Source organism: Caretta caretta, chromosome 2 (assembly GCF_965140235.1).
Source record: "Caretta caretta isolate rCarCar2 chromosome 2, rCarCar1.hap1, whole genome shotgun sequence".
NCBI classification, from domain to species: domain Eukaryota; kingdom Metazoa; phylum Chordata; order Testudines; family Cheloniidae; genus Caretta; species Caretta caretta.
In genome coordinates this window covers 77,714,878-77,786,966 of record NC_134207.1, presented here as the reverse complement: position 1 = coordinate 77,786,966, position 72,089 = coordinate 77,714,878, and the positions used below count along the sequence as shown (strand labels likewise).

Here is a 72,089-nt window from a genome sequence, read left to right as displayed (position 1 = left end):
TCTTCTGCAGACTAAATAACCCCAGTTCCCTCAGCCTCTCCTCGTAAGTCATGTGCCCCAGCCCCTTAATCATTTTCGTTGCCCTCCACTGGACTCTCTCCAATTTGTCCACATTCGTTCTGTAGTGGGGAGACCAAAACTGGATGCAATACTCCAGGTGTGGCCTCACCAGTGCCAAATAGAGGGAAATAAACACTTCCCTCGATCTGCTGGCAATGCTCCTACTAATGCAGCCCAATATGCCATTAGCCTTCTTGGCAACAAGGGCACCCTGCAGACTCATGTCCAGCTTCTTGTCCACTGTAATCCCCAGGTCCTTTTCTGCAGAACTGCTGCTTAGCCAGTTGGTCCCCAACCTGTAGCAGTGCTGGGATTCTTCCATTCTAAGTGCAGAACTCTGCACTTGTCTATACTCATCAGATTTCTTTTGGTCCAATCCTCCAGTTTGTCTAAGTCACTCTGGACCCTATCCCTACCCTCCATCATGTCTACCTCTCCCCTCAGCTTAGTGTCATCTGCGAACTTGCTGAGGGTGTAATTAATCCCATCATCCAGATCATTAATAAAAATGTTGAACAAAATCAGCCCCAGGAGCGACCCCTGGGACACTCCACTTGATACCAGCTGCCAACTAGACATCAAGCCATTGATCACCACTACCCATTGAGCCTGACAATCTAGCTAGCTTTCTATCCACCTTATAGTCCATTCATCCAATCCATACTTTTTTAACTTGCTGGCAAGAATATTGTGGGAGACCATATCAAAAGCTTTGCTAAAGTCAAGATATATCACATCCACCACTTTCCCCATATCCAAAGAGCCAGTTATCTCATCATAGAAGGTAATCAGGTTGGTCAGGCATGATTTGCCCTTGGTGAATCCATGTTGACTGTTCCTGATCACCTTCCGCTCCTCCAAGTGCTTCAAAATGGATTCCTTGAGGACCTGCTCCATGATTTTTCTGGGGATTGAAGTGAGGCTGACCAGTCTGTAGTTCCCCAGGTTCTCTTCCCTTTTTTAAATATTGGCACTATATTTTCCTTTTTCCAGTCACCCGGGACTCCCCCGATCACCACAAATTTTCAAAAATAATGGCCAATGGCTCTGCAATCACATCAGCCAACTCCCTCAGCACCTTTGGATGCATTAGATCTGGACCCATGGACTTGTGCATATCCAGCTTTTCTAAATAGTCCTTAATCTGTTCTTTCGCCACTGAGGGCTGCTCACCTACTCCCCATGCTGTGCTGCCCAGTGCAGCAGTCTTGGAGCTACCCTTGTCTGTGAAGACCGAGGCAAAAAAAGCATTGAGTACTTCAGCTTTTTGCACATCTGTCACTATGTTGCCTTCCCCATTCTTCTTGTTGCTAACATACCTGTAGAAACCCCTCTTGTTACCCTTCACATCCCTAGCTAGCTGTAACTCTAATCATGCCTTGGCCTTCCTGATTACACCCCTGCATGCTCTAGCAATATTTTTATACTCCTCTCTAGTCATCTGTCCAAATTTCCACTTCTTGTAAGCTTCCTTTTTGAGTTTAAGCTCACCCAAGATTTCTCTGTTAAGCCAAGCTGGTCGCCTGCCATATTTGCCATTCTTTCTGCACTTTGGGATGGTTTGTTCCTGCGCCCTCAACAAGGCTTCTTTAAAATACAGCCAGATCTCCTGGAATCCTTGCCCCCTCATATTAGCCTCCCAGGGGATCCTGCCCATCAGTTCCCTAAGGGAGTCTAAGTCTGCTTTTCTGAAGTCCAGGGTCCGTATAGCTGCATGTGATTCACAAACCAGGGGACTATAGACATTCAGCTGCCTAAGTCACGTGCGGGGCCTGCGTAGAGGACGCCTAACTCAGCACAAAAGAACAGGGGCAGGGGGAGTAGGAAAAACTCCCTTATAACTTTGAACCTAGTGGGTTAGAATAGTCACCTGGGATGTATAAGGCCCCTGACTCATGTCCCCCCTCCTCCGGAGGGAGAGAAGGGATTTGAACAGGATTCACCTCTCAAGTGTTCCCTAGCCAATAGGCTATGGAATTTTCTTCCCCACACTCTCCTGTTGAAGCTGTGCTACTTTAATTCAATAATTAGATATTAATGGGACTAGAGGAAGAGAATGACTCTATAGCCTAGTCATGAGGGCACTCAACATGAGCAGTGATAGATTCCTGTTCAAATCCCTTCTCCTTATGAGTAAGAGTTGAGACTTGAACTGAGGGTCTCCCACATCCTGGCTGAATACCATAACCTTTAGCCTAGTGGTTAGAAGGAAGAACTTTATCCCTGCCTGGATGTTTTTGGGGAGTTAGGCAACCTCTGAGCATGCCTGGCAGATAGTGTCCCACGTGCAACATCTCTCTCTCTCCCCCCAGTTTGTGAATCACTCTGGGGCATAGTAGGTGCCAACACGTAGGCTGCAATGTGCATGCTAAGAGACAGAAACAAGATACATAAGGAACTTCTACTGCAAAACTTAGGTGCTTCGTTAATTTAAGCCTACAGGTTTAGGCGGCAGCTGAGTGAGAGTATTTTGGATTGTGCTGGTGCCTAAAAATGCAACTTAGGGGCCTAAGTACCTCTGTCGATCCCATCTGTATGAAATAAATCATGCGTGAAGTTTTCTGCTAAGTGTTTTAACCTTTCACTGCCATGTGGCTGCTGTTTGTTTTGAATTTGACAGGTTTTTCTTACTGATTTCTCTGCACGTTAATAATCATGAACACTTAAAGCTTTTGGGACAATCAAGGCAGTTGATGAGAGATTACTCAGTAAGCTTTACATCACCATTTGGTAGTAATTATTTTCTTAAATAGAAACAGCAATTACTGTTATCTGACTGTCAAAGAGGGAATTCATTTCTTATATTTGTGTGCAGAGAAGAACTGCTGTGGACATTATCAAAGAGCCTACTAAGTTAATGGGAGTCTTTCCATTGTTTTCAGTATGATTTGCTCAGACGCTGTATGTAACAATCTGTGAGGAGCTTGAAAGGAGGAGCAGGGGTGGCAGGATGGAAGAATGCTAGTTGTAGCTGGAGCATCTCTGTAAATAGTTCTAATAATAAAGAGCTAGTTTAGTTTTACAAGTAGACAGTCCTCTCATGTTAACCCAGCATGTGGTACATGAAACACTGTACGCGATTGCACTTCCACCTGGAGGTGTGGGTCAGCTGCCGCTGGGGCACCAGCCATCCCTGCTTCAGAGCCATAGGTGTGCATGCTCTCTGAGTCCATGTCTCTGCATTTGGGAATAAATCCCCAGTGAGAACTCAGCTAAAAAGGTAATACAAAACTAGGGTACTTTTTCCATGTCTCTCCTCTCCACAGTGGAAATCTCCTTCAGATCTGAATCCTGGTGGCATGGACTAGCAGTGGTTAAAAATTGAAACAGGAATGGAAGCTCTCCCTGCATCAACTGAGGAAGAGGAGTTGTGTTTACTGAAGCCAGGGAGATAAGGGAAAATTCTCCCTCTGGTTGGGGGGGAAGAGTTTTGCTCTTTCCTGCACTCCTCCTTGCTTTAACCTCTAGTAACCAGAGTAAGAATCCCCCCTTTCAGTGAAGCTGGGAGTGTCAGAGGGCTGCAAGTGGTTCCAGAACTGGTATGGAGGCATAGGACTACTGCTTGTCACAGATGACTCTGAGCCTTCAGTGACTCCCAGAGGCCTACAAGCATCCTAGGGATTTACAAGGCTTGGGGGCTGTATTGCCTGCTGCTTCTGCAGGAAATGTGCAAATTCTGTCTTCCCACCCAATAAAGAATTTGAAGGAAACTTAGTGGGCTTGTCTACACAGTGTGTTAGTCTGTTCCAGGGGGGTGTAAATTCTGGCATGCATGAGTGTGTCCTGCATTAACTGGTCTGTGTGGACTTCTGTGGTGTGCACTAAAAGTTCCCTAGTGAACACTGTTTGAACCAGTATGATGTCAATGTGCACTAGGGAACTTTTAGTGTGTTCCAGCAGGATCCACATGGGCCAGTTAGTGTGCAACACACTTGTGTGCACTAGAATATAAACCCCAGCTGTTGCAGAGTAATGTGCCATGTAGACAAGTCAAATGACTGGAACATCTTCTCATGGGCAGGCACTATCTGGCCCACAGTAAATAGGAGAAAGAGGGAGAAACTGGGAAATCTCTGAAAAACTTTCTGTGGCTCAAAATGAGTGAATTCATGAAATAGCCACTTGATGGCACCATAAGCTATAAAATGAAAAAGGGCTGCTCCTATTAATCAGGCCATATGTACAAACTCTGTAAACAAGACAAATTGATTCTGAATGTTCTGCCTGGCAGACAAATCTGGGGGTGGAATGGTTTGATCACATATCTGATGAGGGGTTAAAGCAGAAGAGAGTCCAGGACATCACAGTTCCTCCTCTTCCTCTGCTAAATGCAGAGAGAAACTTCCCCCAAATAACAATAATGGGAAGATGGTAAGCACTTTTCCCAGAGAGATTCCCCACCTCCAAGTTATAGAACTATTTTCATAGCAGCACCATTCATTCCCAACTCTCACTCTGACCAGGGGTAGTCTTCTCTGGTTGCCTATTTCCTGCTCTCTGCTGCTAGGCTCCCTTTGCCAGCCTTTCTTTGCAATAGGCAGCCTGAGGTTTCTCAGCACAAGCCACACCTATTCTCCTTCCCAGGCCAGATCTCTCTCTTCATGGGCCTGCTATCTCTGAAAGTGGTGGAAGAGGGAATGCCACTCACTGGGGTCTGGAGGAAGCCAGGTCAATGAAGCAGGGAATGTGTTGAAAAGGAAGTGGGGACCCTGGTCAGAGATCTCGGTGTGACAGACACAGCTGCAGAGAGTGAGGGAGCATCTTAAGAAATGCCAGCAGAAGGAACCGTCAGTGTGGGCATGGGGGGAAATGGTCAGGAAACATCCAGCCCAGCTGGAAGAGCAGCTGCCGTGGAAAACAGGGTAGGCATGGAGAATCACATGAGGGGAGAGGTGGTGATGAAAGCCTGACCAGATAAACCCATGTGCCTTTGTCTCTGCCCTAGTCTTCCTCCTTGTCCCTTCGCACCCCTCTCTCTTTGCCTATCTGTCTTTGTGTCCTGGTTTTTAATCCCTGCATCTTTTCTAGCTCTATGCCCTTGAATCTCTTCAGGCCGTCTGCTCTTCTCCCTTTCCTCCAATCTGTGGCTGAGTGAGCAGCAGGAGTATATATTAGGCAGCAAGTCTACTAAAACCATACCATTGTAAAGCTGAAGTTACAGTTTAAATAGGCAGTGACCAATCAGCCTGTCTAGATATTTTACAGGTCTTTTTTCAGTTTTACTCAGCCCATCAGTGATTTGTAAAAGAATTTCAGACTCGCAATTCACAAATCATCACATTACTTCATATAGGTTCCATCTTTCTGCAAAATTTGAGGCTGCACTCTAGGATCTGAGTTTAGTTTGGGCAAGAAATTGGAACCTTTCAGTTTTACGTTGTGTACTGCCATCCTGTGGCCAATCCGTGCTGCATACTACACCTTGTGATAGTACAGATTGATGGCAAACTGTGTTGTACTGCCTTTGCCGAATGAATAATTGCATTGTGAAATAGATCATCACTCAAGCCTGTTAAAATATTACAATTTCAGCATGGGATCAATTTGTTATTGTCATTCTAAACAGGTAAATCAACTCTTATTTTTAGTGAGCTCTCAAATGTCTATCGTATTTTAGTTTTGAAACTATGCTAATTGCTATTTTTATGGTTGAAGTTTAGTCTACATTACCTGCTCATTGACTAAAAGTGCCTGACTCTCTAAGATACCATTAAACAGTGTCTTTTCCTTGAATACCAAGTTTATGAATTTTAGATTGCCTGTAAGTGGCGATAGTATAATACTAACCACAATTACCAAATATTGCCCAGGCTTTGTGGGTCCTCAATTATCTCCAGAACAGCATAATATCTCTCCATCTTTGGGTCAGCTGTTTTGAACCTGCAAATGACTGGCTGTAATTAAATTTAGCAATGCATCACAACCATATGATGAAGGAGAACATTAAAAACATAGTAGCACAGTAAGGAGACAAAGGCAGAGCAAAACAAGAAATGCTCAGCTTCATTTTAACATAGATAAACATCCAAAAGCTTAGCTATATAACCAAATGATAAGAAGTCTTAGCAGGTCCTGTCCTCCACTAGGATGTACACAATGCCACCTCCCCTCCATGGGTTTCAGCTACACCCCACTCCCTTTTTAGCCTATAGGTAAGGCACAGGTATGAGCCTACAATGAGCAATGAGCAATGGCAATGAGCAATGAGCCTACAAGCAATGGCAATGGCAATGAGCCTACAAGCCTTAGCTAACCAAGGCGTAAGTCCCAAAAAGCCTTAGCATAAGCAGTTTACCAGGAGTAACCGTAGATCATAAGATATCACAAAATGCTGTAATGATGAAACTGCTGACATATAACCACAGGATACCAGTTTATACCAGCTTAAGATATTTTCAAGTTAGGAACATCAGTAGATGTCCAGCCACAAGGATACCATGGTAGCTAATAGACACATATGTTAATGAACCTAAGATAAAAGGAGTAGTAGCTTGTGGGAGAAGGGCATAACAACATTAATAGGGTGAGGAACTACAAATAAGGAAAAGGGGATGAAAACCTTTACTGAATATGCAATAGGCATAATGGCATCGACATTACACGTTATAAAAGTTGTATCCCAGCATGTGTGCCTTGGGAGATGTAGCTCTTGGGAAAAGCCAGGGTTATGGTGACGAGGATGATACTGATGGTAATGGCTAACACTTCAGGTTGTTTTGCAAGGGATTGTGTGAGTACACAGATGCTCTGATGCACACTCTCTATTATCTCTATCTGCCTTGCTGGGTTGGAGCGTTTGTCACTTCGCTAACTATATTAGTAAAACCATTACAAATACAGAAGGTGTGTCCTAAGTCTGAGTGTTGCAACCACGCATGTTGGGGTTCCCAGCTGAACAGTAATTCTAATAATAATGGGCCTGATCATGGAACAAGAACCTATCAAACCTCAGAGTGTTAACAAAGAATTATTAAATAATTAATATAATTTATACACAATCAAAAGATCAGGCAACACCATCTGTATGCCATTTCTTCTTCATGGAAACCTTTATCCTGCTACCCATTCCAACAGCCAGTCTTTTAGGGGAAGATGTAGAACCCTCCCCCCCCCCACACACACACACCTCCCATGGTCAGTTGTGGCATAATTTGCCAATAGGAGAAGTTTCTCTCCAGCACTTGTCAGTTAGAATTTGGCTTATAGTCTGGAACATGAGGGGTTTATCCCTTCTACATTTTCTATAGGCTATTTTAATGTAAATGTGAAGGTTCCCATCTAAATGGATGATCTCTTTGAATTCCAGTAAGCCCTTGGCTTGATATCAACGTTCCACCATGATTCCCTTCTCCTTTCTCTCAGGGCTCTCTCTCTCTTGCCTCCTGCCCCAGTTTTTGTGATACCATGCACTTTGCACTTACAGGACTTATCATTCTATTCAGCCCTCAAGGCAAGTGTTCTGCCCCCTCCACGCCTTTGCACACCTACATGTTATCTGGTTTGACACTGCATATCTCTGTTGAACTTGTGAGCTCATCAAACCTGTGATCCCTGTTCTACACTAGCTGCCTATGGGTTTCAGGACAAAGTTTTAGGTGTGGGCTTTGACATATAAAATCCTGAATGGCTTAGAACCTAATGATCTGAGAGACTACCTAATGATCTGAGATACTACAGATACCCATGGCATCTGTCACAGATGAATCCCCACTCTAGCACTTCGAGTGCAGAAGGTGGGGGCCCGCAAGGATTCTAAAACTTAATACTGGCCACTCCAGGCTTGTATTAAACTCCCAAGGTTACAGCTTTTCTATGACTTTGGCTTGGTAATGCTGCCACCACCCAAATGCAGCCAGGACCCAGGAAGGAGCACTTGGGAATTCCTCCCTGTGGGGTACCCTCAAGTCCTTTCAACCCACCCTCCCTCTGGGGAAGAGCTGAGAAAGAAAACAAAGGAATTTAGCTGTTGCCACCAGCTAATCCAACAGCATATGCACAAACTTCTTAGGACACCAAAAATCCAATCCTGTTCTTAAAAATGTATATTTTATTAAAAGCAAAAAGGAAGAAAATACATCTGGAACTTAGGCTTTTGCTAGATTTTAAAAGAGCAATTCCAAAAAATTAAGCTCCCAAAATAACTTTCTTGGGGGTTCAGCTTAAAGGTTACAAGCAAACAAAAGCATCCGGGGTTAACACAGAGGAGATCCAAAAGCCAAAATAAAGAAATAACCTGATCGCATCTATCTAAACATTCACTGTCCCAATAAATCCTGCTAGGTATGGAAAATAATTTTTCATACCTGGTTCAAACCTTACACAGCATTCCTGCTTATAGCATTGCTGCTCCATGTCCCTGCAGCCTAGAGAGAACAACAGACAACAAAGGAACAGCTTCTTTTCCAATTTTAAAAAATTCTAGCCTTCCCATTGGCTCTTTTGGTCAGGTGCCCACTTCCTATTTTTTTTTAAACCTGGGGGACTTTTTAACCCTTTACAGGTAAAGCAAGCAGAGAACCGCTACCAAGAGGGATTTTACAGCTAGCTGGCTGGCTGGGTGTCCATCAAAAGGAGCTATCTCCCACTTCATTTATTGTTGGATCATATTAAAGAAGTTCTGTATTAAAATCACAAATGAGTTTGATTCCCCAGAGTTTAAATTCCAGGGTATTACTAATTAAGAGGTCTCTTGGTTTTTGGTACTGTTTCTCTCCCTCTATGTGTGAAACTTGCAAGCTGCTAATTGTGTTAGTACATTCTAAGACAGAGTCTGTTCTCAAAGCAATTCACACAGAGAGAGACTCAAAGCAATACTCTAACAACAGAAACAGCACCCAGAGACTCCCCACCCTTTTGTTGTATTAACAATTGTGATTAAAATAGAGATAGAGGATGTATGTGGATGGATGCTTGGTGTGGATAATAACTGAATGATCAGGGAGGTGCCAGCCTAAGAATCCAGTGTCCATCGGCTGAAGAAAGCGTCAAGTGGAAATAACCAGAGGACCCCCGGAGGGCAGACTGGAATCCACCCAACAGCCTCAAGAATGGGAGAACCAAAGAACAAGATAACATCTAGCAGCACGGAGCCGTCAGGAATGTGCTATCTGCTGATTGATTCAGCAACAGCATGATGAAGCAATTCCCATAGACTGGCATAGGAAGAAATTCCTATAAAAATAGACTCTAAAAAGTGAGAACTTTGGGGTCTGATTCTGCAAACCAACTTCCAGGAGCATCAGATGAGCATCTGACAAGGCCCTGCTCCCTCCTCATGTCCAGGCCACCTGGCCAGTGGCTTGGCATGAGCAACTCTAAGGCTGGTAACTATGATAACGACCTTGCAGAACCTGTGTGTGTGTGTGTGTGTGTGTGTTTGTATGAATGAATGTGTGAATAAATATGAGATTGGATGGAATGTTATAACTATAACTAACTGCTTACTATGATTCTTTCTGTATTCACAATAAATGTGGTATTTTGCCTTTTGCCCTTTAATAAGATCCTGCTGGTTTTAGTGGTATAACATTATCACACCATCTTAGCAGAGTTGAGATCAACAGAGGTACTCAGGGTGGAGCCCCATTATTACAAAGGAGAAGGGACTGGTGGTCAGGTGTTCTCCGTAAGAGACCCTTTAGGGTTAGAATAACTCATTTCCCACTGGTCTGAAATTGCCTGAATCTGGGGATCTTCAAGGCATACTGAGATAATCATACATCCTCCCCAAACATTTGAAAATTTAGGGTAGAGTGGTGAGGATTGTGTGAGTGGGGAATTGTTGAAGGGGAAGGGGAGTTGAGGTCCTTGGTTGCGTGACTTATTAGTGGTGGGTTATATTAAATTGTACTGTTGCACTCAGAGATTGTGATATATTTTAAGCTCACTCAAGGATGCTTAGAGTGTATAGATAGACACCTGGTTTAGCACTTGCATAAATATAAATAAAGGAAGGGGTATTATGATCTTTTAAGCTCTCCATCTAGCCTTCGGCAGGAGTTCTTCATGTAGATTCAATGGATGTTGCTTATGGAGACACTGGCTCCTTCTCAAGCCTTAATTGATATGAGCCTTTGATGTTCCCCTAGTTATTTATTATGGTTATTGTGTTATCTTTATGGTAGTAGAGTTTTTTTATTCTTAATAATGGATGTTTTTCTTCTTTAAAACAAATTCAGTTGGCTCAGTTGCTGCACATAAAATTTTCTCAGTTAATTAATTGAGAAGTGAAATTTCGGAAAAAAATCAACTTTGTAATTGACTTGTGAGAACATTTAATAATTAAAACATTAATGGAGTTGTTTGAAAGCCACGTAATTATGAAAATTAATACCATGAAGGCTCACAGTTATCGTATATAAATATTAGAAAAGGAAAAAAGTATAAATGAATCCAACTGATGTGGAGGGGGGAAAAATCCTTGCCTTTGGGGAAAAATAACATGAAAGAAAATAAGAACCATGCAGTTTGTCAATATTGATTTAAGCCTTTTTGCAATAACTGGATATGTATGTAATTATCATTTATGAAAACCCAGCATGTGTGTTTGCCATGTAAGTTGAATACAAATTAAGGGTAAGATTGTCCCTCTCTGAGTATATAAGGTAAAGGCAGACAGGGGGGATCCATGAAGGGACTTAGGCATTGCAACACTGAGCATCACAGCACCTAACGTTGAGGTGCATAGAAAATCAAAGGAACAACACTATGATCCACAAAGCTGAGCTAGGTGCCTAGGCTCCCTGTGCAGTGTATGGGGAGAGATGGGTAAGAACATACGTAAGAACAGCCATACTGGGTCAGACCAATGCTCCATCTAGCCCAGTATCCTGCCTTCTGACTGTGGCCAATGCCAGGTGCCCCAGAGGGAATGAACAGAACAGGCAATCATCCATTCCCTGTCACTCATTCCCAGCTTCTGGAAATCAGAAGCTAAGGACAGTCAGAGCATGGGGTTGCATCCCTGTACATCTTGGCTAGTAGCCATTGATGGACCTAGCCTCCATGAATTTATCTAGTTCTTTTCTGAACACCATTATAGTTTTGGCCTTCACAACATCCACTGCCAACGAGTTCCACAGGTTGACTGACTGTGCATTGTGTGAGGATATACTTCCTTTTGTTTGTTTTAAACCTGCTGCCTTTTAAAATAATTGGATGCTCCCTATTGCTTGTGTTATGGGAAGGACTAAATAAAACTTCTGATTCACTTTCTTCACACTGGTCACAATTTTATTTACCTTTATCATATCCTCTCTTAGTCATCTCTCTTCCAAGCTGAAAGTCCCAGTCTTTTTAATCTCTCCTTATATAGAAGCTGTTCCACCCCCATAATAATTTTTGTTGCCCTTTCTGAACCTTTTCCATTTCTAATATATCTTTTTTGAGATGGGGTGACCAGAACTGCACGCAGTATTCAAGTTGTTGATGTACCATAGATTTATTTTGTGGCATTATGATATTTTCTGTCTTATTATCTATCCCTTTCCTAATGGTTCCTAACATTCTGTTTGCTTTTTTGGCTGCTGCTGCACATCATGTGGATGTTTTCAGAGAACTATCCACAATGACTCCAAGATCTCTTTCCTGAGTGGCAACAGCTAATGTAGACCCCATCATTTTGTATGTGGAGTTGGGATTATGTTTTCCAATGTGCATTTCTTGGCATTCATCAACACTGAATTTCATCTGCCATATTGTTGCCCAGTCACCCAGTCTTGTGAAGTCCCTTTGTAACTCTTCACTGTCAGTTTTGGACTTAACTAACTTGAACAATTTTGTATCATCTTCAAATTTTTCCACCTCACTGTTTACCCCCTTTTTTTCAGATCATTTATACATAATGATACCCTTAAGCAACATTTCCCCTGGAAATACTTTCCCCTACCATGAATTGCCCACTCGGTAACAACAACAAAGCTGCCACATAAGAGCAACATTTGTGACATCATAGCCAGAGGTAGATATTGGAGGGGGGCATGTAGGACCGTTGCCCTCTGCAACAGTGTCTTTCCACTCCCTTCCTGGATCTTCAGCACATCTCCAGGGCACGCAGCCCCATCCACTTGCCCTGCCTGACAGAACCTGTGGGAAGATCTTGTGAAGGGGGAATTTTGAGGGGTGGGTCTGGAAGAGAGAGATTTTTCTCGGGGGGAGGGGGATGTTGGGGTAGGGGAAGCAGCGGAGGTGCAGCTGGAAGGTTTCCTCCTCCCTTCATTGGTTTCTGGCTTACAGGCAGTGGGGTGGGGGTTGCTATTTTGCAGTGGGGAGTATCAGGGACTCCCACCATGCACTGAGTGCCCCGTCCATCTCGGTTGCCGGGGGCGGGGTGTGGGTGTGCTGTTTTTCAGTGGAGGGGGAGAGGTCGGGGAACCCTCCTCCTCAGGGCACTGACCTGTCCCCCTTCCCTCCTCCTGTCTCCACTGTCTGTGCTAGAAGCCACCCACCCTCTCCATTGGATGCTGTGCATGGTGCCTTCCCCAGCCAGCCATCCATCCCTCACCAGAGTGGAGCATGACCCTGTCAGTGGGAGCATCCTCAGCTTGTCCCTGGCAGCCGGGCTTGCTCAGGCATTTTGTGGCCTGGGGCCTCCCCTACCAAACTTAAGGCTCCCCATTCCCCCCAAACCTGGGGGTCCACCATCCCCTCCTACCCCCCCCCCAACATGGCTGCCCCACCCCTTCTGAAATGCCCTTAAAAGCTTCATATACCTTTGGTCAGACAACACTCCTCATAACAGTGACACCTCTTAGGAGCAACATAGCAAAAGGGCACTGATATGTTGCTCCTAACGAGTGTCGTGTGTGTGTGTGTGTGTGTGTGTGTGTGTGTGTGAGTGTGTGTGTGTGTATAAAAATAAGGTTCCTAAGGGGATATTATACTGCAGAGAAAACTTATGGCACCGAGTCTCAGAGCCCAGGTCAATTGACTTGGGTTTGTGGGGCTTGGATTGCAGGGCTAAAAATAGCAGTGTAGACATTCAGGCTCCAGCTGGAGCCCAGGCTCCGAGAACCAACACTCCCTCCCGCCCTTCCTTCACAGGGTCCAGCCCTAGCCAACCATCAGCACTTTACTTTTAGCCCTGCAGGCCCCATACATGACTTAGCAGGCTGAATGCCAGTCTTCCCCCAGTTTGTAGATCATTCTGGGGCTTAGGAGGCAGGTAGGCAGCAGTGAACATGCTCAAAGGCAGGAAAATAGGGGCCTAGGGAACTTTTACTCTGAAAAATGTAGGTCCCAAGCGAGTGAGGTTAGGTACCTACAGAGTTGTCCCCTTTCTGTTATAATAGTGATTTAGCAATTAATTCCTTTTTTGCTGATTAATTTCACATGGCTCTGAAGAATTACATTTCATAATCTTCTTGTAACTATTTCCTCAAAGAGAACTCTCCAATTCATCAAGAGAAGTACCCACATTCCCACCCAAACCCATTCCTATTTAAGGAGTAGTAGTGGCCTAAAATGCACATAAACAAGAGTTAAATCCTCAGAGGGGTAGCTCCATTGAAGTCATTGGGACTATGTTGATTTATAGTAGATGAGGATCTGTCTCTCAATGTAGTGGTTCTCAAAGCCGGTCCGCCGCTTGTTCAGAGAAAGCCCCGGGCGGGCCGGGCCGGTTTGTTTACCTGCTGCGTCCACAGGTTCTGCCAATCGCGGCTCCCACTGGCCACGGTTCGCCGCTCCAGGCCAATGGGGGCTGCGGGAAGGACGGCCAGCACGTCCTTTGGCCCGCGTCACTTCCCGCAGCCCCCATTGGCCAGGTGCGGTGAACCACGGCCAGTGGGACCCGCAATCGGCCAAACCTGCAGACGTGGCAGGTAAACAAACCAGTCCAGCCTGCCCGGGGCTTTCCCTGAACAAGTGGTGGACCGTCTTTGAGAACCACTGGATTAGACCATTTAAAATGAATAATACCTGTCTTTGGGCATAGTGCAAATCTCACTTCCCTCTCACAACACAGCACTGTGCAAGATATTTAAGTGTAGAGCCACAAAGATATTTAGGCCCCTAACTTCAAGTGAAGTTAGGAGCTTAAATATCTTTGTGGATTTGGGCCTCTGTGAGTCTTCCTCCCTGTTCCCTAAAACTTTTAACTATTCATATTCTTTTAAAAGCAACTCCTGAGACACCTGTTTGTCTTCAGTGGGAATTGGATCTGGTCTATAATCTGTAGGTTTCATTAATGTGCTAATTATTGACCTCCTCGTCCAGATCCTTAGGGGAGTTATTGTTGACCTAAATCCCTGTGATACCTCTGTAAAAATACTGGAGGGGTATAATACTGATAGATTTGAATGTCTGTTAGCTTGAAATATGCTGGGAGCAAGTAGGATGACATAAATAATTGTGTTGTTAAGCTTTGCTATGATATAAAGGCATGTTTTACTAGTGTGAGGCCTAGTGTGATAAATTCATGTTAAGGATTTATTTTAAATGAACCAAACAAGGCCCAAGGGCATAACCTTGGCCATGAATTATGCTTTCTCATTCTGTGAAGCAAACAAGTGACTAGAAGGGCAGGTACAACACAAGCTTGCAACAGTTATCTTGAAACCGGGACACAGTTTGGGGGCTTTTGCAATATAGTAATTAGGCAGTTACACCACATCAGCGTATATGATTTATTAAGAAATTGATTGACGCAAATGGTTAGTGATAAGAAGTAAAATTATGGACACATATGGGAAATGGGCAGGTACAAACCTTATTTTGGTCACAAAACATGGGTAAATATAGTTATACATCCAAGTAGCTACATAAACAAAGAGTATAAAAGATCTTAATCAGGTCCCTAAATTTGGGATTGTCAGGGTCCTGAAATGATGTTAACTAGTTTGGGCCCAGCCCTCTGATGCGCTCCACTGACCAACTTCTTCTGTTTTTGTTTTCCATAAGCCTTAGGAGTATGTAAGTATGCCTATAATTCTAAGAGCTCTCTCTCTCTGTTTGTAGCTTTAATCTGTTTAGTTATATTGATGAGTGGACTTATTTGAATGTTAAGTAAAGCTTGTACTTATTTCTGTCATCTGTCTCATCAACCCCAATCAGTCAATCAATCAGTCCCAATCAAGAATTACAAGAATCTTCTAAGTAGCCACCTCTGGGGAAAGAAGCTGTGTTTAAAATAATTATAATAACTCTGTTACACACACTTGCAATAATTGATCAGGCTACATTATTAAATGAGATAGGCCCTAACACAATATAGGTGTATACCACTAAACAATCTACCCCATCAATAGGAACATACATGTTTGCCACTGTAATCACAATCCTTTTGCCAGTTTTCAAACCATATACGATATTGCCAATCTCTAATTGTTCAAAAAACATGTCAGACCTCCCAACCCCCCCCCCCCCAATGAGATTTTTAAAACTAATTTTTATGTACCTTCTGGTTTGAGGCTTTAGGGTTCACTCACTAATTTTTATTGACTAAGAGCTAATGTGATCATATGACTCAAGGAGGTTGGGCTTTAAGAAAAACATGAAACATCACCAGAGTTAGCAGCACTGCGTATATTTTATTATTTTGGATGGTTCAAGAATATGTTACCCTATATGGGGGGAGAGGCTGTGGGCAAGATTATGACTTTTTCTGTGCTGCCATGCAGGGGAGAAAAGGGAATAAGGCTTTTCCGGTGCTACCGCCCCACATTGCCAGTCTGTGCCTGGAGAAAGGGAGGAAGAAGAGCATGTGATGGACTGGCTCAGAGGAAGAAATCATCCATTGATGTTGTGGGCCAATAGATGATCCCACCCCACCCCACCCCACCCAGTTCCTCTTCTGGGCTGCACATGAGGCCATGCATAGCTGAGTGACCCTTATGCAGGGTGAGACATAATGGACTTGTCTACAGGGTCAGTTAGTGCATGGAAAGCCGGGGTGTAAATCTGCCACACACCAGCTTGTTCCATTCTAACTGGCCCTGTGGACCCTACTATGCTACTATGAGCTAAAAGTTGTGTAGTGTCTTTTAACCAACTGCTGTATGAAACGAGAGTATATCAAAGTGCACTACAGAGCTTTTAGTGTGCAGAAGCAGGGTCTGCATGATAACTGTGTGCAGCAGGTTAGTGTGTTGTACATTCACACCCTGGCTTGCTGCACACTGTCTCTCCTTGGGGACAAGCTCAAGGTCTCAATCTTTCCCAGATTTGTAGAACAAACAGTAGCTTTGCTGAACTCCTCGGCTTTAGTAGTGTTTTTTGGTTTTTTTTTAAATGGGGTGGTTGGGAGGGGTTTGACTTCTGTATGTATATACCTGTATTATTTTTCTGCAATGCTCTCTTTCAAGGCACCTGAAACTGGACAATATGTTTTCAGGAAAATTGCAGGTAAAGGTATATGGAGTGAGTTTTGATTTATGGTAATATTTTAAAAAGCTTTTTAGGAAATTCCAGTTTTGCTTATCTTTGATATAAATCTGTCCTGAGCTACCTGAAACAATTTCAGAGTAGGCAACAAACTCTCAAAGAAGAGGTTTAAACTACCCATTTCATATCTCTTTTCTCGCTTCTTTTTTTCTTTCCTTTTCTCTTTGCTCCTTTTCTTTCTCCCTTCTTTTTCTTTTCGCCTTTTCTGTCTTTCTTTTTTTAAAGCCCTACAAGAAATGTTAGGTCTTTCCTTGAGGGAAATAATTAACAAATAATCCCATAGCCATACATTTGTATATAATCACGCATTGTTTTAAGTATAAAAAGCAAACAAAGGAAGTATTTCTTCCCACAACACACAGTCAACCTGTGCAACTCTTTGCCAGAGGATGTTGTGAAGGCCAAGACTATAACAGGGTTACAAAAATGAACTAGATAAGTACATGGAGGATAGGTCCATCAATGGCTATTACTCAGGTTGGGCAGGGATGGTGTCCCTAGCCTCTGTTTGCCAGAAGCTGGGAATGGGTGACAGGGGATGGATCACTTGATGATTCCCTCTGGGGCACCTGGCATTGGCCACTGTCGGATGACAGGATACTGGGCTAGATCGACCATTGGTTTGACCCAGTATGGGCATTCTTATGTTTTTATACTAAAACAGTAATGTAAAAATATCTCTTGTTTTGAATATGGGAATTGTATCAGTCATGAGCTACAGATTTATTCTTACTTAGAGTGAATGAATAGATAACAAATCAGTGACAGTGTAAAAGGGAACTACATGCTGGCACTCTATTCCTCCATGTTTTCGTTCTTTTAAATCTGTATGGGCTTATGTAAAGGCGTTGACTGACAGCCCTGAAGATGAAATTAATCTAGTATTTCTCCACAGAACAGGTACAGCTCAGGCTGTGTCAGGGAAGATAAGCCATGCTATCTCATCCCACAAATGTGGCTCAGCCCCAATCTGGAAGAACTACTTTTAGGGTGTGAAGGTAATGCTGTCTCTATGTACATTCAGTGCTTGGGTTCTGGGCTGGAACTGTCAACAAAGCTACCCACAGTGGGGTGTTATTGTATGGCTATTTTCTATTCGGAACTGGACTGATACGGTTACATGTCAGGGTGCAATTCAAACCAGTGAGAGGTTGTGTCACTGCTTGTCCTGTAACTCTGAGTGCCTTACAGTGCTCTGCTGCTGTAGCTCCCTGTCTGGATGCTCCCAGCCAGCACGCAAGCATGCACTCAATGTCTGTGTGTTGAGCAGCCATCGTGCAGCAACGCTGATGCCAGAAGCTACAGTAACACTCTCATCTCCACCAGCCTGGGTTACTACTGGCCAAGTGATCCCAACACACCCCCAGTCCCAAATTTTCCCAAAACTATCTTCCTTGAAATGCCCAACCCCCTCCTGGAATATTCAGAGGAGTATTAAGGTCCATTGCTCCTATAAAGAGACAAAAGCACAACAACTTCTTGCTTTAACTGGCATTAATAATCACTTCAAGTCGAACACAGTAATAGATTGTTTTAGAATAAAAGATAAAACACATTTATTTAATCAAAGAGAGAGAGAGCTTTTAAGTGAATTGACCTAGAGAGTGGCATTGAATAATTCAGTCCCTCCTATCCTCCCAACACTTACTTATTTCGGGAAACACTGTCAATTTGCCTCTTACTGAGTGTTTGCATGAGGAAGCCTTCACCACCATGTGTGCAGGCTAGTTCAGCTTTCCTGCATATTTCTTGATTGGCATGTTTCATCTCAAACAATCTCATCTCTCCCTCTTTATTCTTCTCTGTCTTGGCTAACCACCCTTGTAATTACTTTAAATTAATTAACACATGACAATAGTCAACATCAGTTGCGCAATGTATCCCTAGTTTGTTCTATTACATTTATGTTCTATCTTGTTCGTGAATTAGTCATGTTGAAAGAAATTTTGCAATCACTGTTCCTTAGGAATTTTAGTAGTATAATCATTCTGATTAGAGCCAGTTAAATCATGTTAGTAAAACATGTTTGAACAGCAAGAGGCGGCTTCCCTGTAGCAGCAAAACAACGTTCAGGACAAGTGTTGAATCTCATCAAGCAGAAATCATCATGTACTGATGTTGGAATCTCAAATCACTTTTTGAAACAGGTTGCATGACTCTGAAATGGAGACTGAGAAACAAGTAGAGATAAATCTGATTTCTGTGCATTCACTGGTGAACTTATAGGCAGAAAGCCATCCTCTGAGATTCCCCTTCCTCACTCATTGTTGCACTTTTTGAGTGCTTCCTTTACTTTTGGCAGGTGCTACAGATATTAGCACATAAAGGAAGATTATGATAGAGCCACGCTCTGCTTGGTCCCAGTTCTGTTCTCAAAGCCTTTACCCTATTTCTGTTTGTCTGGCATGGGGGATTGATCCAAGTCCCATTTAAGTCAAAGGAAGCAGAAAGACTTAATTGGAGATGGAAAATGCTTTTTCAGAGGCCTCAGCAAAGTTGCCATTGTCTTTTTTTGATTTAGATAATCAAATCTGAAAACATTTTAAAAATAAATTTGGCTATTTTAAAAGACTTTTTATGAGACTCTCACGCTCAGAGCTGTAGCTAGTGGATACACAACATGGCTTGTCTAAAGCTGACTTCACACTGCTTTGAGCAACACTTGCTCATTACTACGTTATCTAAATTTGGGCCACCCAGTTCTGATATGAGTGCTCTGCCTTCATCCCCACAACTCTTAATGGGAACTCTTTCTTCCCAGTGTGATGCTATCAGCTGCCCTAGATTCTAAATCAACTGTGTCAGCAAAGAGTACACACGTTCTCAACCTGCTCAGACTTGATGTTTACCACTTCTAGCTCAGCTCCAGACCTGACAGTGGATCCAGAGTAAGAAAGCTAGCAGATTCTGTATGCATTTGTAAGACCCTGCTTTAGAAAAAGCAACAGGATGTTTTGTGTTCAAGGCATTTTTCAAATGGATTTTTTTAAGTCAACCAAGTCTGTCTGTATAGTTTATATAAAAATAGGTTTTAATGCTTCCTGTGTGTGAATTAAACTGGCTGGTTCTGGTAGCAGCAGCTATGTTTGCAACTGCAGAGCTATAACAAAATATTGGTCTGAAAGTATCTCCCTCCGAAATCAAATCAAAGTGAAATTTGTAACAACAGCAACATGTAATCAAACTGTAGTTTATTTTACTACAAAGCCTACTCTGGCTTTGACGACAAATTAAATGATCTCTTATCTTTCTAGCAAAAACAATTTCATTTGAACTATCGGACTGTGGTCAATGGCTTGCCCTATTAAAATCAAATCAAACCAGTTTTTCTCTCTTCACGTGTTCCTCCTCCCCTTTAAAATGAGTTATGTTTCAGGCAAAATGTCTAGCTATGTTACAATTCTAGAATATGAATTACAAGCTCCTTGTGCAGTTTTTTCTGTCCAGTCCAGGCTGTAGTGTTGCCACTGCTCAGTTCCCTCAAATGAACGGCATATGACCCAAATTGTAAACTTAAAGCCAAATTATATCTGGTTTTGTGCAGGTGCAAGAGAAGATGTGGAGAGTCCCCTCCACCCAGCATATCCATGCCATAATGCGTGTGCTCCAATCAGGAGTGCCCAGAACGGGCCAGCTCATGTTGCCAGCAGTAAACACCGCTCCAGAGAGGGCCTACATGAGTAGAGGAGTAGTGTGGCCGGGACCTTATCCCTCCCCACCTCTGTAGAGAGAAGTACTAGAAGGTGAGTACTGGGAGTAGGGCAGGCCACACTTACTTAAAAATATCCCTAGGGGTATTATGCCTTATATAGACATAACTAATGTATCCTTCCACTGCCATCAGAGCAGCTGGTGCTCTTCCCAAGCCAGGGGCTCCGAGTCATATTTTGACCTTCAATTTTTTGTTTTATATAATATATTCTAATTAAACAAGGTAAGTGCAAAGAGATATTCTCAAAGGATATGTGGGAAAAAATGAAATTAAATGATTTTAGTGAGAATGGTTATGGATGATCAGGTGTTATGTACCATCTGATACTTTCAGCAATCAATAGCCTGTTCACATATGAAGTCACCTACTATATAAATGTGTACAGCCTTGGAGTGTAGTACTAACAACCACCATGTTTAAATACAGTTGCTGCTGGCATGCTGCTATCTCCACTTCCCTTACGAGCATGAACTGAGTTTCATTCCCCCCTCCCACACACGACCATGTTACAGGCTAGCACAATCTATGCTACAGATGCTTGGAAGGATTAGATTTTTTATCAGTAAATGTCAATTTACCTATACACACGACAACTGATTAAAAAACATTTCCACCGCTAATCATCAAAATTCACAGAATTAAGAAAAAAGTTGCTTGAGACCTTTAAGTCTGTTGACTGTGTATATGTTTACATGAGGTTGAGAATTTGTGTTTGAACAGTTACAAAGCTTTAACTTTTTGAATCTCAACATCTACGGTCATTAAATAATTTCCCACAACTGTGAAATTAAATTGATAAATATAAAAAGAAACTGATGTCACAATTATAAAAAAGAAAAAAAACCATCTAGCACAGAATATCCCAGGGAGTAGTAAATAGCATTGTTTGACTAGAGCAGATCTCCGCAGGAAAAATATCACTTGGACACAGTGGTTACAGAAAAGGTTCTAGCAACACTGTCCTTAGTTCAGTGTGGACAAGGCTTAAAATCTATAGCAACTTCAGGTCTACATCTGTTCTTTTTCTAGTATACAAGAAATGAACTACTTTTGCAGTCTTTTTATTTTCCAAAAATCCACTTTATTACTCACTGTTGTACAATTTTTTTAAAAGACGACATTAAACAAAATAATGTTTACACAACTAGACAGGTTTTGAAATTACCTAGTTGGAGAGAACAAGTCATCCAAGACAGTAACAATCAGTGAAGTATACATTTTCAAATAATGTGTGCTTAGTGCAATTTTTTAATAGTTAAGTGTTTTAAGATTTATAAATCTTACGGTTTATACAAATTCTCAAATTAGATTAGACAATCTATTTTAAAGTTATTTTCCTAGTTTAGGCTATTCCCGTTTTTAGCATAAGGTTACCAAATGTAATGGGAACACATTTAGGCTTGGTAGTAACAAAAATACTTGACAAAAATGAATAGTAATGTCAATGGAAAATGGTTTATTTGGATTTAAACATTCACCTGCTATTCAAGCAATGCATGCAGCAATGTACAAGTGAAACTGACTCATTTTAATTGAATTGTCCAAGCTGAGTAAAAATGTACAAAATAATCAAACAGGATAAATGGTGAATGTAAATTAGATTGGTAACATGCTTTTGGCTCCAATACACTCAATTAAGTCACACCAAGGATGAATATTTTTGGACCCTGATTTTTAAACAGAGTACTGTTCTGGTGTCTTCTTGAATAATGAAAACATAGTTCTGGAATTTTACTTTTTATATCCAGTGTTTTATAAAAGACTGGTGGGTTGGGTTTTTGTTTGTGGTTACATTTACCATGGACCCTCATGAGTCAAAGGCTTTCTTATAGCTAAAAAAAATAAAAGATTCTAAAGGGGGGAGGAAATCAAGTCATCTTAAAATATCTACACCTAACATTGAAGATACTGTATATGAAAACAGAGAGGATAATACTAAGTCCCTTAGGGCCTCATCTTCAATTGGTGTGAGGCTCATAGCTCCATTTGCATCAATAGAGATATGCCAAATTTATACTGGCTGAGGACCTGGCCCTTAATATACAAAGAAACTCACTGGTGTGGGTGAGTAGCAATGCCATCAGGATTTACTTTTACTGTAACAAGATTAGTTCAGAATACCTTCGATCTTATTAAAATCTTTGATGTCAGTGATGGTCTTGTCTTTAGTGTTGGCAGCAGACATTGCTCAGTGTAAATTCAGCTGCACTGAAACACACTACTGATAATCTAGAATACCTTGAACATTTTCATCCTTGTGAAGACTATCACAATTAGGTCTTATTAGAAATATTCTGAAGTCTACTTACAGTCTGATAGATAAAATATTACTTAAAGTGTAAAGCTTTGTATCTACCTTTTGCAATTCTTTAGACAATTAGGGTTTTGCACTGACTTGTATTCATGTGTGGAATTCTCATGGTCATCAATGGCAGTTCTCCACACAGACTCAGAGCAACATGACCCTTTGTCATGGATAACTTGTTTAAAAAAAAAAAAAATCATATAATACAGGTTAAAAACAATTTCCATCCTAAGGCACGTGTTTACAGAGCAACTCCGAAAAGCAGCATTAGAAAAAAAACAAAAGACCCTTAAGTTTCTCTTTTTTTAAATAATAAAAGGGAAATTTATTTAATGCACAAAAGAATCTTGGGAGCACAGAAAAGATGAATAATTTACCCAGTATAGCAAATATTAACCAGCTGAAGACTTACTGAATTCAGGAACTGGTGGTTTATATCTTACTATCACAATCATGAGGTCACAATCTTATATACAGTGTTAAAGTATTTTAATATGTCAACTTTAATTATGCTTGTGCAATATAATTGTTCATTTTCCTAAAGGGTCTATATTTGTAAACTCCTCATATTAATAAATAGTAGGATATTTACCGTCCACAACAGTGGGCATCATACTTGAATTTTTTTTAAAGAAAAATTCGTCAATGCCGTCTGTGTCCAGTTTTATGCTATATTTTGTCAGTTCTGCTCACAGAAAGAAATGACCGATTCCATAATACGATTAAAAATAAAGCTGTCACTGCCTCCTTTGCCTTGGGGGTCCTTTTTTCTCCAGCGACACAGACCTAACCTGAATTTTACAGTAGGCATGAGTAGCCACATTGTATAAAACTTTAGGAAATATTCACCATCTCTGATGTGGTTATAGTGAAGCTCAAACAGCTGAGGAACAAATTATATCTAGAACAAGACGATAAGTAATGCTCTTGGAGTTCAAGATATGGTGTCTATTGTACTTCATTTGCATTACAATAGTTATCCCTATATGCTGAATTCATGATCTCCAAGTGTATTACTTAAAGTGCTTACATACAATACTTATCTACATCCCTTGGGATAGTACATTTGGTGGGCACTAGTCCAATAGGAGGAAATATATTTTTGAATATTGTAACGTATATACAATACATACTGGTTTTTCATTTTTCTTTTTGTTTTCCATCCAACAAAATTTCTTCCAATGTAATCCTCTAGTATCTTGGTCTGAAATTTTACTTGTAAAATTTAAGTCTTGGATCTCAATTTGTACAGCTAAGACATTAAAACTAGTTATTTTGATATACACTATTTTTTCCTAAGAAAAAGGATGAATGAAATAAAGCTTTCCACCTCTCAAGCCAAACAGAAGAAAAAATTTGAATACTTAAAATAAGGAATACACTAAGTCTTGTATTAAAAGTAAACACAACAGAAAATACAATGCTAAGTAGAATGCAATATTACTGTATTCACATAATTTTAAAAGAAACACCTAAGATATAAACTTTAAAGCATAGGTAATGAGTACAGATCAAAAATCTATTATATACTGCTGAATTAATGCAGGATTTACATCCTTATAACAACCCTAAATATATTTTGTAAACCACTTCCCTTAGCAAGAAGGAAGAAAAAAACCAGAAAAATAAAACACAGAATCGGCTACATTCAAGTTTAAAAATATCTATCCTCTGAGAAGCACGACAATACCATTTATTTACAGATTTCAGTACTCTGACAGGCACATTTATCTCTTTACACATGTTTCTGCTAATGTCCTAAACTTGGGTTCCAGCTGATCTAAAAAGTCAAGCACCTCCTCTTCTTGCTGATCACTGCAGCAGCCTACAGAACCAGCCAATGATCCTCTTCCTTCATAGTTATATGGAAGGACATAGTCTTCAGAATGCTTATTTTCTTCATCCTGTCTGCACATATACACCTTCTGCATAAAAAGAAAAAACATACTATTAGTTTTCTTAAACTGTTATCCTAAACATATGGCATAAAAATAATTTTTGATTTACCTTTCATTGTTTAATTTTTAATCAGAGTGTGTCCTCTAATGGGTTCCTACATACAAAAAATGCACATGATTGGTCTATATCATTCATACTATAAAATAAGTATTTAACAAAAATCATTTTCTAGTGATCACACACAATAAAATGTGAAGAAACCTGTTAAACAATTAAATCCATTTGAAAACAAGATTAAAAGCATGATTTACACAAATACGGCCCTACCAAATTCACAGTCCATTTTGATCAATTTCACAGCCAGAGAATTTTAAAATTGGTCAATTTTATGTTTTCAGATGTTTACATCTGAAATTTCATGGTGTTGTAACCATGGGGGTCCCAACCCAAAAGGTACCCAGGAGGTGGGTCTGATCTCATTTCTCCCTTCCCTGAGCAGCCGTGCAGGGGATGGACAAGTCCTGTCACTCCCCAGCCTGGAGCACTCCCAGTAGCATGGGAAGATCAGAGTCACAGGGAAGGGCTTATTTCAGCGTCCGTGACACATTTTTCACAGCCGGGAAACTGGTAGAGCCCTATACATAAAACTTGGGTTTTCAGTTCATGGTGTACATACATTTTCTAATGTTGCACAGCAATACGTCCACCACATACATCAGGCCTTAAATTTTATCACTTGGAAGCATTTAGATAAAATCAGTACAATGGACAGTTAGACCAAAAGCAAGTACATCTGTGCACACACACACAGCAGTCTCATTCTAAATGGAAAGTAATAGTTCTGCTTAAAAACTGTTTTGGTGTGTTTCTCTTTGGAGGTAATTGGAGATAGTTAAATGATTGTCTTCGTTTTGTTCAAAAATTGGTCTAACAATCATGCACGGGGGGGAGGGGGGGAAGGAATGGGAACTGTCGTAATTTCAAACAGCAGGATACTGGAGACAAATATTAAAATACTTACTTCACCTAGACGAGAATGCATGAAATTCTGCCATTCTGAGCATGAGTATCTGCCTTGTTCCATCGTGGACTGTCCATATCCCCTGACTGATTCCACGGTCTGATGTCCTCCTTTGGACATTTCAAAACTCTGTCCCCCAGTTTTTACTTCATGTCTTATTGTGCCCATGCCAACCCCTTGATCACAAGAATTTACAGTTGCAGCTTGTAGAGGAATTATATTTGGATCCTAAAAGCAAAGATAATAGTGGGGGTGGGGGGGGAAAATCTTACCAAAATACTCCAGGTGTAAATTTTTCTAACAAAGAAATATTTCCTTTTCTTTATCACCTTTGCTTTCGGACATATCACTTCAAAAAGGATACAAGACTTGGAAACGGTCAGTGCTTAAACTGAAATGTCTCATTCTGTGTGCATACAGTATTGTACTGAATCCATGCTCAGCACTCTCACTGATGCCTAAAAGAAGTTTGTGCATAAATCATGGGCAGTTGATGGCCTTTATATGCACATAGTTTAGAGAGCCTCTTACAAGGACTACTTTGAGAAGCAAAAAGCACTCAGATACTTTCATATTATAGATCATTTGCTAGTATACTATAAAGTTACATAAATAAAATATACATAAATAAAATAATGTTAGGTTGTAAAGTCAAGCACTAAAGTTGCAAAGCCAAATTTATAGTTGCTTGTGCAACCTTCATTCTGTTCCCTTGGGCATTTCAGTCTTTGCACTGAATGAGGCTGGAGTCCTGTAGAAAAAAATTTTATATGATCACATAATTAAAGACTTTCGCAATGCCTAGGCACAAGGCGGCCAGTTTAAAGTTACACAGACAATCATAAATCTGACATTTCCTAACTTTTTGAAACCTAAGTAACATTTTAACATTTTTAATGTCATTAAATTTTTAATAGGAAAAAACTGCTACTGTAACACCTCACCATACACCCTAATAATGCATGATTATGATTTGAATCCAGAGCCTTCAGCATGGACTGATATTACTTGAGCAAACATTAGGTAGCAGCAGAAGGCTGTTATTCCACAGAGGGGGATAGACTGAGTCTGAGGGTGGCTGGGTGTGGAGAGCCCTGGCTCAGTTCTCACCTCCCCTCCAACTCATCCCTCCACTCACACAATCAGTTTGGGGAGCTCCTTCCCTGCATAGTGTCCCAAGAAGGGGAACTAGGCTAAGCCATGGCAATTTAGGGTTTTTGATTTTTTTTGGAGGGGGAAGAGGAGAACCTGGTCAGGTTTTTCTTCTCCTCTCTGCGCTCCTTCCCTCCTGGCCTCCTGGAAAGTGCGGGTGTTGCAGATTACTGAAACGGTGTCAGGTCAGGGATGAGACTTGGCTCTTTTTTCCTATCTCCAATGGCACAACTGCTCTGGCAGCTCCTAGGTGTTCCCATGGTGGTAGCCGTGCTACTACAGCAGCATGAGCCCAGCTTTAAGACGCTTCAGGTGTTTAGGTTTCAGAGTAACAGCCGTGTTAGTCTGTATTCGCAAAAAGAAAAGGAGTACTTGTGGCACCTTAGAGACTAACCAATTTATTTGAGCATGAGCTTTCGTGGGCTACAGCTCACTTCATCGGATGCATACCGTGGAAACTGCAGCAGACTTTATATACACACAGAGAATATGAAACAATACCTCCTCCCAGCCCACTGTCCTGCTGATTACCAGCAGGACAGTGGGCTGGGAGGAGGTATTGTTTCATATTCTCTGTGTGTATATAAAGTCTGCTGCAGTTTCCACGGTATGCATCCGATGAAGTGAGCTGTAGCTCACGAAAGCTCATGCTCAAATAAATTGGTTAGTCTCTAAGGTGCCACAAGTACTCCTTTTCTTTTTTCAGGTGTTTAGTGACTGCCATTTTGCCAAATGAATGTTCCCCTTGCAATTCTGGCATTTCCAAACTTGAGTGCTTGATTTTACAACTTTAAATGTTCTTTTAACCATCTGAGCTAACAGAGTAACTGATAGCAGTTACACGCCGTTATCCCCTGTACGGACCAGCCACCAAAGGTGGGGGAGAGGGAGAATTTGCCAGTGCATTTCTCATATACTTGCTTACAGCAGGGGAATGTGTAAGGACTCAGGATTTCTGGATTTAATTCCAGGTTATGGAGGAGTGTGTCCTAGTTATGAGACTCTTTTGTCCATGTCCTCACAGCCTGTCCGGGTCTCCCTCTGCTACACCCCCACCTCATCAAGAGTTGAGCCCCATGCTCCTTTTCCTATTTAACCCATCCCTCTATTTAAAAATTAAACCATGCTTTTCAAATGAATACATTTACTAATGCATTATCCTAGCTTTTTATTATTTCACTTACTCGCTGATTCACAAATTTGCAAAGCGTCTCCATGTCATACTGTGTTAACTACAATATCTTCATTACATGTTCCTACAGTTAAATAAATACACACACAACTCACCATCACCTCTTCTCCTGGTGCTTCTGTGTTTGATATAATTAAGTTCTGATTAGCTAAATCATCAGTCACATGTTTACTCACTGCCCCCGTGCCATAACAGCTGCAAAGTGTAATCAGGATTACTACATAAGGGAAAATAAAATGAAAAAGCATCTTGAGTATAAGGTACTGGATTTTTGTATATGTCTGAGAGGAATATGTGCACACAGTCCCGTATTGATAAAGTACTAGGATTTGTGTCTGGAGATAAAATACTAAGTGTGATTAGTGACTGGCAAATTTGAAACCTCTAAATATTCTGGTGTGCAAAAACTAGGGCTGTCGATTAATCGCACTTAAATCACACAATTAACTCAAAAAAAATCAATCAGGATTAATCACAGCTTCAGTCGCACTGTTAAACAATAGAATACCAATTGAAATTTATTAAATATTTGTGGATGTTTTTCTACATTTTCAAATATATTGATTTCAATTACAACAGTATATAGAGTGTATAGTTCTCACTTTATATTATTTTTATTACAAATGTTTACACTGTAAAAATGCTAAAAGAAATACTACTTTTCAGTTCATCTCATACAAGTCCTGTAGTGCATTCTCTTTATCATGAAAGTGCAGCTTACAAATGTAGATTTTTTGGTTACATAACTGCACTCAAAAACAAAACAAAGTAAAATTTTACAGCCTACAAGTCCACTCGGTCCTACTTCTTGTTCAGCCAATTGCTAAGACAAACAAGTTTGTTTACAGGAGGTAATGCTGCCCGCTTCTTATTTACAATGTCACCTGAAAGTGAGACCAGGCATTTGAATTACACTTTTGTAGCCAGCACTGCAAGGTATTTACATGTCACATATGCTAAACATTTGAATGCCCCTTCATGCTTCGGCCACCATTCCAGAGAACATGCTTCCATCTTGATGACGCTAGTTAAAAAAGTAATGTATTAATTAAATTTGTGACTGAACTCCTCGGGGGAGAACTGTATGTCTCCTGCTCTGTTTTACCCGCATTCTGCCATATATTTCATGTTATGGCAGTCTTGGATGATGACCCAGCACATGTTATTCATTTTAAGAACTCTTTCACTTCAGATTTCAGAAAACTCAAAGAAGTTACCAATGTGAAATTTCTAAAAATAGCTACAGCACTCAACCCAAGGTTTAAGAATCTGAAGTGCCTTCCAAAATCTGAGCAGGACAAGGTGTGGAGCATGGTCTCAGAAGTCTTAAAAGAGCAACACTCTGATGAGGAAACTACAGAACCCAAACCACTAAAAAAGAAAATCAACCATCTGCTGGTGGCATCTGACTCAGATGATGAAAATGAACATGCACCAGTCCGCACTGCTTTGGATTGTTATCCAGCAGAACCTGTGATAAGCATCGACGCATGTCCTTGCAATGGTGGTTGAAACAAGAAAGGACATATGAATCTTTAGTGCATCTGGCACGTAAATATCTTGCGACGCTGGCTACAACTGTGCCATGCGAATGCCTTTTCTGACTTTCACGTGACATTGTAAACAAGAAGGAGGCAACATTATCTCCCACAAGTTCAACTTTCATGATCAAGAGAGAGTGCACTATAGTACTTGTAATGAGGGAATTGAAAAATACTATTTCTTTTGGTTTTTTACAGTGCAAACATTTGTAATAAAAAAATATAAAGTGAGCACTGTACACTTTGTATCCTGTTTTGTAATTAAATCAATATATTTGAAAACAGAAAAACATCCAAAAATATTTAAATAAATGGTATTCTATTAACAGCGTGATTAATCGTGATTAATTTTTTTAATTGCTTGACAGCCCTAAAAATAACTATACAAAATCCCAACATTAACTCTCCCCCGAGGGAAGAAGAGAGAAGAAAAGAACCACAAGTGACAAATATTAGTCACATCATTTAACACAGTTCTGGAAGTTGCTCAGATACTATGGTGACGCAGGCTATGTAAGAATCTTAATAGAAGAGGCAGTATCAATTTTGAAACAGACTCTAGTATCTAATTTTAAAAAGATAATATTTTGCATTTCATATAAAAGTACCAACATACTTACATAGCAGTAATAGTGATCCCAGAATCATTGCAAGGATGGCCCATACACCAAGAGTAACAGCTGCATTTTGTCGGATAACACCACAATCACTTGGAGTAATACAATCACAATAGTTAACTTTAACCACACTTGTTCCTTGTCTTCCTACTTTATCCCTCACGCTGATAGGAATTGTATATATTCCAAATGGAATACCATCCCTTGGTGAAAGATACATAGATTTAGCTGCAAAAAAGACAAAACAAATGTAATGTTGACTGTTAAAACAATTGTTACCTTTTCTCTGTAACTGATGCAAAGGAAATTTCTAAAGGCTCCAGCCCTGCAAAGGAATCCACGTGGGTGGACTATATCACCTAAATACATAAAGACCCGCTGAAGCCACTGGTGTATTAAATGAAGTAGGTGAGACACTGTACAGGGGTAAGGGTCTGCCCACAGAAACCTCACTGCAGGATCGGAGCTTAATTCTCTAGCTTTCAGTTACTGGATAGGAAAGCAATTATTCTGTGCTGTACCATACAGTTAAGTTTTATCACTGACATGGACAACAAAAAATATTTCTAAGATTTACACCCCTTCTCTAAGTATACTTTGTTGATGATTAAGAACAGGAAATGAAAAGTGAGAGCTGAATTGTCCTCTTCTGAAGGTCCCTAGTATGAAACTTTGGTAGGTTTTGTTACTGTTTGTTTTCAGTTTTACCGATTTAAAATGATATTTGTTTTCACAGTGAAGATGCCAGCCTGTGCTCCTGATGAAGGGACATTCTGTTGTCTTTTTCTATTAAAGAAACAGAAGCTAATTAAATTCTTCCTCCATTCCTTAACATGGGAACTGCCATAATCAATCAGATGAGCTGTCCTAGTTCAGTATCTTTTTTCTGGTAATGAGTGGTCTTACAGAAAGATGTCTTACATGCCTTACAGCAAGATGCAAGAAACCAATATTGGACAACAACGAGGAAGATGCCCACTAGAGAAGTTTCTTCCTAACTCCCATCGGTTACTGGCTGGCTTTACCCTGAGACATGAAAATGTATATCCCTTCTAAAATATTTCAGTTTGTCTAATGAAACTCTGGATTTTTTTTAATATAAATTTCTAATCACTTTTTAATCCCTCCAAACTCTTGGTCTCATTAATACCTTGTGGCAGTGAGTTTCACATGTTAAAAGGAAACAGATACACAATACAAAGTTGTTAGTTTTAAATTTGATGCCCCTAAAGGTAACAATGCGATGATTGGGAACAGCATCAAAAGGCATGCCTAACCAGTCAAATTTTTGTAGTTATCATTGTACAGGAGAGTTTGAAGGAGGAAACGTGAAATGGCTTTGAGAATGTTTACGGGGAGTTCCTTGTAGGCACTGGAGAAAGAACATAAGAATGGCCATACTGGGTCAGACCAAAGGTCCATCCAGCCCAGTATCCTGTCTACTGACAGTGGCTAATGCCAGGTGCCCTAGAGGGAGTGAACCTAACAGGTAATGATCTAGTGATCTCTCTCCTGCCATCCATCTCCACCCTCTGACAAACAGAGGATAGGGACACCATTTCTTACCATCCTGGCTAATAGTCGTTAATGGACTTAACCTCCATGAATTTATCCAGTTCCCTTTTAAACCCTGTTATAGTCCTAGCCTTCACAACCTGCTCAGGCAAGGAGTTCCACAGGTTGACTGTGCGCTGAGTGAAGAAGAACTTCCTTTTATTTGTTTTAAGTGTGCTACCCATTAATTTCATTTGGTGACCCCTAGTTCTTATATTATGGGAACAAGTAAATAACTTTTCCTTATTCACCTTCTCCACACCACTCATGATTTTATATACCTCTATCATATTCCCCCTTAGTCTCCTCTTTTCCAAGCTGCAAAGTCCTGGCCTCTTTAATCTCTCCTCATATGGGACCCGTTCCAAACCCCTAATCATTTTATTTGCCCTTTTCTGAACCTTTTCTAATGCCAATATATCTTTTTTGAGATGAGGGGACCACATCTGTACGCAAGATGTGGGCATACCATGGATTTATATAAGGGCAATAATATAGTCTCCATCCCTTTTTTAATGATTCCTAACATCCTGTTTGCTTTTTTGACTGCCACTGCACGGACATCTTCAGAGAACGATCCAAGCATGACTCCAAGATCTTTCTCCTGATTAGTTGTAGCTAAATTAGCCCCCATCATATTGTATGTATAGCTGGGGTTATTTTTTCCAAATGTGCATTACTTTACAGTTATCCACATTAAAATTCATTTGCCATTTTGTTGCCCAATCACTTTTTTTGTGAGATCTTTTTGAAGTTCTTCAGTCTACTTTGGTCTTAACTATCTTGAGCAGTTTAGTATCATCTGCAAACTTTGCCACCTCACTGTTTACCCCTTTCTCCAGATCATTTATGAATAGGCTGAATAGGATTGGTCCTAGAACTGACCCTTGGGAAACACCACTAGTTACCCCTCTCCATTCTGAAAATTTACCATTTATTCCTACCTTTTGTGTCTTTTAACCAGTTCTCAATCCATGAAAGGATCTTCCCTCTTATCCCATGACAACTTAAATTCACATAAGAGCCTTTGGTGATGGACTTGTAAAAGACTTTCTGGAAACCTAAGTACACTCTATGAACTGGATCCCCCTTGTCCACAGGTTTGTTGACCCCCTCAAAGAACTTTAATAGATTAGGTGGGAGGGATAGCTCAGTGGTTTGAGCATTGGCCTGCTAAACCCAGGGTTGTGAGGTCAATCCTTGAGGGAGCCATTTAGGGATATGGGGCAAAAATTGGGGATTGGTCCTGCTTTGAGCAGGGGGTTGAACTAAATGACCTCCTGAGGTCCCTTCCAACCCTGATATTCTATGATTAGTAAGGCATGATCTCCCTTTACAGAAACCATGTTGACTTTTGCGCAACAATTTATGTTCTTCTATGTGTCTGACAATTTTATTCTTTACTATTGTTTCAACTAATTTGCCCGGTACTGACATTAGACTTACCTGTCTGTAATTGCCAGGATCACCTCTAGAGACCTTCATAAATATTGGCGTTACATTAGCTACCTTCCAGTCATTGGGTACAGTAGCCGATTTAAAGGACAGGTTACAAACCATAGTTAACAGTTCCGCAATTTCACAGTTGAGTTCTTTCAGAACTCTTGGATGAATGCCTTCTGGTCCCGGTGACTTGCTACTGTTAAGTTTCTCAATTAATTCCAAATCCACAAATGTGTTTGTTGGAAAATCTGACAAAAATGGGCAACCCTTCCTTATTGGGAGAATGGAGGCCGAAAGAGACATCTCAATAAATGAATAAGATTTATAGGTAGGGTGAGATAGACCAGAAAGGGTCTAAAGTAAAAGGTCTTAAGTGAAGACAAGTAATTTTTGTGTCTGACTTACTGGAGAAGGAGAGAGATGAGAAAAGGGGAAGAGGGGGGAATGGCTGAAATGACAAACTAGGAAAATGATCATTGGGACAGCATTTTGAATGCATATAAGTAGGGCAATGTGACATTTGTGAAGACTGGAGAGGAGGAGGTTTTAGTACTTAAAGAATGTGGTGAGGGCCTGAACAAGAATTATAGATGTCTTGGGGGGTGGGGAAGAGAGGGGGAGAGAGAGAGAGAGAGAGAAAAGGCTGGATCTTACAGATGTTGAAATACAGGAAATAAATCAGGGAAAAACACAGGTCTGCAATTTTTTCCATCTGTTTTTGACTAGTTCCAGTATAACATGCTGTACCTTCTAATCCTCCAGCATAACCGTTCATTTTAAAGAGATAGTGTATATCTGTGTTAGCAGCTTGGCCATGTCATTCTTAAAAACCATCCATTTCTGGTGACTTTTGTTGTTGTGTTTTTCACTTTATTCCATCACCTCCTCTTTTGACACTTTAATCTCATCTTTATTATCTGAAAAGAGTGGGATTCAGATTCTGTGCTGTGCCTCTCAGAAGACACCATCCACCTCTGCACCTTCCTATTTCTGGGTTGGTCAAGGTGCCAGCGTGGCTCTCAGAGTAGTTAGAGCTGCCCCTGTATCTGCTGTAACTTACAGGTGTTTCCCCACTGCTGCAAATGGGCTATTCCAAAGCCAGAATAGCTGGAGCACAGAGCTCTCTGGAGCGCCTCTCCATCTATTTTCTATTCCAGGTACCCTCAGATGGGGGCTGTGCAGGAGGGCAGCACTGGGCTGCACGTCAGGGGCAATGCTGGACTGTATAGAGGGTTCTGTTTAGGGGGTTACAAAGGAAACTTGAATCTGGCCCTAGTTTGGAGTAGGTGGTTCCCTAACTTCCTCATTTGGTGAAGAGCGATGCCAAGAAACGTAGCATTTCTGCCATGTCCCTATTCTCCCTTAAGTGTCCCCTTTACTCCGTTGTAATCCAACAGACCCACCTCTTACAGTTTTCTTGCTTATATTTAAAAATCTTCCTATTTGTTTTCAGACATTTGGCTATTTGCTCTTCAAAATTGCTTTTAGTCCTCCTAACTTACATACTTTTTGCCTGCATTGTTCCTTTTTATTGCTCGGACTTCCATTTTCTGAAGGATATCTTTTAGGTTAAAAAAACCCTACCTTTCTATTTGATCATTCTGGTTTCTTTCTTGTTTTGCTACTTTTGCACGCTTTCTGCGACTCTGGTATGCTATGAATAATCTCCAAATACTTATTGTAAGTATGTCAAAAAATACAAAGAAGTAGCACAAGTCTGCTTACTGAAAAAGATACAATAAATCTGGCAATTAATACTATTAATATTCTTGTTTTTAAAAAGAATACACAATATTGCATACCATCGTGTTGTATTGTTTGCCATCCTGAACCCACACTCCTGTCAGAAATATCAAATCTAAAAGGTGCAGAATAGGGATAGTCATTAGGATTGACTGCAGTAATACAAACTGGTTTTCGGTCTCTGCATATTATGAAGTCTCTTGGAGTCAAGATGAGGGAATATCTGTTGCAAGCATCTATAGTAGCCAACATCATTCCAGTACCTGTTTTACCACCTAGGAGACAGAAATAATAATTTCAGTGCTGTTTAACTTTTAATGCTCTCCACGTTTTAAAACTCTGTGGTTTCATCTGATCCAAGCTAGTACCCAGGATTTAAAAGTAAAAGCAGAGGGGGAGTTTCCCAACCTCTCCCCTAGCTTATAGGAGCACTGATTTCCCCTTGGCTGCTGATGCAAGGGCTCAATAGCCAGAGGACTGTGAAATGAAATCAGAAGCTGATGCCTTGCCGGTGGTGGTGGGGGGGGGGGGGGGGGGAGAGCGGAGAAAGAAGACCCAGCATTTCTGGGAGCAGGTATAGCAGCATCTGATAGGAGGGGAAAAAGGTGTTCCAATTGGTATTCTCTTACTCAGCTCCTCTAAAGAAAAATCTGCCTCTTGCTGCCCCCACACCCACCTTTCCAAAAACAAAGCTGCAAGGAGCAGGGAAACCTACATTTGGGAGCTTTATCTCCACTTTAGGGAAGAAAGACAGAGGAATCATTCATAAATAGATTGTATGATAAATCCCTGTCTCGAATGGTCATGAGATCTTTAAAAATACAGGCTATTCCACAGCGTATTTCAAAATCATGTAGGAAAGAATTCTGCCTTTGTCCCCAGTCTCCAATATCTGTTTTTACATCATTACAGATTCTCCATCCTGATCAAACCTAAACGATGGTGTTTATAAAAGTGGGAGACTGGTGCACCAGGATGCAGGGGTCAAACAGTTCCACATGCTGATGTGCACACACTTTGTTTGGCTGGCTATGGTCCTGCTTGGGAATGTGAATTCCTTTCACATACAATTCTATTGTCCCTCCTCTTTCCCTTGCATCATCTTTTGGTGATGGGATGCAGCAATGCCACATCACCATACAACAGACCTATGACAACAGCCACCAACACCAGTAAAATCCTCCTTTTAGCTGAACTGACCCACTGTCAACACCTGAAGTTATCTAGTAACCTCCACAGAAATGACTAGGACTTGCATATGCAGAATGCTGAAGTCAAATTATTTCTTACTGCTTCCTTTTATAGATATATCTGCTCACTGTTATATACTGCATTTACAGTTAGCAACTTAAATTGTAAATTTTGAGTAATCCAATTGCATCAAAGTTAGTTAAACTTTTTAAGTACAGGTTCTGCTTACAAAGTAATGTGAAGAACTTTAAATTTATTCCCATTCAGATTTTAACAGATAAGGGCTAGATCCTGACACTGTGTTCAATGCATTTTTGCTTTCAATATGAAATGCATGTTCTAATGCCTCTAATAGTACTCATATTGTCACACCAAAATATTTAAGTCTTTGGGCTGCAATCACTAAATTTACCTTGAAGATCAAGTGAGCTGCAGCTCACGAAAGCCTATGCTCAAATAAATTTGTTAGTCTCTAAGGTGCCACAAGTACTCCTTTTCTACTAGCGACACTAAGCATTTGGGAAACAAAAAGGGTACTTCATTAGCTTATCTCAATGATGTCTTTTCCTAGGATAAGACAAGGATACAGATGAGTACACATAAATTGTGTAATCAGAAACAGAGAACATGTAATCCTTTAATTTAATGTTAATTTTCAACACCAAAATCAGTTTTAGAGTGAGAACCTGATTCAGCAACCCTTAAGCATGATGAGTAGTACTTATCTGTCTGAGTAATCCCAGATAAAATAGGGACTACTAATAAGAGTAAGTACTACTTATTGTGAGAAAAGTTTCAGAATCTAGCCTTAAGTAGGGTACTGGAGAAGAGAAAACAAATATATTATAGGGGGGGAAAAGAACAGTAAAGCAAAATTACTCTTAAAAGTGCTCTTAATTTGTATGCTTCCTAGTTAGACTGCAAGGGATCAAACAGAAGATTAAAAATAAGCTTTACAGGGATTCTGTATTTACAGAATGACATCCTGATTCCACCCTGCCCCCTCCAGCCAACCTCATGGCTGTCTGTTGTACCATCAAGGGGATTGGTGGGGAGGAGGGTTATTTGGGAATAGAGAAGGAAACAAAATCAAAAGAAAAAAAAAAGTGCTCACCAATGAAAGTATCAGATTTAATATATTTCAAAATAAATATCAATGTATTTTAAATGAGAACTGAGCTCTTGTTGAAATCTGGCCCCAACTGCGAGTGATGAATACTTTTGAAAATCTGGCCCTGAAAGCTGTATGCAGTTGCTCAAACTAGAACAGCTACTCCCAGTCCCTGTGAACAATTATTATTCTTTTCCTCCTATTGGAGGACGGGAATTACCGCTCCCAAAAAAAATGCAATGGTAAAAAGCCTGTCTCCATTACAATCAACTGCAGGTTTAGAGGAAAAATAGTTTAATGTGACATAGTTCCGTGAATGTTTGTGTGCACACACGAGCACGTGTGATTCATTTATACACCAAATAGATTATACATATAATATTTGTACTCACTTCGGTCTATTGCAAGGACGGTAATATTGCACTGCCTGACTGCCATTTCTTTGTCAAAAAGTGTAGTAGTTCTGAGCTCGCCTAGGTTTTCATCAATGGTGATCCAGCTGCATTGGCCAGGTGCTATCCGATAGCTAGTAAAAATAAAAGTGTTTAAAAAATAATTGTACAATGCTTATCTCCCCATATCCCCCAAAATGCTGTATATTTAATAAACTAGTATAATAAAATTATTTATACCTTATGCCTTCACTATTTCCTGTTTCTGGATCCTCTGCTAGGTATTTGCCAACCACTGTTCCAACTGTCGCGCATCCGTCAATTCTTATATGTAACAAACAAGGATTGAATACTGGTCCCTCATCAACATCTACTACGATAACTCTAACAGTACAGATGCCCTGGGGAAGTGCACTTGAATATGGTACTACTGCATAAGGTATCTCATTAACTACAGTAATCTCAAGTATCCTCAGATTGGCGGTTTCATAGTCCAATCCCTGTAAAATAAATTTAGGTCTATTAAATTAACCAAAACCTGCTATAAATTTTCTCATCACAGTTTTTAACAATAAAAAGAGACCAAGTCATACATGGTCATGATTTTAGAAAAGGACTAATTATTTTGGGTGCTCAATTCTTGGGTGTCCCACCTGAGAAACCTTAAAAGGGCTTGATTTTCAGGAAGTACCAGCTTCTTTTTCTTAAATAAGTGGAATCCCTAGCATGGCATAAGCAGCACCAAAAAACAAGGTTATATTTGTAACTCTATTGGGCTTCTCTCCACCTCAAGGGCTACTTTGAAAACTAAGTATGTTTATTTCTGTAACCGAGGCCTGGTTGGTCTACATTTAACAATTAGATTGCCCTAGCTATACCACTCAGGGCTGTGGACAATTTTGCACCCTGAGTGCTGTGTTTAGGTTGACTTAATTCCCAAGAATTTTTCCATTGACCTAGCCTCTTGAAGGGGTGGATTACCTACATTGGTAGAAACACACCTTTCATTGATGTACGAAGCGTCTACGCTATGTTGGCATAGCTGCTGCATCATAGCTGTGCTGCTAAGCGTAGACATGCCCTGACTTTCTTCCTAGAATACTTGCTACCTTTCCTGTCTGTTGCCACAAGTCAAGAATCCTTTCCTATTAGAAAGGCATATAGGTGCTTAGTGAGAATTCAACAACAGTAAGAGCCTCTGAACCTATAGTGCAGCTGGTATGACTAGTGTTTTTTTTTTTTGTACATGGCATCTAGGCTGTCTTTAATGGCGGATCTCACCTTGTAAGCCTCCCATTTATAAACACTAATAGAGATATCAGGTTGCTTTTACACATGCAGAAATACTGATAAACACTGATTAAAAAAACACACATTCTTGAAATGCTTTGATTACCTCACACTTTCCAATATAAAAAATTCTCCTCTTTAAGAGGACAAATATGATGAAGCCATGTTCCATACAGCAAGTATGGACATTATAAGGAAAGCATAGTGTTAACTCTTAAGCTAAAACAGAATCCTCACTGCAGAATTGTTAGAAATGTTATCATGTGTGGGCCAGCGAGTAGAAGGTAGCAGTTATCTGCACGTAATAAGAGCTTTACATTTTCCAAGTACAGAGAGACAGAGAGGTTAAGGGTCTTGCCTGGGAGAAATTGTGATCCTCTCTTTGTCTTGTATTGCCTATCTGTAAAATAATACCTATATATTATTTTACAGACCTAAGCATATACAGGAACTAAGGTGTATACAGCCACAGAGAGGTAGAAAGGCAAGAATCATTTACCTACACACTCCAAATTACACAGATAGTTAAGAAACAAAGGTTAAGTGACTGCTTTGAATGGGTTACTTAAACTCCGTAAGCTTCTGTTTTCCATTTGTAAAATATGGGAGGATAATATTTCCTTCCTTCACAGTAATTTTATGAACCGTAGTGAAACATTTGTAAAGAACTATGCTAGATAAGACCGAAGTGTTGTTATTAAGGGCAGTCATTGGCAGAGATAGTATAAGAACTCAGTACTGCCTGGTTTTAAGCCCTCACTTAATCCATTAAACTATATGATCTTTTAAAGGAGAACCTCTTAAGAACTTGAGCTAGCCCCCATTGACTTAAATGGAAGAAAGATCAGCACTTAAGAAAACTGGATGTGAACCTGCAAACCTATACATTAGTATTATACATTCTTTAGGTACTTAGTCTCAATGTACACTTTACAGGCTTGTCTACATGACACCACAATCTGGACTATAGGGGTGGGGGGCGGGATGTGAATTGCAGGGCACTCACAAACATTGTGCTCTAACTGCTCCATGTAGACCCTGCAGGTGTGAACTAATAAAAAGGTACCTAGTTCATGTTGATGTAGTCCTGTTTCAATTAGTGAAAGGCACCATTCCTTGTCAAAACTAGATTAAGCCAAAATGTGGAATTTTGGCCTAGCTATTACAGAATTAAAATGAATTACTCCACTCCATCCCCAAAACACATTAGGAAAACTCAAAAAAAGGGACATACATCTAAACATTTTATCAAATCTCACTAAACATGTTGTCCAATTTGCTACACATTTTCCAGAAAAATTCTACCCCGAGAGAAATATCAGGTGAATTTTTTTGTTCAATTTGGGAAGGAAGCAGAGCCAAAATCCAACAGATAATTAAGTGTTATTAACTAACCAGAATTTATAGCTACAACAAAAAAGTGAAAACTAGATTTGTTTTTTTAAAAAAAAAAAACAAACAAAAACCCAGACTTTTGGCTGATGTTTTCATCTTTGCTTACCTTAACAACACATAATACCCCTTCATTTGTTCTTCCATCTGTTGTAATAGCAAAATGGTTATCTTCATTTCCTTTTACAATGCTGAATCTACAGTTCCAGGCAGGTGAGTTAGGCTCATCCTTGTCCAAACAAGGAATTCTCATTATTTCCACATTCACTTGGTTTTCCTGTACTTTTGTTTCATACTGAAATAAAATATTATCTATTGTTTAAATAAATATAAAATACAGTATTACATAGTTCAGGAAAGAAAGTTATATTGTGTTTAAATGCAAGGCCTTAAATCCAACGGCCAGTGTAAAGCTTTGGTCATGAGGTTTTGGTTCTTGGGTTTGTTTATTTGTTTTTGTTTATTTGTTTTTCTTTAAGTGAAACATTAAGCATCCCTTTCTGTGATTGTAGGTGAAATTCTCTGGATGAAATCTTGGCCCAAGTGAAGTCAATGGAAATAAGATTTCAACCAGAGAATTTCACCTTCCTGAAAAGGAATACTTAATGCATTGCTTAGAGAACAAACAAAAACATAAAACCTCACTACAGGAGCTTTATAGTTTAAACTGCTACCAAAGTGACATGAGATAAACCAGAAAAAGGCCCTCTTGTACCAGAATAAGAGTGTCCTTTGTGAGGAGTTATACCAGTATAACTATAGCAGCTTAAATTCGCTCTTTTCCTTATACCAGTAAAAACTTCCTATGCAGGCAAGCCCTTAGATGGTCTGCTTGGATGACTGGGAGAATCCAGTCGGAGATAATAAAAAGACTTCCCATCTAGGCCCTGTAATAAAGATAGTTGAGAAATACGGTATTTGGAGACCAGGGAAAGGGATAAACAGTCTGGGAGAGTCACTCTTGGAGAAACAAACAGGGTCCCGACTGCATCCTAAGAGCTCCTTGGTTTCCTTGGAAAAAATGTATATTGGGTCTGTTCTTTTCCTGTAATTCCATAGAAAAACCCATCTAAATTTAGTTTGTAATGAAGCATAAGATTAGAGGAAAGTAAATATGCATGTATACTATTTATCGTTTTGAAACAGTTTTATCTAATGCTGTGTTCCATTTGCTAATAAATATACTTCTTGTAAAAAGGCTGTTGGTCAACATACATCACTGATTAGCAGGCTGTCCGAAGAAAGGATCAAGCAGGTGCCTGAACTCTCATCGGGCCTGTTGGCAAAGACAGGGTATTGTACCAGATTCTGCTCTAAGAGTGGGAAAATTGCAAGATTCCACTCCAAAACAGGTAAGGGTACGAGGCCTAACCCCTCAAGGGGTGCACTCAGAATCCAGAAAGGGACAGAGGTGCAATCAACCCCACAATTGTGACAGCAGCAGAATAACAAACACACTTACAGATGAATGGCCACAATATGGGGCATGGTCATTTATATCTCCAACGTTAATGACAACTGTTCCTGTATTGCACAAACCAAAAGGCTGACCTGCCATATCTCGTACTTCAATTAGCACTATATGTTTGTCTATTATCTGAAAACAAAAAAAAAAAAAAAGGGTTACAGATAAAACTTTCACATTCATGTAATAGTATGTCACTTTTATTGTAGAATTAAATGCTTTACTTCCCTCCCCCTTCTTTCTAAAGATATGTTAAACATGTAATTTTCTAGGATAAAAGAAATAAGACAACCAGCTTTTTTAATAGACAAAACAGTGAAACACACAAGTAAAATATTTTTCAGCGGCTAAGCAGCACACAGAGCTCAGAAAGTTTTACTAGAAACCTATTAGTCATGTTGAACGCCAGAGAAGGATCTCTATAATGTCCTCCGCTCACAATTGTCTCCTCTTCCCTACACACACACACACGGCAGCTAGGCCTTCCCCATCACACACACACACACACACACCTGTCTGCTGGGAAAAGCAGCAAGGAGTTCTACATAGTCTGATACACTATTGTTGGGTGGTAGTGGGAAAGTTTCCCATATACTATACTGTTTCTTCTATGCTGTCTATACTATGCTGAAGAGCCCACTCTCTTCTCCAACTACTCATGGATAGAGAAAAACAAAGATGCTTCCTTCAGTGTATCTTTTAGTTCCATAATCTTGTGCTGACCTCTCTCATGCTGCACCTTGAGTAAAAGAGTGGAAATGTTCCTGTGATCAGTCTTGATATGATAAGGCATGCTTGTCAGCAAGGTCTGACAATGCAGGAGCAGCACTCTTACACATCCAGATAGGATCATTGAGGGGAGGGGAAAAAAGCATTCAACTGGACAATAATTTGAGTCACAGCAGTAAGATGCCAAAAACCACCTGAGAGAGAGTGGCTCTGGTAGATTAGGGCTCCCTAGAATTGCTGGGCTAAATTTGGTTTATTGGGAAGAGGGGATAACTTTGCTTCATAAACTTTTCACATTCATCTGTAGGAAATAAGTGATGGTACTCTACTCTCAAGATTCACTTTCCATGGCCATCACCCCAATATTTCTCATTCACAATACCCACAACCTCAACATTATTCTTTTTCTAAGACTTTGTCTACACCGGGAAAATTGATGGGCATAGCTATTTCACAATATCCTTCTGTATGGATGGTGCAGCCTTCTTTAACATAGTCCACTCCTAAGCCCCACTGCTCTGTTTCTTCACTCTTTGTTGCTTGCCTAGGAACCTGCTGCTCCGTTTGCAAGTAGCACAGTCAAGTGATGCTGACAAGGTACTTCAGAGATTGGAGCAGAAAAGCAAAATTGACACTCACATTGGGTCAGGGAAGCAGAAAAAAGTTCAGATTCCAGTTCATCTGTGTTTTCCCCCAAGCTACAGGAGAGTCTTGCTTCTAAATCATTAGAGACCATTTGAAATCATATATGGTGCCTCTCTAGTCTCATTAAAATCTTGCATACTTTTCTGTATATATCTGCTCACAGAATCGTGAAGTGAAGCTAAATATAATGCTGTAGATAAAGGTTACCTCTCTATCCAGTTGTGATGTTAGTGTGGTAATTACACCTGATTCACGGTGAACAGAAAACATTTTGGGTAATGGCGGTTGTTCTGATACAATTCGATATCTCAGGGTAGTGTGCAGAGTATAAAGTTCATCTCTGTCTTCTGCAATGACTTTTCCAACTACTGTACCTGTATATACACAACATTATCAATTTTAAATTCCAAAAATCCCCCAAGTAACAGTTTCAACTAATCATTTGGTACTTATTTGTACATAAGATAGAAACACACAGATGTTGCTTCTTTACATGACGTGACAAGTTGGGGGAATCCGTGTACTATTTCTGATTGTGTGTGTGCGCACACGTGCACATCTTTATCCAGCTACAGACTTCATTTTGAATGTGTTGCTTGTTTGCCTTCTCCTTTATACTTTTACCTCCATGTTGAGCTGGAATTCCAAGGGGGTAGTGGTATAGGGCTAAAACAGAGACACATTAAGTCTGTATGGTCCACTAATCAAAAGGAAGCCTTCTAGACAATAGGCTAGTTCCTACCCAGGATAACTGCTTTAATCAAGTCTGTGGTCATCGGAGGCTGATCAGGGAGTCACCTATCAAAGGGAGAGCAGGGACACAGGAGAAGAGACCAGAGACTCCATATTCTGGATGAGAAGCCATGTGCAGGAAAGTGGAAGGGAGGGGGAAGGAAGAGGAAGGATCCTAGACTCCGTAGAATATTCTGCCCAAAGCCAAAGCACTCACCAGAGTGGTAAGGAAACTGAGACAAGGAAAAATGCATACAAATGTTTATTACAGTGGGAACCCAATAATCTAACTGGAACTGGGGCCAGATCGGATAACCAAAAATCCAGATAAACAGGAGAATGGATGGCCAGGGCTTCTGCTGTCATCCTAGGGTAGACAACAGCACGAGTCTCAGCTGCCTGGGGTGGATGACAGCCCTGCGTGACTCAGTTAATAAGGAGAACCAGATAACGGATGCTCAATTAAATGGGGTTCTACTGTATTTTGTCTAGATTTGTGTATATCTCCCAGGCTATATAAAAAGAGTAATAATGTTTAGAAGCCTGTGCAAAGGCTGTCAGTCTGTTTTGACTATCACATATCCCTGAAGTCGTAAACTGTAAACCAGAAGGCTCACCCCTTCGGTGGAATTCTAGGAAATGTGCCTGAGCCACTAGTGACAGTTGGAAGACAGAGCACTAGTTTCAGGCCGAGGCAACTGGACTGCCAAAAGAGGCATCTGAGAGTGCATGCCGAGAGGTCCAAAGCCCAGGACGATACCTAAACTCTCCCCAGCACCAGCACAGTAGGGGGCACATGAGATTCAACATTTGGATACCCTCCCAGCAGCGTGGCAAGCATCCAGTAGGGGGAAGCTTGACCACATCTGTTTACTATAAAAAAACAAGACCTGAATCATATTGAAAACCTAGTAAAGTGTAAATTTGTATTTTCTATTTCTGAGCATTTGCCTAATTAATTTTTAAATTTCTATTTATGATTGCCGTCAGACAGAAGACGACACACAAAATAGGGTCTTTAACAGAAATACAAAGGATCAGATTTCAATGAATGATTTGTATCTGAACAGCCCAAACACAGAAACATTCCTGAAAAGCTTTAAATATATCCAAATTATTTCTCCCAGGGAATACTGTAATTTGATTTATCCATTTACTGAGGATTAAATTCTGATACAATGAGTAGCACTGTACTCCATGCATAGTCCTGCTGATATTCAAAGGTCTAGACTGTAACCCCATAATCTGCCTGATGTAAGAATAGAGGAAACTGCACTGCCTCAGGAGCAGAGTGGAGAATGAAACATGACTCAGTCACAACTCCACCCCCTCCCCACTATTATTCTGGGCAGAGAGTAAGTTAATTCATCCCCTTTTTGTGAAGCAATTTACACCCCTACCCTGTGCTCCTGGCCAGTAAGGAAAAGGAGAGGCGGCAGAGCCAGGGTTCTTTCCATTCCTTGTCCCTTCCTGTCCATTCACTTGAAGTAGACTATTGCAGGTAATTAGGTCCCTGCTCTCCTTATGACTGGGCCTTAAATAATCTAACACAGTGAGATCCTAAATTGTGAATACAGGTGGCAGAATCTAACCCTTACTTTCCTGTTCAAGAAAACAGCAATTTTCACAAATTCACCCCCAGAGGAACTTCCACTGAAGTTACACTAACAGTGAATATTGCCTTCGTGTTTGGCTCCAATTCTCCTCCCACTGAAGGCAACAGAAGTGTTACTATGGATGTTGGTGGGAGAAGGAACATGCCCTGTGGATGCATGGCCTTTATGTAACTTCTGTGAGAGAGAGAGAGAGAAACACACCTAACAGTAACTAAGGGTAAAATTTTGCCCCTTCAAAAGGAGGACAGGTAAGAAAGATCAATAGATCTTATGCTATAAGGGCAGCATAATGTAGAATGTATTTTGCTTTGTTTTTTAGGATGAGAGAAGACAGCCCAGGGCAAAAAGGAATCCTATATCTATTATTCTGGCAAATATGGTCAGTGTTTAATGTATATATATTGTACTCCTGTGTGTGTGTTCATTCTATATTTAAGTATTTTTTGTATATATCTTGCACTTCATTCTAGGTATTCAGCCCAGAAGGGACTTTAAAACCCACTTTTAAAATCAGATATAATGTGGACAATAATACTTGGACTGAGAATCAACCAATATGAAGAAAAAAATGCTATAAAAAGTTTACAACTCTTATTTTGCAATCTCAAAATGAATTGTGGGTGAAGAATCTGAGTTATCAGTGTCTTTATATGTTGGCTAAACATTAGTCACCATGAAGTCAATGTGACTATTCCCAGGCTTAAAGTTAACCATGCTCCCACGTGTTTGTAGGATCCAGGGCTCAAAATTTGTGGATCAAGTTTAGTAAATCAGTTCCACATTTCTGCTTAAAATTATCATTCCCCTGCCCCATGAATTGAATGGTCTCTATAAGAGTTTGAGATACCACAAAATGAATTTTCAAAACACAAGGCCAAAAGTTTATACTTGTGGCTTTCAAAGTAAACCTGCATTGTCAATTCCAAACATTGACCCTGTGATAGGAACAAAGGTGGTATTTCACAATTTTTTATTTGAGTTTTTGAGCAATTATCTTTGCACATTATGGCTAAAAGGCCCTATTTACATAAAATACATGCACAGTTTTTAAGCTAAGGGCTGAGGAAAAGCTGAGCGGTGCAGAGGAGCACATGATTCAGACAGATGTCTCTTAGGGCAGGATTTATTAAAAGGAATTTTCTATATTCTGGTAAAGAAGACAGGACAGAAGTTGACAAAATACAGGTAGAAAAGAAGCAGTCAAAAAAACCAAACAAAAAAAGAGTCCCATTCAATTACATCACATGAAGGCAGACAACTAAATACGGACAAATTTTATAAGTGCTTGTACACAAATGCTAGAAGTCTAAATACTAAGATGGGTGAACTTGAGTGTCTGGTATTAAGTGAGGATATTGATATAACTATGTACCATAGAATCTCCATGAATAGAAATTCCATGCCTGAATAAGAAGACTCTAGCAGTAGGAATATACTACCACCCATCTGACCAGAATGGTGACAATGACTGAAATGTTCAGAGAGATTAGAGAAGCTACAAAACAAAACCAAAAAAAAAAAAAACACACCCCCACAAACAACCCCCACCACCACCACCCTCAATAATAATAGGGGCTTAAACTATCCTCATATTGACTAGGTACACATCACCTCAAGATAGGATGCAGAGATGAAGTTTCTAGACACCATTTTGCTTCTTGGAACAGCTAGCCCTGGGGCCCACAAAAAGAAAGGCAACTCTTGATTTATTCCTAAGTGGTGCACAGGATCTTGTCCAAGAAGTGAATATAGTTGAAACGCTCAGTAATAGTGACCATAATGTAATTACATTTAACATCCTTGTAGGCCAGAAAATACCAAAGAAACCCACCACAGCAGCTTTTAACTTCAAAAAGGGGAGCTACACAAAAACAAGGAAGCTAGTTAAACAGAAATTAAAAAGGAACAGTCACAAGAGTGAAAGGCCTGCAACCTACATGGAAACTTTTAGTTTGAGCCTCTATTGTGGTGGTTTTAAAACGTGAACTACAAATAAAGAACAGTAAGAGGACCAAAAATATACCACCAGGGCTAAACAGAGTAAGAGTAGTAGTTACAAACAACAAAAAAAGACATCCTTTAAAAATTGAAAAAGTTAAATCCTACTGAGGAAAATAGAAAAGACCATAAACTTTGGCAAGTCAAGTGTAAGAGAAAAATTAGGTAGGCAAAAAAAAGAAGAGACACCAAAAACAAACCAACGAACGAACCAAAAAACATTCAAGTACATCAGTAGCAGGAAGCCTGCCAATCAACTAATGGGGCCACTAGATGATTGATGTGCTAAAGATGCACTCTAGCAAGACAAGGCCATTGCAGAGAGTTCTTTCCATTGGTTTTCACTGCAGAGAATGTGAGCCATTCTTTTTAAGTAACGAATATGAGAAGCTGTCCCACATTGAGGTGTCAATAGAGAAGATTTTGGAACAAATTGATTAAATAATAAGAAGTCACCAGGACAGATGACATTCACCCAAGAGTTCTGAAGGAACTCAAATATGAAATTGCAAAACTACGAACTGTGATACATAAGTTATCACTTAAATCAGTCTCTGTACTAGATGACTGGAAGGGTAGCTAAATGTAACACTAATTTTAAAAGGTTTCAGAGTAGCAGCCGTGTTAGTCTGTATTCACAAAAAGAAAAAAGGAGTACTTGTGGCACCTTAGAGACTAACCAATTTATTTGAGCATAAGCTTTCATGAGCTACAGCTCACTTCATCAGATGCATAAAGTGGAAAGTACAGTGAGGAGATTTTATATATACACACAGGCCATGAAAAAATATACATTGTAAGGAGAGTGATCACTTAAGATGAGCTATTACCAGCAGGAGAGTGGGGTGGGGGGGAGAAAATCTTTTGAAGTGATAATCAAGGTGGGCCATTTCCAGGAGTTAACAACGTCTGAGGAACAGTGGGGGGGAAATTGTTGAAATCATGGTGGAATTCCTCAAGGGCTTCTTTTCCATGGGTCCACCATCAACCTCAGCCTGGACCAGTCCACAAAAGAGATCCACTTCCTGGACACTACAGTGCTAATAAGCAATGGTCACATAAATACCACCTTATACCGGAAACCTACTGACCACTATGCCTACCTACATGCCTCCAGCTTTCATCCAGACCACACCACACGATCCATTGTCTACAGCCAAGCTCTGCGATACAACCGCATTTGCTCCAACCCCTCAGACAGAGACAAACACCTACAAGATCTCTATCAAGCATTCTTACAACTACAATGCCCACCTGTTGAATTGAAGAAACAGATGGACAGGCCCAACGAAGAAAAATAACAGAATGCCACGAGCCATCACCTTCAGCCCCCAACTAAAAGATCCTTGATAATGCGTTGGAGAGGTTTTAGTTGGGGGCTGAAGGTGATGGCTCGTGGCGTTCTGTTATTTTTCTTCGTTGGGCCTGTCCATCTGTTTCTTCAATTCAACAGGTGGGCATTGTAGTTGTAAGAATGCTTGATAGAGATCTTGTAGGTGTTTGTCTCTGTCTGAGGGGTTGGAGCAAATGCGGTTGTATCGCAGAGCTTGGCTGTAGACAATGGATCGTGTGGTGTGGTCTGGATGAAAGCTGGAGGCATGTAGGTAGGCATAGTGGTCAGTAGGTTTCCGGTATAAGGTGGTATTTATGTGACCATTGCTTATTAGCACTGTAGTGTCCAGGAAGTGGATCTCTTTTGTGGACTGGTCCAGGCTGAGGTTGATGGTGGACCCATGGAAAAGAAGCCCTTGAGGAATTCCACCATGATTTCAACAATTTCCCCCCCACTGTTCCTCAGACGTTGTTGTTAACTCCTGGAAATGTGCTGGAAATGGCCCACCTTGATTATCACTTCAAAAGATTTTCTCCCCCCCACCCCACTCTCCTGCTGGTAATAGCTCATCTTAAGTGATCACTCTCCTTACAATGTATATTTTTTCATGGCCTGTGTGTATATATAAAATCTCCTCACTGTACTTTCCACTTTATGCATCTGATGAAGTGAGCTGTAGCTCATGAAAGCTTATGCTCAAATAAATTGGTTAGTCTAAGGTGCCACAAGTACTCCTTTTCTTTTTACCATTTTTAAAGAAGCTCCAAAAGGTGATCCTGGCAATTACAGGCCTATAAGCCTAACTTCAGTAGCAGGCAAATTGGTTTAAACTATAGTAAAGAGCAATCATCAGACAGACACAGATGAACACAATTTGTTGGGGAAGAGTCAAGACAGCTTTTGTAAAGGGAAATCATGCCTCACTAATCTATTAGAGTTTTTTGTGGGGGTCAACAAACATGGACACAGGTGATCCGGTGGATATAGCGTACTTGGACTTTCAGAAAGCCTTTAACAAGGTTCCTCACCACAGGCTCTTAAGCAAACTAAGCAGTCATGGGATTAGAGGGAAAGTCCTCTCCTGGATCAGTAACTGGTTAAAGGACAAGAAACAAGGGGTAGGAATAAATAGCCAGTTTTGAGAGTGAAGACAAGTAAATAGCTGGTTCTCCCAAGGATCTGTACTGGAACCAGTGATGTTCAACATAGTCATAAATTATCTGGGAAAAAGGGTAAACAGTGAGGTGGCAAAGTTTGCAGATGAAACAAAAGTACTCCAGAGAACTGTCAGCTTTGGACTTAATTATGTGTTACAAAGGGATCTTACAAAACTCGGTGCCTGGGCAACAAAAATGGCAGATGAAATTCAATGTTGAAATGTGCAAAGTAATGCATACTGGAAAACATTCCATTTAATACATACAAAACAATGGGTTTAAGTTCTCCTCCTGGAGTGGTAAAAGTTATTTTGGCATCACCATAGATAGTTCTCTAAAAACATCTGCTCAATGTGCAGCAGCTGTCAAAAGTGCTATTAGGAACCATTAGGAAAGGGATTGATCATAAGACAGAAAATATAATGCCACTGTCCATGGTACATCCATACTTTGAATATTTTCTGCTGGTTGTATGTTTTCATATTATATATAAAAATTTGGCAGAGATGGGCAACAAAAATGATTAGGGGTATGGAACAGCTTGCCAGGGCATTTTGTGAAAGCCAGAAGTATAACTGGGTTCAAAAAAGAATTAGACAAATTTGTGGAAGATAGGTCCATCAATGGCTACTAGCCAAGATGGTCAGGGATGCAGAGGTTGGGACTGGATGATGGGATGGATCACTTGATAATTTCCCTGTTCTGTTCATTCCCTCTAAAGCATCTAGCACTTGCCACTGTCGGATGACTGGATATAAAGCTAAGGGCCATTGGTCTGAACTAGTACCATGTTAGATATACTTTTCTTACTGAGGGCACAGAATCTTTTTTTCCCCCCCAAGACTATGCTCTATTTTAACTTCTAGTATATGAAAATCCTCCCTTCACAGTACCATAGCACACTCAGTAAAACCACTTTTCCCAAAGGCCTGCTGATTTGAGTGTGCATATAAATTTGTCCATGTGTACATGGCTGGCTAACTAACTATCTGGCATGCATATACAGGTGTGGATATTGCATGCAAATTGGAGCATGTGCAAATTTGAAATAAATTGGAAGTGCTTTGGAAATGTAGCTTTCAATATAAAAATATTGATCAGTTTTTCAGTAGGAATAACTAATCAAACATCAGAATTATACACACATCACTGTGGTATGTCACTGTTGGAAGATGATAGCATTTTAGATATTTGATAAAAATCACAGTGCTTAAAAAAAAAAAATCATAAAATTATGCTTACCAGGTTTGCAATGTTCAGGAACAACAAACTCAAAAAGGTCCTGTGTAAAGCATGGGGCATTATCATTATCATCTTCTATTCTGATTGTATGCAGCAGTGGTTTCTCTGGTGAATATCCATCTGCAGTGGTTGCAAAGCAAATTATCTATAAAAAAAAAAAAAAAAAAAAAAGAGAAAACCTTAGTTGCCCACTGTTCTAGAACAGGATGCAATATTCCTTTTCAGCCCAGTGGATAACATGATCTACAGAATAATTTCTGCAAAGCACAGTATATCAAATATACCCTTTTCATAAGCAGACCATAATAGAAGTAAATGGCTAATGCCTGCAATAGATATTTTGCAGCTATTTGCATATACTAATCTTTCCTTGTTGACCATGGAGGACAAAGCTGAGCTCTTTCTAGCCATTGGTCCACCGGGTTTCTTTTCCTTTTGTTATTAATGGTTTCTGCTTCAGGACAACAAGCTAGAGCTAGACCCAATTTCAGTAACAAATTTGTCTTCAGTCAGATGCAAGAGGAGATGATTGATATTACAGGCTGGCAGTGGTAGAAGTAATGCATTTAACTGCTTCCCAGCCCCCAAGACAACCATTTGCATTATTTTCCACAGTGACACGTGAAAGATTTCCATCCTGGTATTTGAATATACTGAGTAAGAACTTACATTTGACCCACTGTCTGTCAAAGAGACCATCCTTAACCAACCCATCTTGTATCCAAGTGTCACACTTAGTGGTGCTCACTTGAGCAGAGTGCAGCTTTTGGCAAAAGTGGAAACAAAGGAGTGAGCAACCAGTGCAATACCAGCAATTGTGTGTGTGGGGACTATGTAGATGTAGATGCAAGAACAACAAACTACAGAACGATTGCTTCAGTTTTACTGAAAGGTGCGTTCCCTCTGCCTCTGGGGTAGCAGCAGCACTTTTTGTAGACTTTCCACACTATAGAAATAACATTAATTCTCCTTGGTGGGTAATCTGAAGCTGCCTTGTCTGACACTTTTCTCCTCACTGTCAAAGTCAGACACTTGGCAGTTCTACAAATTCCTGTGGCAGAGACACATTATGTAATTCCATAAGTTCATCTTCTGGCATATCTCCCTCCTCACCCTACAAAGAAACGTTGGCTGACATTAGCATGCCACACTGGTGGTGTGCTAGAGTGTGCCACAGCAGCACATTGCCAAAAACAGCAGAGCCAACACTTTGTATAGTTTTGCTTGTTTCTACCTGAGACAACAGTTAGGCAAGTAAAAACACCATGTTTTCAGTACTATATAGGCAAATGGTGTCCAAACATAGCAAGAGTCTTTGATACTCTTCTAATTAGTGTGTTTGAGGTGCAGAAAGTGAAGCAGCAATGGTAGTAGACATAACTGACCATAAAAAGAAAAGGAGTACTTGTGGCACCTTAGAGACTAACCAATTTATTTGAGCATGAGCTTTCGAGAGCTACAGCTCACTTCATCATTATGCATCTGATGAAGTGAGCTGTAGCTCACGAAAGCTCATGCTCAAATAAATTGGTTAGTCTCTAAGGTGCCACAAGTACTCCTTTTCTTTTTGCGAATACAGACTAACACGGCTGTTCCTCTGAAACCTGTCATAATTGACCATGTGTTTCTTATTTGCTTTCTTTTCAGTTAAGGCATAAGACTGGCTAACCAACTGCCTAAGAGAAAGGAGGAAGCATATTCACTTAGAAAAACTGGAGAGAAGCAGAATGAACAAACCAATCTAATGTGCAGTGGAATTTTTAGACTGTCTTATTTTTACTATTTCCCTATTGTGTAGGAAAACAATGGAATATTCATGTTCCCAACAGTCCATTGGAAGCAGAGCTATCCACTTCTGCCACCTCCTTACACCTCTCAGCCAGCAGAGAGAGCAGTTTACCCATTTAACAAAACATTAAAACTGAACAGGTTTCAGAGTAACAGTTGTGTTAGTCTGTATTCGCAAAAAGAAAAGGAGTACTTGTGGCACCTTAGAGACTAACCAATTTATTTGAGCATAAGCTTTTGTGAGCTACAGCTCACTTCATCAGATGCATACTGTGGAAAGTATAGAAGATCTTTTTATACGCACAAAGTATGAAAAAATGGGTGTTTACCACTGCAAAAGGTTTTCTCTCCCCCCACCCCACTCTCCTGCTGGTAATAGCTCATCTAAAGTGATCACTCTCCTTACAATGTGTATGATAAGGAAGTTGGGCCATTTCCAGCACAAATCCAGGGTTTAACAAGAACGTCATCACTTTAGATAAGCTATTACCAGCAGGAGAGTGGGGTGGGGGGAGAGAAAACCTTTTGCAGTGGTAAACACCCATTTTTTTTTTTCATGCTTTGTGCGTATAAAGAGATCTTCTATACTTTCCACAGTATGCATCTGATGAAGTGAGCTGTAGCTCACAAAAGCTTATGCTCAAATAAATTGGTTAGTCTCTAAGGTGCCACAAGTACTCCTTTTCTTTTTATTAAAACTGAACAGAACAAGCAAATGCTGTGGAACTAATACAGCTGTATTGATGATTATCTTTGTCTCATTTTAATTTTACATGGACTTTTTCAAGTCTTCCACCAGAAAAGAAAAATAAATCTTGTAAAACTAGATCTTCCTTCACTCCCACCACCAATTTCTGCCCTGTAAATATCCTGGATACTATTTGGGATAGTTGTCTAAGCACAAATGCATTTTCCTCCCATTCCTGTTAGAACACACCAGTGAAGTACTTTAGCAATAGAATGAAAATACTAATACATTTAATTGTGTATACAATTTAGGCCCTTACCTTAAAGCTTGGATATTGTTCACGGTCTACTGGGCCAGTAGCAAAAATATTCCCAGTTTCTCTCTCTATATAAAACAAACCCTTTGGATCTTTATCAATTCCAGGACCACTTGCAGAGTAATAAATGGTGTAGTTTTGAGCTGTGTCAGACTGGACCTATAAAGAATAATTTGTTAAACACAGACAAAATAATTCATCATTAAATACCTTTCTATTTCTGTGTTTTCTGAATTAATGTAAGTGTGGGATAGAAAATAGTGTCACACTTCAGAAAGGATGTAGAAAATCCAATTCTTAGGTTCAGGAACTACAGCAGCTCAAACTTTTACACAGAACAGGAAAATGGTCTGCTCTGTGCCAATCTTAACTACCTTTACAGTAAATGCACTTGTGAGAAAGGCTGCTAATCCTTCACAAATACCAATGGAAGAAAATCCATCTTGTAGTAGAGTGCATGGGGAAGGGGAAGATGTGAGTAAAATATATTTAGTCTCAGCATCAGAGACATAGCTGCCAGGTGTAGCAAAGGTTGCTTAACGCTTTTCATTAGAAACCCCTATTTTCAATCACTCAACCATTCTGGTTAACATTTTCTATGTCTGAGATTGACTTTTTAGGCAAAACTGGTTCAGCCATTTATGACTGGAAGTGGTTTTTGGGTTTTTTTGCCACTGTTAGTTCTTACTAAAGTTTCTTTCAAGAAATCTAGAACCTTCTTTCTTTGGAGCAGGGACTTGATATTTGACAAGGGGATAGCACTAGAGTCAGGGAGATGCCTTTTTGCCTTGTCCTCATAAAAATCCACCCAGATTTTACCCAGTTATAAACCTCTGAATACGCGTATTTACACATATGTAGAGCTTTTTAGAGGAATGCTGCTAAAATCTCCAGAAATGCAATAAGCATGCTCCAGCCCCACAGATCTCCATGGCAACTGCAATGAACATATTTTCAGGCCCCACCCTGTTTCCTACATAGCAGGCAGAGAGCTAGTGCTCCAGACAGAACATAAACACAGCAGCAGGATCTCTCCTCTTTTGCCTCGGTGAAGAAGTGCTGGGCAAGGCTGATGTTAATAACTTTGCACAATTCACAGCCTTTATTATTGAGCTAAACCTCACACTTCTACTTTACTAGGCATGCAAGTAGCAGTCTCTCTCCTTTACAGACTGGGTAACTGCCTGTGCACCCTTAATTTAGCTCTTTATATATATGCATGGTACAGTCTTCAGTGACATGATCATATTTGTTCTATGGGACCCCAGTATAGACAAAGAATGAGACAAAAAGTTCTGGGAAATAGGACTGGGATTCAGAAAGTTGTGTTCTAGACTTACCTCTGCCTCAGATTTCCTATGTGTATCTTATGATATTTTTCCTGAAAAGCCGTTACTAAGGATTACCGTTAAAAGTTACCGTTGCTTTTCTAAAACAATTTAGTTGGTTTTCTTCACTTTTTTGCTAAGAAGCCATCTGAATCCAAAGGCAATGGCTTACAGTATTTTGTACTGGTCAGACAGGAAAGTAACTTACATTTTATACACCAGCTATTTTTATAATGTACCTGTTGAATTTGCATTGGAAAAGGTCCAAGAGAGTTCTCCATCATAGAGGATGGGATAGGAGCCCACCTTCTTTTGGTTCGCCTGAGGACTGTATCTCTAGTATGTCTTTTCTTATGTGTCTGCATTTAGAAGACCAAAACAATTCATTAAATCCATAATTTCTTAAGGTTTATATTCTTGTTTGTTTGCTTCCCCTCATTTTTCCCCCCTCAAAGATTTTTCAGAACTCCCTCCAAATTTTAAGGACCAGTTTTTGCTCTTAAATCCTCTTTTTCACCATTCTATTTAATCCTGGTGTCTTGAGAATTCTTCAGCCCTGTGCAACACTCATTATTTTAATACTTCCTATCAATATACAGTGCTCATGAAGTTTTTTAATTGCTTAAAATTTGCTTTTATAAAATCTTAATGCCCTTGATGAAGGTCATAATTTCCAGGCTTTGCCAGCTCAAGAAGGAGTCCTGAAAATTTAAAACCTATGCACCTTATTAGGTATTGCTAAATTAGAAGTACACAATCTACTATACAATAGCTATGCCTGATCATTTTAAGAGTTATAAACAACTTTTATACAATGAGAAGCCAAACTGTAAAAAGACAGTTTCCAAAAATAAAAAGTAAAATGTCTGTAGCAATTATGAGCCTACCTTTTCTTGATGAACTAGCAAATTGACATGTATCTTCTTTTCTTCATGTCTTTGAATGTTCTTGAGTAATATGGTAAAAGTCTTTTCTTCAGAAGATAAAGAAATGATATTTGTTGTATACACAGAACCATCTTCTAGAATTCTAAAGTCAGGATCGCTTGAACTGATATGTTCTGCAGACTTAAGGCACTCTCTCAGATTTACTGTAAGAAAGAAATTTCAAAGATTCTCTCACGTCACAACAAGACAAACGCTTTTAAACTTACATGCCTAAAGTTTGGTTTATATTTATGCACCTATGTAAAAGTGGCCCGATTTCAAGTCAATGTCCTTAGCACCTCTGAAGATCAGACTACTTTTATTTCAGAATATAGAGCCCAGCTTCTGAACAAGTTTACATTCATGTTGCACATCCATCCATTCATTAAGCACATTAGGCCATTTGCCAAAGGATACTTGGCCATAGTGAGTACTTTACACAGGCACTGTCAGAATGGGGGCAAAAACAAGTTTAATTTGGTGACTAATATTTCCCAAAGTCATATAATTCTTCTTGTGTATTTTTTGCCCCGCAAAGTGCTTACCTTTCCTAAAAGAGTGCCATCACCCATGTACATAAATAATTCTGCTACAATGGAGAAAAGATTTCACCGACTGTTTTGAAGTCACCGGCAAGATTCTGACACACTTCAACGGGACCAGGATTTTTTTTCCAGTATGGGCAGATGATGGCAGACAAACTTACTCATTAAAACAGATTCCGTATCAGTGTTTCCTAAGTATAACCACTGAGGGGGTAATTTGACAGTGTTCCTTTCTCTTCTTAAAAACAGCCTGCCTTACTGTTGAATGTTCAAACATTATTATAGAGCATTTCAGCAAATATCACCCCTTATTGGTCAGCATTCAAGACACCATGGAATTTTTCTTCAAAGAATGGTCTGCTTATGGCACGGCTTTCCCATAAGTGAGCACTTGAATATGAATTCTACTTCTGAGGCAAGGTAAATCAGCATTATTCCTAGTACTGAACAGCTCAGTGTATTGTTATATCCTGTAGGATATTAAAATCATACAGAACTTGGCAATTGTGGGGGAAATCCTTGCTTATTTTACTATTGTGCTATGAGTCACCAGTTGTATTACAACAAAAAAGGCATCCTTTCTCAATAAAATGTTAAGGAACAGCATTCAGGCTACAATGGCATGGATAAATGTTTGCAGACAAACAAATAGATGCATTGTATAACATTCAAAAAGTTTTAACCATACAGGAAGAATGTAAGAAATATTCTTCTTCAATAAAGTGAAATTAAATGAATTACTTTCATATTCATTCAAATTAAAATAAGATACATACCCACTTCCCTCATACAAAATACACAATGATCAGCTGCATAGATTTTCATTATAAAAAACACTGACATTAAGGTTAGCTTCTCCATTGGATGTCCTTTTTATTCACCCTCATTTTAAAGGTAGTCTTGATTAATAAACTCTCAGACTGTGATGGGATAAAAATCTACTGTTCCTTCAGTAGAGACTAGGGCCACTACCCTGGACCATGCTCCAAAACTGTGCCAATACTGGTATAAGACAGCCTCAGATTCAGCTCTCAGAGGATCTCCATTGTGTAGGAAGATCCTTAGGTGGCACAGAGCATCTGTAGTAACTCCTACATCACACCCTTCCCAGATGCTGCCACAGGAGACTAATCTGGAAAAAGAGGGTGTTGTCTGGGCTTCCCTAATCCCCATCAAATTGCTCAAATGTGGGCTGCTCAACCCAGTCCAGAACAGCCCGAGGATTGAGGAACTTCTCTCCTGAATACTGCACTAAATACTTCATAGCCACAGCTGAGGATTTGGCCATATGTGATTTCACTGCTTATATGTCAGTGACACAGGAAAAATCTGTTTTTGGTTGTTTTTTTTTTTTTTAAAACAACCCAAGTTAAATATTATAGGGCTCTACCAAATTCACGGTTCATTTTGGTCAATTTCACTGTCATAGGATTTTAAAAGTCGTAAATTTTCATGATTTCATCGTGTTGTAATTGTAGGGGCCTGACCCAAAAAGGAGAGAGAGTGTGTGTGTGTGAGGGGGTGTCTCAAGGTTATTGTAGGGCTGAGGGGGAGGGGTTGCGGTACTGCTACCCTTACTTCTGCACTGCTGCTGGCGGCGGCGCTGCCTGCAGAGCGGGACGACTAGAGAGTGGTGGTTGCTGTTCAGGAGTCCAGCTCTGAAGGCAGAGCGGCTGCCAGCAGCAGCGCAGAAGAAAGAATGGCATGGTATAGTATTGCCACCCTTACTTCTGTGCTGCTGCCTGCAGAGCTGGGCCCTTGGTCAGCAGCCACCTCTCTCCGGCTGCCCAGCTCTGAAGACAGCACAGAAGTAAGGGAGACAATACTATGACCCCCCTGCAACTCCATTTTAGGTCAGGACCCCCAATTTGAGGAACACTGGTCTCCTCTATGAAATCTGTACAGTATAGGGTAAAAGCACATAAAAGACCAGATTTCACGGGGCAAGACCAGATTTCACAGTCTGTGACATGTTTTTTATGGCCGTGAATTTGGTAGGGCCCTAGCTATAGAAAACGTATCCCTTCTATGTTAGCTGTGAGCGTTCAGTACTTGCAAGGATTAGACCACATATTTAGATACTATCTTTAGGTATCTAAGTTTGAAAATGCTGGCCAAAACTTCTGCCTTGAATCAATCAGCCTGCTAGTAATTGGTTATAACAAGAATCAAAATGTGCACACACTGCCGATAAGCAGCGTTAAAATGTATAACAGAACACAGCAAATCCTTCAGTAAAAGGCTAATCCAATATGCAGCTGAATTTAACTAACTAGGTGTTGTCCCAACTGCAATAAATTGTATTACAAAATAAATCAGTATCTCCCCTTCATTGTAAAAGCAGTTACAGAAGTGGTGAAATGATGATGTAGAGTTTTGAAGGGCATCTTGAAGCTTCTCACCTCTGCCAACTAGTGTTCCAGCCTCTAATTTAGAAGGAACATTAAAAGTGACTTTCTTGCAAGCTTCACAAAATAAACTCAATACCTAAAAAGGAAAGAAAACGAGAAAGAATAGTCACCCTTGCTGTGAAATTATTTTTAAACATTGTTTGAAATCATGGCATAAAAAGTATATAGTAGCTAGATTTTTAGTCATGTTAAAAAACACCAAACATATAGAGTTGAAATGCATATTACATATTTTGGTGACTGATTTCAATTTACGTGAGTACTGAGACATAAAGGGAGGTTTTTTGTTTTGTTTTTTAAACAGTCCAGTGAAACAACCTAGAAAGTATCATTTATTACAAATGACAGGAAAGCACTGTGGCATAATGTACAGGGTTAGATCTCAGAAGATGCAGGTTCTGATCTTGACTCTCGCTATGACTTGTGTGACTTCGGCAAAGACATTTAACCTGTGATTGAAATGCTAGGCCCATCGACGTCAATGGCAGAACTCCTATTGACTTCAACAGGGTCAGGATTACACTCAGCCTCCCACTTTACCACATTTTGAAGTGGGAAAATAAAAATGTATCTTCCTTTAAAGAGTACTTTGGGCTCCATGGATGAAATGTGCTAAGAATTAAGACTCAACAATTCATGAAGTTTATTTCCATATAGTTGCATTGATTTGTAATGTTTAAAGGAACAAATATTTTATTTATGTCATAATACTTGGCAAAATACATATTAATTTGTATCTTCAAAAGTGCTTTACTAACAAACTACTTAAGCCCCAAATCCTTCAATTGTATCTGATTAAAATATGGGCAGAGGTCTGTCAACTTACATATATCGTATTACAGAATTGGGGCTTCAAACTTCAGAACACCCATCTGTAGCTGGTAAATAACCACCACATTTTATAAAATGAAGTGGAGGCATAGAGTGGCTCCTAGTTCCCAGCCTGAGCTCAGACCATGTGTCTATCCAAGGTTTTATTCAATGAATTTATATTCTAATCTAAAGTTAGAGCCACTCAAACTATGGAATATAGAAAATCAAGAAGGGGTTTTTGTGCACATGCACACACAGAATGGGAGTACTTCTCAACAAACAATTTATAGGAAAAAAACAACAAATTTAATAGTCAACAACAGATGAGACACCTTATTTTGTGAAAGCTTTTAGCCGTATATTGAAGGTACTATTAAAAAAAAAAAAAAGGAGAGAACAGCAAATTGAAAAGTGAAAGGAGTTGCTTTTCCTGTGAAAATTAGCTCCTACATTTTTAATTCTTTAGAAAGCAAGCAGTCTTTTAAAATCATGATTGGCTAGAATTTCAAACTGATTAATTTTGAAACACTCTGGATAACCACAGCATTTAAGATAATTAAAATATCATATATGCATCAGTAAAAGATACTTTTCCTATTTAAATTATTTCTGTTGTTAACATCCTTTCATGAATCTCAACCATATAACTAAAGTCACTATTCATTTCCCAGCTAACATTTGGGCTATTTGTAATAGTAATTAATCCTTACAAAACTTCCCTCTCTCTCCTCTGGGGACAAAAAAATTGTTTGTTTTTTTTAATTAAAAATAATATACAACATAATCAAGCATAGTTTAGGAGTTTTTCTAGGCCAATGAAATGTAATTTCAAAACATTAACCAATGAGTTTAGTCTGATATTAACATGAAGGGTTATGGAAGTAATATATACAGAGACAAGATAAGAATAGACCTGTTGGTACATATAAAAGGGTTCAATATGCTCCGAGTGTACATTTGACACAGATGCCTAAACTTGCATTATATAAGGAGTGTTTGTTATGTTGAGTTTTGTTTGTTTGTTTCGGGGGTTGTGGGAAGTGCAAGAGAAGGCAGGGGAATTTTGCTTTCTTTAATTGGATTGGTGAGTAAAGTACGATTAGCATGGCTTTTCCCCCCCTCCATTCATCGAGATTACAGTAAGAGTAAGTAAATGGAAAATTCTCACGAAAACTTACATGCCCAGACACAATCCAAGACTGAGTGCATTACATATAAAAATAATCAATTTAGCCTGGCAATAGTATTGAAAATTTACTTATGCAGGGACAATCTACTAAACTATTAGTTAGTCTGATTATGATAGTGGGGAGTTGGGGGTGGCCAAGCTAACGTTACTTTACTCACCCATTAAAAAGAGGTTTTTTTCCTGAAGGCAAATAGAATTGGTCAGGGCTGATAATTATATATGGGTATAAATAAATACATTTAAATGGGCCAAAAGCCGTTCACCCTCCAATGCATGGACCCTTTGAAGTAAATACGAGTACTTGTGTGAGCATGATTTGGCTTCAGATGAACAACTGAATTTGATTTTTAGAAATACAGCATATAGACATAAAGACTCTTTCCTTTTCATACCTGATTTATTGACTAATAATACATATCTGTATTAATGATTATCCTTTACTGCTGTAATAACCAGTAGAATATAGAATATTAGAGTTGGAAGAGACCTCAGTAGGGCATCTAGTCCAATCCCCTGCTCAAAGCATGTCTAGTCTGACAGCCCTAATCAAGGAACACCACTTAAAAAAAACCCCAAAAAACACCTAAGCACCATTTTGGGCAGTAGGACTAAACAGATCTATAAGTGTAGGTGACAAAGCCCCAAAGTCAATTTAATTTTTCTGACTCATCTAGTCTTCCCTTTCTGAAGTTCATGTACTTAAGGATTCCATACCAGAAAAGCACATATACTTTTCACCATACAACATGATATTCCTTCCAGGGCATGGAATGGTGCCTCCGGACACTTTAATTTAAAAAAGTTAATGTAAAGGGGGAAACAGTTATTAAGCCCAACCTAAAAAAATTTTAAAAAAGAGAGAAGCCAGGAATGAACTTCAACAAGCCTTCACTGACAACTGGGACCCAAGAAGGTTGAAATAAATTTCGGGAAAGATTTAAAAAAAAAAAAAGAAGAAGAAAAATGATTCTCTCTGAATCTAGACTTTGAAACTTTGACTTAGATGCACTTTTTTTTTCCCCCAAGTGAAACTTATTCAATAATCAGCAGGCACACCACACTGTCTTAACATTTCACTAACGCCCACTACGTTTGGTTTCTTCTATCGAGAAATAAGGGGCTGCTCCGACTGATCTAGACAAACCAAATCAACCCACTGCTGGGGACAAACTACTCCGAACGCGCGCGACTCCCACCGACCTAGCCCTGGCACAGACAACAGCTGTCCCCGCGCCGCCGCTGACAGTCTCGCCAAAACCTTGCCGGTAACGACTACGGCCGGTATCCTGCGCGGATGGCGCCAAGGTCTTCTGGGCGGCGGCGGGGACCAGCCCGCAGAACACACCGCGGGACCGGGGTAAGAGGCGCGGCGCTGCTCGGCGCCCCCGGTGGGGAGCGCTGGCCACACTCACCAAGAGGCCGAAGAGGAGCTGGCGACAGGCGGTTCTGCAGAGCGAGCCCCCCGGGCGGGCTGCGGCGGGGGCCATCTCCGGGCGGCTGAGGCGCTGGCTGAGGGCGCCCGCGAAGGAGCAGGGGGCAAGGCTGCTGCCGGTGCGGTGGCGAGCGGGAAGGCGGCGGCAGGAGGTGGCTACTTTCTTTTCCCTCTTTTCCTTCGGGGCGGGGGGGGGGGCGAGGCGCAGCGGCAGACGCGCCGTGCGGCTCCTCGCAAGGACTTGAGTTGTTTGCTCCGCTCCTCGCCTGGGCCAAGAAACTCCCTTCTCGGCCAGCCCCCTTCCTCCGCCGGCCAGGTCGGGCCAGGCGCTGCTTCCCCTCCTCCGCCCGCCGGGGAACCTGCCCTGCCCCGGCGCTGGGCGTAGCGGCGCACGAAGAGGGCGGCGCCAGCCACACCTGAGCCCCGCTTGCCTGGGCGGCTGCGGCTTCCGCCCCCCTGGCTGGGGGCAGTCTCGGCAGCGGTGGCGCCCTTGGGTCAGCGCCCTTCCGCCTTCCCCTGCCCAGCTGGGGCCCCCTGGATTCATTTCCCTAGAGAGCGAGTTAAATCCGCCCCGGGCACGCTGCGGAGCAGGCAAGGGCGGCGCCCGAGTGGGCAGCCGGAGCCGAGAAGGCGGGGGCCGGGGGCTCCGGGTTAGTTGCGAGGGGAAGGAGAGGCGGGGATGTGCGAAGCGGCTTCGCAGGTGAGCTTGGTGAAGTTGACAAAGTCCGCAACTGCGCTGCAGAGAAAAGCCTGGGGGCGTTCGCAGATCAGCGCTTGAGCCGCTGTTGTCAGCCCCAAACCTCCCGCAGCAAGCCTCGCAAGTCACAAGGCGAGCTTTAAAATGATGAGATTTTTAAAAAAAAAAAAAAAAACGTTTGTGGGGTTTTTTTGGGGGGGAGCTTCTGATTTTTATTTCATTTAGAGTTCACATTTTCAAGCAACCGAGCTGTCGGGATTTGTTTTTCTCTTTAAAAAACAAACATACAAACTTAAGATTCTCCCTTAATGACAGGTTTCAGAGTAGCAGCCCTGTTAGTCTGTATTCGCAAAAAGAAAAGGAGTACTTGTGGCACCTTAGAGACTAACCAATTGATTTGAGCATATGCTTTTGTGAGCTACAGCTCACAGAGCCTGAGGTGTGAAGAAAAAGCAACAGTTGGCATTGCTGAGTATTCTGTGATGGTTTTAAATATTCAAATGGACAGTGGTTTAAAAAAAAAATTCCCCCCACAAACTAAATATTGCAGTGTTAAACAGAAAACGAACCTGAACAGAAACAAAGGTGAAGATGAGTTTTTTATTTTGTTGTCCTAACTGAGTGAGGTACAAAAAGTAAACAAACTAAATAGTGAAAAGTAAATTATTATTTTTAAATACATTCCATTTATCTTCTAAAGAGCTACTGGGTATAAATTAATTGAAAAAAGTTCACTAAAACTTTTTTTAACATGGTAGTGTCCTGTTGAACCTAGGGGCTTGTCTGCATTTACTGCACTGCTGTGACACTTGGTGAAGATGCTACCTACGCCTACAGAAGAATTTCTCCTGTTGACATACCACTGTCTACACCAGGGATTAGGTTGCTAACTAAGGTCGCTCAAGGGTGTGGATTTTCCACACCCCAAGTGATGTAGTTATTTCGACATAAGTGCCTGGTGTAGACCAAGCCTAACCATCTTTCACTCTACTTTGCTTCCAGTTTGTCCTTTCAGTTAAAGCCCTGATTATCCCTCACCTTGTACATTATAAGTCTGACGTATGGGATTTCTGCACAGGCTTGTAGAATACGCCCCTTAGCAGGAAAGAAGTCATCTGTACCATACATTTTCATTACTGATTTTTCTGTATTTGATGATATTGCTAATGAAATATTTTCTGTCAGATATTTGCGCTGGGAAACTGGAATTCGGGTGTTAACATTTGGGAACTGGGAGCTTTCCCCCTTTTTGCTTAATAAACACACCCTGCCAATTCCCATGGTGGCATCAAGCTCTCTTTACTATTCTGTGCCATCTATCCATACTGTGAATGGCAGCATGGAGAGACGAGTTGCTTTCTTGGGACCATTGCATGCCTCATAATATGTAAATTTGGATGGAGAGTGGATGACCAGGAACAGGGAATACTCCATCCCCTTGCACTAGCCAACACATTACACCAGGGAGTATGTACTGCACTGGGTATAGGGCTGCCACAGGTTACATACCCCCTGGAGCAGGGAAACAGATTGTGTGAGCTCCTGGGGCAGCGTAGCTGTGTGTTGCCCCATACATAGGGCTTGTGGCAAAATCACAATTGTCCCATAGTAATTATATTAAAATGAGTTACAGTACCATGCTAATCTTCAAAATATTAATGGGTCATGGCCTACCATCAAAATTACACAACTTTAATTCATTTCAAAAAGAATTGCAGACATGGTAAAATGCCAGGTTATGGCTACAATTTGGACCCACTTATGACACATTTTCAAATGTAATGCTCCAAGTGAATCAGACTGCTCATATTAGTAAGCATTATGCTCAACAATAAGTTTTTGCCCTTTTGAATCCTTAGTTATGTGTCAGCATATTTGCCTGGAGAAATTCATCGCGGTATAGTTAAGAGTTGGGTGATTCAAACTCCTTATTCTGAAGGAGTGGCTAAAAACCTGAACCCTCATATCACATTTACATAAATATTTCAGTTCTTGTAGAATTGTACTCTGAATGTATTTACCCTTCACCAAAGCTAACAAAGTATTGTCTTTAAGATAAGAATATACTCCCCTAATTGAAATCCCAGTATACTTTATTGTACTACTTTTACTGGTCTCCATTTCTACAGATCATTATGGGCTTCTGGTGGTTGCTTTCTCCTGGCAGGCCAGTATTCCTGGGAGCCAGCAAAGTAATAGGTCTGTTTCATTGTTCCAAAATCTATTTGCCAACTGGACTCAGATAAAAATTTTAAACAGAAAATTCCATTGGGGTTGGTGAAGAAAAATATTTTCATATTTCACAAACAGATTAACCATGCCCTTCATATGCTCAGCACTACATGAGGTAACTAGGAGCTCATTTATATCTACAGGTGGATATAATCTCAATTTATTCCTGGCTCTAATGGATTCTTATTTTCTTTTATTTTTATTTCATCTGCTCACTTTCACTTCTCTTTAATTCATCCATGGTTCTTCTCACACATTTTAAACTTCTGCTTGCTGCCTGTCCCCTATTTCTTTCCTCTAAGGTGGAGCCTGCTTCTCTTACTACATTTTATTCAGTTTTCGCCTCCTCATTCTCCCCCCCAACCAAAAATCTGCCCATTCCAGTTTCTACAAAAGCTTTAAGAAGGTTGTGATGCATCCCTTCACTGAAAACATATTCCTTGATGTTTGAATAGAAAGAAAGAAAGAAAGAAAATTATTATACCAGGTGTATCCTACAGCAACAGTATCCTGAAAACAAAACAGTTGTTTAAGGTGTACCCTTAAGTTTAGATTCAATAATAGATTTATAGAATTTGTTTGAGTGTATATATGGATTAATGTATATTTTCATTACGTTCTTAAAGAAAATTAGAAGAAACAAACACCAACTTCCTCAAATGTCTTTTACTAATCACTGTAGTAAGTAGTCCAAAAGTGGAATTGTTCTGGTATGTGTTTACTTTGTCATCAAAACAAAAATTCAGATATGACACTTGTATTAAAATAAACTAAAACCACTAAGTTTGGGCAATAGTTTAGAATAAAATTTCATTAACTACAGTTTTAATACCATTTTAAGATATTTCTTGTCTTGCAAACTGTAACCGAAAGCATGTACTAAAAATTATGGCAATAGAAAGAAGAGTAATTGTGTTAGTTCACTTAGAGTCACTATAGAGTTTTGCAAAACTTTCATTAACATCAATGACAATTCCAACTGCAGAGCAATAGGAAAATTCAGAACATCTGCCTTTCTGTGTTCAGGTAGAACTTACTACAATCATTCATGTCTTTTTCAGCTACAGGAAGAAGTACCACAATATGGCTACTGTTGAAGACCATTCTGAAGCCTCGGGTAGTTAAAAATGTGGTGACTCACGTGGTTAATGTGATTACAGTAAACCCATGTCCCATTCATTACATGAGTTTTCCATCAGCTTCTGTATGCACTTCAAGGTGTTGGTTTTTAACCAATAAAACCCTATATAATTTATACTCGGGCTACTATAGGGACAGTCTCTCTTCCTGTGAGTCATTGCAATGGCTTCAATCAATTGTACGCTTATGCTGAAAGTCCCTAGATGCGTACTTTTGAGGCCTAGTGGCAGGGGCCCATAAATTGGGGTAAAGTTTGGCACTTTGTACCACACTATTCTGAGCATGGAGCCCCTTCAAATGGGCCCAAGAGGATCACTTTAGTGCAAGGTGGATCCTCCAGTGGTATAAAACAGTGTTGCAACTCCAGTACCACCTCCTCCCTACTGGTGGCATAAATGTGTGGTCTTGGAAAAAGGGATGTGGCATTTGCTTCACTGATTACTAATTGATCCATGGGCCCCTGGGAATATAATCTAATTCCAAGTGTTCTGGCAGTTTGAAGTTACTTGGGAATGTCAGAGCAACACACCACAAACCAAGAATTGGAGTGGGGGTCCCAGAGACCACCTTTGCATATTCCCTTCTGAGTGGCACTGTGTGCTCCTTAACTGCAGTAGCCAAGAATCTAGATCAGAATGTTTTCAGTCCACATTACGGGCTCTGAAACTCATTCCCTTGGTGGTCCACCAGAGGCTATATTTAGTGAACTTCAAAATATGGGTCAAGACATACTTTTGCCAAGCATTAGACTATGAACTGTTCTTTGTGTTGAGGGGAGTCTAATGTGGTGAATGTTATTAATTTAGATCACGCACTCAGTTCTGAAGGGTATATAATAAATAAATGAGACTGTCCCTAAGAAACTAATAACTCTTCAAACTCTGCCTTTAGTAATCCATCAGAGGGAATGATATGCAGCTTGTCTTAATTGTGAGAATAACTATTAAAAAAATGTTTAAATCCTTCAGACTTTACTCATTCCCAGTTGACATTTGGACTGTGTAAGACTGCAGAATATGGCTTTTACAGTATGTTTTCTTTTTGTCATAAGAAACCACCTAAAACATCCAGAAAGTCTAAATAAAATGTCTAATTGTCTAAATGTCTAAAATTATTCTCATTAAAAAGTTTTTGTTTAATAATTTTTTTAGAAGTTTTATCAGTCTCTTCCCTAAATAAAATGATACACCCAAGAATAGTTTAACTAGCTTTTCTTGTTTTTACCTAGTGATTTAGATCAACATTTTCATATGAAAATCACCATCTGCCAAGACAAAAGGTGTATTATGTCAGGCATTAATATACTTTTGTCATGGCAAAACCTGATTTTCACCCAACCTCTTTGAATTATGAGATCATTACAGATGCATGCTTCATTGTGCCTAGTCATTCAAGTAATAGATAATGTCACTTGCAGGTTTAAATGAGTGTAAATGGTGGTTTCTCTGTAACTTGAAGTCTAAATCATGATTTAAGGACTTCAGTAACTCAGACAGAGGTTATGTGTCTGTTACAGTAGTGGGTGAGTGAGAGTCTATGGCCTGCAATGTGCAGGAGGTCAAATTAAATTATCATGATTGACCCTTCTGGCCTTAAAGTCTCTGAGTCTTTTTACCAATACAATTTAAAATACATATTTTCAGAACTTAAAACAACTAAAGAAGATGTATTTTAAAGGAATACATCTTTATTATCAAAATTATTTTATTTCCAGTATTTGAAACCCATTCTTTATAACATGACTCTGGGTTCGGTACAATATTTGAATTGCTTGAAGAATATAGCATACAGTGTAGAAATTGTTCAACAGTTTCAATGCTGGAAGAACCTTATTCATTACTGAACAATATACTACCTCCAAAAATGCTCCTTTCAGGCAAAACCTGAGAAAAAAGATGGATGGATCTTACACCATGCTTTGAAAGCCAGCTGACTTGGAATCTACTAGACTAGTGGGAGAAGTGAATACAAGAGTGAAGGACCCTCATCTGGAAATCTCTGTCCCCATTCCTAGAAACCAGAAGTTCCCCTGCTGACTTGTGGCAGATACAGTAGAGAGACAATTTTTCAGGTAGACAGCACCTCACTATTTAGGGCTTTACAGATGTATATGACCTGGAAGTAAACAGAAAGTCAGTTCTATCCAGAAATTAATTTGCTATAGCTCTCTTCATCAAACAGATGAGAACTTTATTCTGTACTAGGTGTAGCCTCTGAGCAGTTGTCAAAGGTAGCCTATGTACAGGACATTGCTATAATCCAATCTGGAGGCTAAAAGGGCATGAGGAACTGCAGAATGGTCTTTGTCAGAAATAAATTATTGGAATTGCCTTATCGGGTATTTTTTTTTTTTTTAATTTTAACTGCTAATGCCACCTGAGAATCCAAACAATCAGAGATTGGAAAGCACCCCTAAATTATGAGTCTTTTGGATAAAGGATGAGTGGACCCCCTAAATATTGGAACAGATTCCATTCCCACCATAACTCCTTAATACTTCCTCTAGCCACTTGCATCACCTCCATCTTGTAGCAAGCATATGAGCTGAGTTACACATTTAAAAGAATCAGCAACTGGATATGACTTACTTAGATTAAGAATTTCCTGGGCCTAGTGACACATGAGGCAACCCAATTTTTCCATTGCTGTCTAACTCCATTTTACTTCATCTCCATGATGGCAGCATTCTTTTAGTTCCTTCTATAATAAGTCCCTTCTCTTTCCCTCTTCTCAGCAGGAATCTAATCTAAGACACCTTCTGCTTCTTCCACAGGGTAGCCTGATGACATGACCAAACCACCATAGTTGTCGCTATCTGATTGTTGAGTCTGCTGACCTGTTGGTGCAGCACTTTTGTATTGGTTAGATGATCTCGCCAATGGATTCCCAAGATTCTTATTAAATAAAGTTGGTGAAATATTTTCATTTCCTGTTTGAGTACTTCCACCATCAGCCATATTTCCAAGGCGTACAGCAGTGTCAGAAAGACAATAGCACTGTATAATCTCATTTGAGTATGTAGATGTATCTTATTCTTCAAGATATGAGTCCATTGTTAGAAGGAAATCATCAACCAGCAAAACTAGCCAAGTCTCTCTGCCATGCTCAGGCCAAAAGCCGGAATGAAAGGGAATTTTTATCACTTCAAATTATATTAAATCTGCCTCATCACAATTTTGTCAATAACCTGATTAAAAAAACAGGAGGATTAAAGGCATGGTGATAAGTGATTAAATAACATCATAAAAACATATCTTTTTGAGCCTGGGCCTAACACACTCAGCCCAGAAAAGCTGACATCCTGACACTACCAGTCTCACCCAACAACAGATCTGATAGTTCCATACTTGATTTTCCTAGACCTATGAAATGAAGGCCACCATGCACGCCTTTTAGCACCTCTAGAATCATATTGAATTCCCGTTCCTCTCTGTGAGAAACACTCAGTTCTGCTTCTGAGCAGAAATAGCATAGGTTTGCCAAGCTGACTACCACTTGGAACAAGTTCTCTGGTCAAGTTTACATGGACATTCTAGTAGATGAGAAGAAGCTGGCTTTGCTTTCACTACAGCTACCGTATAAGATTTCAAAAGAACTTCTTGGCATAAGATATCAGACTCTGTGCAATTTCTGCCTCTGGTGTTCTCGTCGCCTCCCCATGCTTCATTTTTTTGCATGCCATCTGTGCACCCATGAGAATGGTGTAAAAGGAGAATAATTGAGGAGCCGCTGCATGGATAGGCAAGGACAAAAGATGGCTCTGATAATTAATGGTATTAACAAGAACGAAATCTTCAGTTATTACTGTATTGGATGTATTATGACTCTTGGAGATTTAAACTTTTTGTGCTCAATGAATCATACTTGAAAGTCTGGATTTAGTGCTGTGATAACTTATGTATTTTTTTTACTCATGTATTCTGAGACAATTATTGTTAAAAGATAATTATTTTTTTTAAAAGAATAAAATAGCAGAATTAAATTATAACTTCATCCACATGACTCTGTTACAGACTTCATAATGGTAGAATTTTTAGTTTGCATATGTTTCGGCATTAAATTTATATGGGAAAGACTGATGTGATTGCAATTGTGACAGTATTATTCACTAAACATTTCTTTCGTATGCTGCATTTATTACTCTTAAGATTTATAGATTCTTAGATATTAAGGTCAGAAGGGACCATTATGATCATCTAGTCCGACCTCTTGCACAACGCAGGCCACAGAATCTCACCCACTCACTCCTGCGAAAAACTTCTCACCTATCTCTGAACTATCGAAGTCCTCAAATCGTGGTTTAAAGACTTCAAGGAGCAGAGAATCCTCCAGCAAGTGACCCGTGCCCCATGCTACAGAGGAAGGCGAAAAACCTCCAGGGCCTCTTCCAATCTGCTCTGGAGGAAAATTCCTTCCCGACCCCAAATATGGTGATCAGCTAAATTCTGAGCATATGGGCAAGATTCACCAGCCAGATACCCAGAAAAGAATTTTCTGTAGTAACTCAGATCCCACCCCATCTAACATCCCATCACAGGCCATTGGGCCTATTTACCATGAATATTTAAGGATCAATTAATGACCAAAACCATGTTATCCCATCATACCATCTCCTCCATAAATTTATCAATTTTAATCTTAAAGCCAGATAGGTCTTTTGTCCCCACTGCTTCCCTTGGAAGGCTATTCCAAAAGTTCACTCCTCTGATGGTTAGAAACCTTCGTCTAATTTCAAGTCTAAACTTCCCAATGACCAGTTTATATCCATGTGTTCTTGTGTCCACATTGGTACTGAGCTTAAATAATTCCTCTCCCTCTCCAGTATTTATCCCTCTGATATATTTATAGAGAGCAATCATATCTCCCCTCAACCTTCTTTTAGTTAGGCTAAACAAGCCAAACTCCTTGAGTCTCTTTTCATAAGAAAGGTTTTCCATTCCTTGGATCATCCTAGTAGCCCTTCTCTGTACCTGTTCCAGTTTGAATTCATCCTTCTTAAACATGGGAGACCAGAACTGCACACAGTATTCCAGGTGAGGTCTCACCAGTGCCTTGTACAATGGTACTAAAACCTCCTTATCTCTACTGGAAATACCTCTCCTGATGCATCCCAAGACCGCATTAGCTTTTTTCATGGCCATATCACATTGGCAGCTCATAATCATCCTGTGATCAACCAATACTCCAGGGTCCTTCTCCTCCTCCGTTACTTCTAATTGATGCGTCCCCAGCTTATAACTAAAATTCTTGTTATTAATCCCTAAATGCATGACCTTGCACTTCTCACTATTAAATTTCATCCTATTACTATTACTCCAGTTTACAAGGTCATCCAAATCTTCCTGTATGATATCCCGGTCTCTCTCTAAATTGGCAATACCTCCCAGCTTTGTATCATCTGCAAACTTTATTAGCACACTTCCACTTTTTGTGCTGAGGTCAGTAATAAAAAGATTGGTCCAAAAACTGATGCCTGAGGAACTCCACTGGTAACCTCCCTCCAGCCTGACAGTTCACCTTTCAGTAGGACCCGCTGTAGTCTCCCTGTTAAGCATTTCCTTATCCACCTTTCAGTTTTCATATTGATCCCCATCTTTTCCAATTTAACTAATAATTCCCCATGTGGCACGGTATCAAACGCCTTACTGAAATCTAGTTAAATTAGATCCACT

General features: G+C 40.1%; 1 protein-coding gene across 2 annotated transcripts; it reads right to left on the bottom strand.

Moving 5' to 3' along the window:
- Nucleotides 1-21,210: 21,210 nt before the first annotated feature.
- LOC125632399 (desmocollin-2-like) lies at nt 21,211-62,407 on the bottom strand. Of its 2 annotated transcripts, XM_048840524.2 has the most exons (17): nt 62,329-62,407; nt 58,906-58,990; nt 55,920-56,122; nt 55,272-55,391; nt 53,708-53,863; nt 50,913-51,057; nt 43,042-43,208; nt 41,458-41,592; nt 40,105-40,290; nt 37,554-37,813; nt 37,314-37,447; nt 34,679-34,894; nt 29,883-30,107; nt 27,817-27,938; nt 25,378-25,605; nt 24,465-24,510; nt 24,256-24,382 (listed from the first exon to the last, which is right to left on the bottom strand). In XM_048840524.2, exons 1-16 carry the CDS (start codon nt 62,401-62,403, stop codon nt 24,475-24,477), a joined length of 2,493 nt encoding a protein of 830 aa, XP_048696481.1. In that variant the 5' UTR covers nt 62,404-62,407; the 3' UTR covers nt 24,256-24,382; nt 24,465-24,474. The 2 variants fall into 2 exon arrangements, with proteins under 2 accessions (XP_048696480.1, XP_048696481.1); XM_048840523.2 differs by lacking the exon at nt 24,465-24,510 and having other exon boundaries at nt 21,211-24,382.
- Between the last annotated feature and the right edge of the window lie 9,682 nt (nt 62,408-72,089).

Excerpts from the sequence above, each read along its gene's own strand:
- LOC125632399 (XM_048840523.2), bottom strand. The coding sequence starts at position 62,403 with ATGGCCCCCGCCGCAGCCCGCCCGGGGGGCTCGCTCTGCAGAACCGCC. Across the intron at positions 40,291-41,457 it reads CATATTGTGGCCATTCATCT|TATGAAACAAAAGTACAGGA; the intron begins GTAAGTGTGTTT and ends ATTTTATTTCAG. Across the intron at positions 24,383-25,377 it reads TGCATTCTCGTCTAGGTGAA|AAGGTGTATATGTGCAGACA; the intron begins GTAAGTATTTTA and ends CTTTTTATGCAG.